The sequence below is a fragment of the Erpetoichthys calabaricus genome, chromosome 14, assembly GCF_900747795.2.
Source record: "Erpetoichthys calabaricus chromosome 14, fErpCal1.3, whole genome shotgun sequence".
Taxonomy (NCBI): Eukaryota; Metazoa; Chordata; class Cladistia; order Polypteriformes; family Polypteridae; genus Erpetoichthys; species Erpetoichthys calabaricus.
In genome coordinates this window covers 92,924,981-92,991,110 of record NC_041407.2, presented here as the reverse complement: position 1 = coordinate 92,991,110, position 66,130 = coordinate 92,924,981, and the positions used below count along the sequence as shown (strand labels likewise).

The 66,130-nt window shown below is 40.1% G+C and overlaps 1 protein-coding gene across 1 annotated transcript; it reads right to left on the bottom strand.

Moving 5' to 3' along the window:
• Positions 1 to 23,039: 23,039 nt before the first annotated feature.
• Positions 23,040 to 62,121, bottom strand: LOC114665030 (SH3 and cysteine-rich domain-containing protein 2-like). The gene is made up of 11 exons (XM_028819386.2): positions 60,572 to 62,121; positions 38,339 to 38,651; positions 38,159 to 38,256; positions 35,844 to 35,925; positions 35,645 to 35,757; positions 35,339 to 35,393; positions 33,549 to 33,595; positions 33,351 to 33,439; positions 31,723 to 31,774; positions 28,143 to 28,280; positions 23,040 to 28,061 (listed from the first exon to the last, which is right to left on the bottom strand). Exons 1-11 carry the CDS (start codon positions 60,659 to 60,661, stop codon positions 27,963 to 27,965), a joined length of 1,176 nt encoding a protein of 391 aa, XP_028675219.1. The 5' UTR covers positions 60,662 to 62,121; the 3' UTR covers positions 23,040 to 27,962.
• Positions 62,122 to 66,130: the final 4,009 nt, after the last annotated feature.

Genomic DNA, 66,130 nt, shown 5'->3' with positions numbered 1-66,130 from the left:
ATCAAAAACCTTAACCATATCAGTTTAATCACTTGGGTAACAAACCTGGGCCAAAAAAATGACCCTATGAAATTTTGTTTGTGGTGAGAAAGATTGATTGGGGAAACAATTCATGTAGTTGCATCTTGAACATAAAGGTCTGGATTATTAATTGGAAACCTGATTTATTTTTATAAAATGCATTTTTCCTGAAGCAATAAGTCTCATGTTCATGGAAGGTACAGCATATAAGGTTCAAAGGTCTTTGAACAATTAATCTTTGGGATAGGAGCTTGTCCACCTTGCCCTAAAACTTTCTGTTGTAATTTATCTAAATATTTGAAAGATTATTTGGCCTAAGGATGCCACCTATACCTTAAATTAAGATGTGCATCTGGAGTCTCTGCTCACAACTCCAGCCCAGTAGATGGCAGTAATGTACCTTTTACATTAGTCTGCCAGCAAAACTTGGAAAATTACTTGTTTCCTGTCTATAATGGGTGCTTTTTTTTTTTTTTTTTTCATAACTATCAATGAATTTAGTGAAAATGCATGTTTTGAGCATATGATTAGTTTATCCAGTGTGGGTTATGCTATGCGAGTTCTTTCCCTTCTCCACCTTGCACTTTTTATGATACCTTTTTGACCAGTGAAGTTAACAAATATGAGGGGAACTTCACGTTGACAGCTTCTCGTATATGAAAGTCCATTTTTACCTAAATGGAGTTTTGCAGTAAACCTGCATATTTTCTGTGTAAAGTGCTTGCTGTTTCAGAAGCAATATATAGAAAGTAACCTAGTATACAAGTATATATTGGCCATTCATAAGCAGCCAAAAGTCTAATGTTCACTTAATAGGTGTACATTTCAGTTTGTTTTAGGTTTGAACAGGATTGATGTGTTAATGCTTGCTTTGCTACCTACTTTAAAATTGCTCAAGATACTAAATGGATATTTTAGTAAAGTAGCAGCAGGTCCCTTGGAATGTCTTTTGAAATCCTGCTCGCACCAGTAGATTATTTACCACTGGGCAGTTTTTCTTGAGTGGATGTTTTTTGCTAGCTTGTTATTAGTTGTATCTACTATTTTAAGCCAGGTTGTAACAGAGCTGATGCTTCATTTTGTAGGCTTGAGTGTGCGGTTTTGTAGTGTGAAAAGTCACTTTGTAACAAAATGAAATTGTGTTCAGAGGATTATATCCTGGTGAATTGAGTCATTGTTTCACATGATAAATGCTTTATTTCTACACGTACTGTAGGGGTCGGGGTGTGTGGTTATATATAAATAAATCTTGGCAAACATTTTGAGCCTTTTAGTTTAGTGCTTTCCTTCTGCAGTCTGGGGATCTGTTATGTTTACCAAATTACAATTTTCATTCGCAAAAACATTCTTCTAGTTTAATGGGCTCTTCTGAATTTTGCATTAGCTTTCTGGAATTCTGCCAATTTCTAGGCAGTATCCTCTTCGTTATATCTTTTGCATGGTAAAATAGATTCTTGTTTTGACTTAATCCTTTTTTTATTCATGCTTTAGTTTCCATTTCAAACCTTGTAATTTTTTATTTTGAAAGCCCATATTACCCACTCGTATTGCTTGTCATGTCCTTCTTTTGAAAACTAAGAAGGCCAGCATGTTAAGGGGTTAAGAGCCATGTGCAACTCTTGCTGAATACTATCTCTGCTTTGTAGCTCCTACGTTCTAGAAATGTATCCTAGTAATGGCATACTCTGAAGTGTTCTGTATCAAATAAACCAATTGGTTAGTCACTATGTTCTGTGAAAGATATTCACCTTCCCTCCATGCTATTCGCCACTTTCCCAATACATAGATCATTCTAAACATAACTTTACAACTTCACTTGTGATTGCTGAATGTTCAAACTGACATGCTGGTCTTGTACAAAGATTGCTTTACACAGTAACTCTTCGGAGCCTCCTGTGAAAGGATCTGCCACTTCATGGCTTGAGGTAGTGGCCATGCCTACAACGGATGCAGTACTGCCATGCTGCCTGTCTGACAGAGGAACTGATCTGATTATTGCAGAACTATGTATAGCGATGGAGGTTGTGGTCTGTCCACAATTGGATGAGATTCTGCTGTGGATTTGACTGCAGCCAATTGCTATACTGTTCTGCATCAGTTTTCTTTTACCTACTTCTGAATGGTGTGCATCTGTTCTATTACTCCTTGCCAAAGTGATTGACTATACTGCAGGGCAAGTTGTGCTGCATTTCAGTGCTATCCTAAAGATATGCAGCTGTACATGTCAATGGAACCAGAGGACCAGATGGTATCTCCCAAGATTTCTCCAGGATTCAATGACATTGAAACCATAAATGAAGGAACACCATCTCCAGCTCAAACTATAGGCCAATCTTCTTATCCTTGTTTGTCCACCCATTCAGTACCAGATTTCTGTTCAGCTTGGTTCATTGTCCCTAACAGATGTCAAGTTGACATGGAGTGGTGATCAATGACCAAACTGTTGCTTTTAGGCCATTCTACTTTCAAAGGTCATCCCTGCTTATTTCTAAATGCAAATGTTTTTGCAAGCTCACTTGTGCAGTCCTCACAAAATTATCCATGTCTCTTGGAGTTTTAATTTGTAGTAGAGATCTTAAGCTCCCCCATTCCTTGCAGTGTTTCTGAACCAGCTTGGAGGATGCGTTGGTTGAAGCTTACCATAGTCTCAATTCTATTTTTGCAACTTTCTATATGGATGCAAGTGTCTTATGAATGTCGACTTTCTTACTGTACCTCCTGGGAAAGGTTTAGAAGTTTTGAGGCCTATATTCTAGGCTAACCTTTTCATTTTTGATTGCTGTTTCCCAACTGACTTAATACTGGTTGGTAATTAGCCACCTAGATAGTTTTTAAGGCACCATACACAAGGCGGTAAGAAAAAAAGACTGAATTAAATAACTGATATTGTTGTGTGTTACACACTTAAGATGGCAAATGTAGTGATACTCCTACTGTGGCACCTTTGCTTTAATGTATATTTTTGGGTTGACTTTAATAGTCATTTTTTGGAGCAGTTTTTTTTCTTAAATTTTATTTATGTAGTTCCATTTTTAGAAAATCATCATTGGAGCCAATGAGATTTGATATTGTGTTCTGCTACTTTTTGTAAATTTTCTTTGGCCTGAATCCAAGTGTGATGTATGAGTGTATGTGTAGGAGACACACAAACTATCTACAGGTATACACTGTATAACAGCCTGGCTAAAAAAAATAGGAGGTAACCACAGTAGACCATACTCCGCAATAGCATTGTGAGTAGATTTATAATACTTGACCTAGCCAAATGGAGTATGTTTGAAAATAGGGAAGTATCTAATTGAAGATGGTTTAGTCAGTGTAGGATAATGAAATCTTGTCATTTTGTGATGCTCATTGAATTTACAAATTTGTTTCCATGGAAATATGGTACGACAACATATCTGTTACAACTGCATACTGTACTTGCTGATCCGGTTATAATCAATTTTTCACAATTAACAGACTGCATTATCTTCTTGTTAAAATGCTAAGTATGTCATTCTGCTTGTGAATTCTGGAAAATGAAATCTCATTGCATTTAGCTTTTGTCATGTTCTTAAACAGGTTAGAGTCCCTTAACTATCTCTGAAAGAAGAGCTCAATGTATGGGTAGAATTGTACTACTGCCAAACTTACTTAACCAGTTTTCTGTATTTAAGGAATTACTGATCCATTTTCTAGCTGTTTATAAATTTTAAGGTCATTAGGAGTTGATGTCTACCCTGGTAGTTTCACATTTTTTATTTAAAAAGGGTCACTTTCCTGATTTTTAGTCTATTTTGATTTAACTTTCTTTTTTTCCCATATACAGAAATTAGATTTAGTGCCCTGGGTTTAAGACTGCAGCCATTGTGTATGTGTGTGTGTGTGTGTTTGGATACCATAGGTTTAACCATCTTTGATCATGAACAAATGGAGAAAGTATCAACCAATTGAGGAAAAGTGATTTAAGCTCTGATTTTTTCTGACCACTTGACTTAGCCACCTCACTTGGAAGACGGGCACTTTTCTTTCCTTTCAGTTACAACTGCTGGGATGTCTTGATTGACCTTGCCACATCAAGGATTTAAGATTAATTTTGTTTTATTTTAAAGTAACACGAAATGTTTCTCAAAAAACTTAAGTTCAAGGACAAACTACTTTGGCCATTATAGTATGTATGGTGGAGAGCTGGAGTTTAATACCAGCAGCCAGTCCTGGGGGTAAGGGTGACATCACGTTTGTTAGGAGTGTGGTGTCTCTTCTTGGAGTTGTGAACGTATCAAACCACATCTGCAGTGCAGCATTTACAGAAGGATATTGTATTGACCTCAGACAAGCTCTTAAACAGTATTTGTCGCAGGCAGTTGTTTGTTTTGACCATAAATATGGATTGCTCAGACTGCCAGTGTAAAATGTGAAGCCTCTACAGGCAGCTTGTGCCTGTTACAGTTATGTGCAATTTTCCATAAAAGTACATTGTAGCTTTTCTATCTGACATTGCAGAATAAGGAAATGTGCTTGTATGTTTTCTGGTTTTCTTTGAAGACATGACTATGCATGTACGTATCTTCCATTGATTCCTTAAGTAATAATGCTATCCACTCTCTACTAAAAGGTCATACGTAACAAAGTATACTTTCTAACAGAGTTTAAAAATATATACATGTATTTCTTAATCGTTAAGTCCCTGTTGTGCAGTTTTTACTTTTCTAATAAATTTGTACAGGGTTTTTTTTTTTTTTTTTTGACTGTTAGTGATTTATTTAATTGGAAATTTTAGTTTGTGTACCCATAACAATGCTTTGCCTCTGCACTCCATCAGACAAAACTTTCTGTTTAGTGGGCTGGTTTCCAACTCTCCACAAGGTCTCCTGAAAGTCAAGTTTCAGAAGTTCCTCTAGGGCGTCAGATAGCTATTGAATGTAGAATTTTGATTGTGATAGTTCTGTAAGCAGTTTTACGACGTATGATCATTACATACCAATAGTAGTTGGATATGCTTAAGACCCTAGGCACAGCAGCTCCAGAATGGCGTAGTGAGAAATTGTTTCATCTTGAGGCATTTGCTGTGTTTTGTTTGCGAATGTAGCAAAATCATGTAACAGACTACTGTTAATCCTTTTAGGGTACTGGTGTGTCTCAGCTTTAATTTTAATTCAAGGTCTTCTTTTTACTAATTACATCTTTTATTGTATTTTTATTTCATAAGAAAAGCAGTTCAGTTCAGTGATTTGAAATGTTTAATCAAACGCAACAATTCCCCTCTCACTGTATGTAGATTTGTTTGGCCTGTCACAGTGCAATTGTGCAAGTTCACTGTATAGAATAATACTGATTTTGTTTTTTCTGTTATTTGTCAGTGCCAACTGTGAAACTGTTTGAGCAGGACATAAAAAGCTAAAGGGCTTTCTGGCTACTGGAGACCTTTTTGGTGTTAAGGACCAGGTGTACTGGTTGAGCTAGATATTAAATAAGCCGTAACTTAAAACAAGCATATTCACTTTTACTTTATTCTTTTAGAGTTCAGTGCGATTATAAAACCCAGCTAAATGTACACATTTAAAATGTACAATAATATAAAGTACAAACACATTGCAATATGCTCCAAAACTATGCACCCTTTTATTATGTACTTAGTCACATTAAAATAAGAATGTGTGTGTGTGTGTGTGTGTGTGTGTGTATATTAGTATATGTATAAAGCTGAGAACCTATGACCATAAGGGGAAAACAAAACCAAGTAAATCTACAAGACCAGCGGTCTTTCGAAGAAACAGTTTGATCTATATTTCATAGGCCGTGGGCCAACTGTTTATCTACAGTCATGTGAAAATCTTAAGTACATCCCACAAAATTTGTTTATTGTATGTAGACATATCAAAATTTGATTTTCATGTAAACATTCTCAATAGATGAAGTGATATAGCAAAAATTCTGCCACATTTACATTTTGTAGTTTATTGTATAAATTAAACATAAATTTCTTATGTCAAGAAAATAAATACACCCCTACATTTATCATTACCTTAAATACCTAAAATTAGAATCAGGTGTCCCAGATCAGACACAAATAATTTAAACATCCTTAGATTGGATCTTGGCAGAACCAGTCTGTCTTAAACCTCAAACATTTGGTTTGGTTTGTTATTTGTTATTAAAATGTGTGTCATGCTGTGTCTGGATTGAAAGAGGTCTCTGAGGTCAGAATGGTAGTTATGGATATCTAGGAGTCTGGAAAGGGGTTTTAAAAGCTTGATTAAGCTGAATTTATCATTTGTGAGCTTGATGGCTGGGGTGGGGGGACTATTCCTAGATCTACTTGTTTTGCCGTATATTAATCTATAATGCCTGGACGATGAAAGAAGTTCAAAAAGGTTGTGGTCTGGATTTGAGGGGTCAGTGATGATTTTCCCAGCCTGCTTCTATAGAATAATGTATTCTTAAAATTGTTAATCTTTATGTATTAGAAAAGTATTATAAACGCATGAGAAAAGTAGACTCTATTTTACTAAGCATTAAGATGTAAGAGTTAGGATTTAAAAGACCTATGCCTACATATTTTTTTATTATTCTGTATAAGCTAGAAACCAACAATAATTCATTAAGGCAAAGGTTAGATGTGCAGGAGAGCTGGAGAAAGATGGGCCCCTCGCATAGAGAGGGAATGTGAACTCTTTGGCTATAAATAATAGTAGCAAGTGGCAAGCTGGTAAGGAGTAAGGATAGGCCTTGTCACACAGAAATGATGGACAGAGAGGGGTTTTGACAACCCCGCAGTTAAGAAATATTGGTAGAATTAATTAGAGGCAAGATTAGAGCAGTGAAATGGTAGGAGTCAGATGAGGATGAATAATTGCTTGTTTGATAAGAATTGTGATGAATGTAATAGATGCCTATGGCTCAGGGCTCATTCCATCTGAATTGAGTCTGTATATGCACCATACAATAAATCTTGATTCTGCTGCCTGTCCTGAGTGTCTTCTTTGGGGCTGAGGATGCCAGTGCTGCTTAGTCTGCTTCAACACTTCATAACTCTAGAATAGTACAGGTCCTGTATGCTGAGCAGAGTGGCACCAATGATATTTTCAACAGACCTGATTTTTTGTTGTCTTTTTTGTCATATTTAGTCACTGATCCAGACCACAGTTATGGATGAGCTGAGAACAGACTCAATGACTGCTGTGCAGAACTGAATCAGTAGCTCCTGTGGAAGGTTGAACTTCCTCAGCTTTCGCAGGATGCACATTTGCTGTTGGTCCTTTTTTATGATGGACCCTACATTGGTCTCCTATTTAAAGTCCCAGGAGATAATGGATCTCAGAAACAAGGTTTCTGCAACTGTCACAGAAGAATTAAGTATGGAGAGGATGGAAAATATTGTTTGACCTCTCCTAAAGTCCACTGTCATCTCCACAGTTTGAGAGAAAAATGCATTTCATAGCATAAGAGATTCATCTAAACAGCTCACTGAGGGAAACATGCATCCAGGCCGTTAGATTTCTTTAGTGCCTTGCACGGGTACTTTTTTGATTATCTGACCAAATTACTATTTGTACAGCATGTGTTCTTTTTACCACTTTTAACCTCTTAAGACTACATATAATAATGTAGTCGAAATTCACCTTCAACCAGCCCTGCCTGGAAAGCAGCAATAGATAGATAGATACTTTATTAATCCCAAGGGGAAATTCGCATACTCCAGCAGCAGCATACTGATACAAAAACAATATTAAATTAAAGAGTAATAAAAATGCAGGTAAAAACAAACAATAACTTTGAATAATGTTAACGGTTACCCCCCGCCCCCCAGGTGGAATTGAAGTGTCGCATAGTTTGGGGCAGGAACGATCTCCTCAGCCTGTCAGTGGAGCAGGACGGTGACAGTAGTCTGTTGCTGAAGCTGCTCTTCTGTCTGGAGATGATACTGTTTAGTGGATGCAGTGGATTCTCCATAATTGATAGGAGCCTGCTGAGTGCCCGTCGCTCTGCCACGGATGTCAAACTGTCCAGCTCCATGCCTACAATAGAGCCTGCCTTCCTCACCAGTTTGTATGTATGTGTATATATATTCACATATATATATGTATGCTCTATTGTAGCATTGTGCATTTCCTGTGCAGCGAGCAAGAGAGAGCGAGAGCACACGCACGCGCACACACACACACACACACACACACACACAGAGGCAGTGCGAGAGACAGAGGTACACACACAGGCAGCGCGAGACAGAGAGAGCCGCACGCACACACACACACACGAGCGCTCTAGAGAGACACACACACTCAGGCGCTCCAGGCGAGACGCACACACACACAGGTGCGAGGGACACATAAGGTAGAGAAGGCTTGTTTTTGTTTTCAGTTCTATTTACAATGATTGGTTAGTAGCCTGCATTGTTACTTTTCTTGGTGGTTTATTAAATTACGGATTTTTCTAATGTTCATTTTTTCCCCTGTGCGTACAACTCCTTAAAAAAGTGTTTTTAGCGAGTGGTTCCTAGCACTATAGTGCAAACTATTGCAGTGTTAGTTTTCTCTGTTGTTCAAGGTTTTCTCAGTGTTGTTCAATGTTTTTACATTTAGTTTACCATTACGCTGTGCATTCTATGGTATAATTAACTATATTTGTGCTTAAAAACTAAAATATATATATACATACATACAGTTCGTACGGTCTGGAACGGATTAATAGTATTCACATACAATCCTATGGGAGAAATTGCTTCGGTTCACGACCAAATCGGTTTACGACCAGAGTTTTGGAACGAATTATGGTCGTGAACCGAGGTTCCACTGTATGTATTATATATATATATATATATATATATATATATATATAAATGTGTATATATGTATATACAGTGGGGCAAAAAAGTATTTAGTCAGCCACCAATTGTGCAAGTTCTCCCACTTAAAAAGATGAGAGGCCTGTAATTTTCATCATAGGTATACCTCAACTATGAAAGACAAAATGAGAAAATAAAATCCAGAAAATCACATTGTCTGATTTTTGAAGAATTTATTTTTTAAATTATGGTGGGAAAAAAAGTATTTGGTCAATAACAAAAGTTCATCTCAATACTTTGTTATATACCCTTTGTTGGCAATGACAGAGGTCAAACGTTTTCTGTAAGTCTTCACAAGGTTTTCAAACACTGTTGCTGGTATTTTGGCCCATTCCTCCATGCAGATCTCCTCTAGAGCAGTGATGTTTTGGGGCTGTCGCTGGGCAACATGGACTTTCAACTCCCTCCAAAGATTTTCTATGGGGTTGAGATCTGGAGACTGGCTAGGCCACTCCAGGACCTTGAAATGCTTCTTACGAAGCTACTCCTTCGTTACCCGGGCGGTGTGTTTGGGATCATTGTCCTGCTGAAAGACCCAGCCACGTTTCATCTTCAGCGCCCTTGCTGATGGAAGGAGGTTTTCACTCAAAATCTGACGATACATGGCCCCATTCATTCTTTCCTTTACACGGATCAGTCGTCCTGGTCCCTTTACAGAATAACAGCCCCAAAGCATGATGTTTACACCCCCATGCTTTACAGTAGGTAAGGTGTTCTTTGGATGCAACTCAGCATTCTTTCTCCTCCAAACACGATGAGTAGAGTTTTTACCAAAAAGTTCTATTTTGGTTTCATCTGACCATATGACATTCTCCCAATCCTCTTCTGGATCATCCAAATGCTCTCTAGCAAACTTCAGATAGGCCTGCGCATGTACTGGCTTAAGCAGGGGGACACGTCTGGCACTGCAGGATTTGAGTCCCTGGCGGCGTAGTGTGTTACTGATGGTAGCCTTTGTTACTTTGGTCCCAGCTCTCTGCAGCTCATTCACTTGGTCCCCCCATGTGGTTCTGGGATTTTTGCTCACCGTTCTTGTGATCATTTTGACCCCACGGGGTGAGATCTTGCGTGGAGCCCCAGATCGAGGGAGATTATCAGTGGTCTTGTATGTCTTCCATTTTCTAATAATTTCTCCCAGAGTTGATTTCTTCACACCAAGCTGCTTACCTATTGCAGATTCAGTCTTCCCAGCCTGGTGCAGGTCTACAATTTTGTTTCTGGTATCCTTTGACAGCTCTTTAGTCTTGGCCATAGTGGAGTTTGGAGTGTGACTGTTTGAGGTTGTGGACATGTGTCTTTTATATTGATAACGAGTTCAAACAGGTGCCATTAATACACGTAACGAGTGGAGGACAGAGGAGCCTCTTACAGAAGAAGTTACAGGTCTGTGAGAGCCAGAAATCTTGCTTGTTTGTAGGTGACCAAATACTTATTTTCCACCATAATTTGCAAATAAATTTTGTCTGATTTTAATGTGATTTACTGGATTTTTTTTTTTTCTCATTTTGTCACTCACAGTTGCGGTATACCTATGATGAAAATTACAGGCCTCTCTCATCTTTTTAAGTGGGAGAACTTGCACAATTGGTGGCTGACTAAATACTGTTTTGCCTCACTGTATGTGTGTGTATATATGTGTTTTGCATAATAATTTACTCTCAACAAAAAAGATAACAGTGGTATGTCTTTCATTTCCTTGGGTCATCTGAGTACTGGGGTGTTTTCCAAACAAAGATTTTTAGGGAAGCAGTATTTAGTTGTATGAAATTAAATCAAATATGAAAAACTGGCTGTGCTAAAATTTGGGTCCCCTTGTAATTTTGCTGATTTGAGTACATGTCACTGCTCAATACTGATTACTTGCAACACCAAATTGGTTGGATGAGCTCGTTAAGCCTTGAACTTCATAGACAGGTGTGTTCAATCATGAGAAAAGGTATTTAAGGTGGTTAATTGCAAGTTGTGCTTCCCTTTGACTCTCCTCTGAAGAGTGACAGCATGGGATCCTCAAAGCAACTCTCAAAAGATCTGAAAACAAAGATTGTTCTCTATCATGGTTTAGGGGAAGTCTACAAAAAGCTATCTCAGAGATTTAAACTGTCAGTTTCAACTGTAAGGAATGTAATCAGGAAATGGAAGGCCATAGGCACAGTTGCTGTTAAACCCAGGTCTGGCAGGCCAAAGAAAAATACAGCAGCCGGCATATGTGCAGGATTGTGAGAATGGTTACATTGTGCTGCTCTCTCTGACCTCCCTGCTGGTGGGCAACCAAATATCATAAACTTAGTCCTTTAATTGAAACGTAACAGTTCTAGCTGTTGTGCAGTAGATCAAGAGCACCATGGGACTGAGGACAGCTGCTGAGATCACAAATTAGGGAGAGAATTCAGAAAGTGCATCCTCAGCTACATTATCCCTTTTTGAACTTTAAGATTTCACAAGTCAGTAAAGGCCAGTAAAATGAGGTTTTACTGCAGATGCAATTTTTCTGTATTGATTTTTTTTTCTTTAGACAAATTGTATACAAGTTCTTTTATTTATTATTTTGTGTGTAGGGATATATTGTATATGTGAGGAATGTATAGTTTAGCACAAATTAAGTATTTTATTAGTTAATCATGATAAAGTGTTGCAGTGTGATAGTGTTATTTTTTTCTTAGGGTTGCCCAATTGCTTTTCTATAAATCATACTTTAGGGTTTTATAAGGTCATTATGGTCAGGTATACAAAGAAGAGTGAAATAACAGTGAAATATCAAAACTACCCCTCTAAAGTGTTTCTTCCTACCTGGTTTATTCTTGTCCTGTGAGTAACTGCTTGTCACTTATGTCTGTTTTTCTTACTCAGAATGTCTTTGTGTTTCACCATACTCTCAGACACACACAGAGACCAGACAGTGCTTGGATATAATGAAGAGTGAAGTGTGAGAGAAAAGTAAAATAACAAAAAAAACAGACATGAGGTGAACATTCAAATTCTACATATTCATACACACCCTCAGTGATAACACAAACAGCCTGCATCACCAAACAGCCAGTCATGTGACTGTAGCTCATTATACTTTGAATTTCTGAAATGGTCAAAATATACTTTTTGACCAAACATTAGAATGGACAAGAACTGAAGATTCTAGCATCTCCAAAATAGCTGACCTTGTAAAATTTTAGTTATTACAGTCTCAAGTTTACAGACAATAGTTTTATAAATGGTCACTGAGCTGTTTAAAAACACCTTTTTAACTAGAGAAGTCAAAAATGAATGGTCATGCACGTTCAAGCTAAGATTAATTACACAAATTCACAAGTAATTTCTTAAAACAGTATTATACAGAAAGGCATCTCTAAACGATAACATGTTGAACATTGGAGTGAGCTGCAGCAGCAAAAGACAAAAATGGGCTCCACACCGCTTATCTAGGAACAGATAGATCAAGCCATAGTGGGCAAAAACTGGAGGAATGGAGACTGGGAAAAATGTTTTCTGGTCTGACAAATCTCAACTTGTGCTGCAGCTAGTAGATGACTGAGTGAGAATATAGTGTGAACAGAATGAATGCTTGAATCCATCTTGGATTATGTCAAAGGTATGGACACTAGTAGTGGTAATGTTTTCTTGCTATATACATTAAGCCCTTTTAATTCCAAGAGAGCATTGCCTAATGCAGCAGTGTGCCTAAGCATTGTTGCTGACCATAAGTATTCCATTATTACTGCAGTCTAGCCTTTTTCAAATGGATAATGCACCCTGTCATAAAGCACACATATCTCACAATGGTTCTTTGAATATATGAATGACTTCCGTTTACTTCAATGGCCTACACAGTTCAAAGACGACCTCAGTCTTTGGTTGAGGTGGAACATGGTAGTTCACAGCATGACTATATGGCTGAAAATTTTGCATGAATTACATGATTTTTATTATGTCATCACAGCGTAAAATCTGCAAAGAATGTTTCCAGCACCTTGTTGAATTTATGCCTCCAAGATTTCACTCTGTTCTGAAGTTAAAGGGGAACCTGCCCTGTATGAGATAGGTATATCTAATAGTGTCCACTCTCAAGCAAAAATTATTTTACAATCAAGAAGACAATTGGGCATAAGGCTTTCTGAGGTAAAGGTAGTTTGGCTGATACAGGAGTAATTAAGTTAAATATAAGGGTAGTGTTGATTTACTGTGCTTTTACTGTTGATTGGCCTCCCACTATTTAAATATGTATACATATCCCTTGCTTCACTAGGTCCAGTAAAACCACATTTTGTACAGTATCTATATCTTTTTTGATCATTGTACACTTACTTACTTCTTGTATTCATCCTTCCCTTTGCAGAATATTTGTGCACATGGTTTTCTTTTGATCCGGCTTTGGGTTAGAAATGCATGCTTCAAATGAATTTAATTCTGGCTGCCCCTCTTACTTGCTTAATGCTATAGAAGTACAACTCTTTGTTTTTTATTAATTTATTTTCTTGAAAGTGAAACATTTTTAGAAATCGAATTCTAGTCTGACTAGTACAATTTTTGCTATCTGTGCTTGGAAGTTGACCTCAAATTCTGGCAGATCTAATAAACCTTCCTGTAGTGTATTCACTGAGGCTGTGAGGAAAGTGCATGAACAGTACATTCCCCAGGGAAAGAATGTCTCCTTCACCCTGTCCTTGCAAAACGCCAACTGTTTCCTGTAGCCAATATTTATTTGGATAAAAACGAAAAATGTGTCAAGCTGGGCACCTTGGAGGAAAGGAGAACAGAATAGGAAATGGAGCAATGCAATACTCACAAGGTCAGCATGCTCCTTGTTTCACAGGCCATGCAGACCTCAGGGAATGTGGGTAGGGGGATTTGTATTTGACTCTTTGAGAGCACAATGGTGCAGTGGTTAGTGCTCCATCCTCAAGGATTTGGCAAATTGGTTTCAATCCTATGCCCAGTCGTTTTTGTGGAGTATGTATGTTCTCTTTGTATCTGGGTGGATTTCCCTCTGGTCAGTCTGGGTATACTCCCACATTCCTAAAAATCCTCTGATTAGGTTGATTGGTCATTCCAGATAAGACTCCATGTGCTGTTTGAATATGGGTTTGTACCTGACTTGGATTAATTTGTTCTGAGAAATTAAGTTAAATTTCTGTTTTCTATTGAATCATATGAATGTTGTGTGTGTCTTCAATGAAGGGTGCTGGCTTCAGTTACTTAAACATTCAGATTTTATGAGAAGAATGTTTAATTTGTTTAGATAATTTCAGGAACACTATTTTGAATTTGAGAAAGCTAACAAGAATTTTCTCTGAGAGATTGGAAAGGGTGTTTTTTTTTGGCTTGACCATGTACCTTTTTTACCTGTTTCATCCATGTGTACCGGCCTCTCAAATGATACACTTTAATATGTCACCTAGCCTCTTGACTTCAGCTGCAGTTTCCATGAGATTCAGATTCTAGGCTATGGTACTTATGACAAATAATAACTATTATTTTTACTAAGATTACTAGTCTTCCCATAGTGTTTAACATGCATTTTTATAACTGAAACAAACTGATGAATGGCTTTAGAACTTCTACATAAATGGGCAAGCTGATTATGGTTAAATGTTTCATAACCCTCAGTACTTGGAGCTGGCCTAAGGACTGTAAGACACATGCACTCAGAACCCTGTTACAAAATCTCCATGCATTCATTAATAAAGGCCATTGTTTCATGCCTCTAAATCTGAATGGAAACTGACTCTCATTTTCTTTCCATTCATATCTGTATGTGTTCATCATGAAGCATCTTTTAAAATAAAATATTTGGAAAGAAACGGAAGAAAGCCAGTCTGGCTTTAAGAGGAACCACTTGACTGAGACAGCTCTATTGACTGGTCGACCAGCTATGATTTGTTAGAGCTACCAACAGGTTACATTGGTCCTGATCCTTCTAGATATCTCCTCTGCCTTCGACATGGTCAACCCATAATATCCTTCTTGCCACTCTCTCTCACCTTGGCATCACTGGGACTGCTCTCCGATGGTTTGAGTCAATACATCTCTGGCAGATCCTACAGTGTGTCCTAGTGAGGAGAATTGTCAGGGGCATATCAGATATGCACAGGTGTGTCCCATGATTTAATGCTAGGTAACCTACTTTTCTCTCTGTACATCATCTTGCTGGGATCCATCATCCAATCTCATGGGTTCTGCATGTGCCATCTAACTGCTGCAGATGGTCCAGAATGCAGCAGCCCATGTAGCAGCACACATTAAGTTAAAATCCCTGATGCTTGCCTACAAAGTAGTCAATGAATCAGCGCGTTAGTATATAGAGACACTGGTGAGCTGTTATGGTCCTTCTCAACCACTCAGGTCTGCCAGGGAACGGTGTCTAGTGATGTCAATACTGTGTGGAATCAAGTCTCAATCCAGACTCTTATCCTGTCTAGTTCATAGTTGATAGAGTGAGCTGCCCATCTCCATCTGAACTTTGGATAAAAGTGTCTGCCAAGCAAATAAGTGTAAATGTAAAGAAAAAGTGAAGGACTGAGGATTAATAAACTGCCTTGTACTATAAATCAGTTGGATGGCATTATTGAAAAGGAAAAATATGAAGTATAAGTGGAGATTGAAAGTCATTGAATGATCTGTTATCAGCATAGATTAGCTTATTAGACAATTGGGTTGGAGCAAAAACGTGTTGCCACTGTGACCATCCAGGACCAAAACATGAGAAATCTTATGCTATATGATGCATGTGCCCTGTGACATGGTGACCATATTATACAAGATGACTAAACCTTGTTGGAAAATAAAGGAAGGTCTCTTAACAAAACTCTGTTTATGATCAATATTCTAGCTTAGAAATGCCTAGTTTTTCCTTTTTTTGTTTTTATGTTGACCAAATTCAAGGATTTACACTAAATTATGACTTATAGTGACTTCAATTCCGTTACCTCCTTTAAATCTCTGCCACACAATTTAATAATTTTGGCTCTATCAAGATATTTAATTAAAAAATCCTGATGATAAAGACATATGTTCAGACCAAGAAAATGAATGGCTTAAAGATAATGAGGCAAAGTTCAAAAGTATCACTTTTGTAAGAATTAAGCTGGCAACTTTCAGAAGTAAGAATTATAATAAACAGCTTTAGAGCTAGATACTTTGATAACAGAATATACAGTAAGAGCTGCTGCTGGTGCTATTGCCACTATACTAGCAGCAGTACCTTTTATTAGAGATCTTTAAATTCCACCTTCAGATGAGATAGTTTCTTAGGAATGTAGTGTTTAGAGTAGATTAGAAAAACTTTACCAATCCCATAGGTTAATTCAAAGGCTTTCTTAATAAAGGTAAATTAAGTTTTATACTACAGCCATGCTTGTTTTGCAAAAGAAATTAAATCCAGCATTATTTCAATACTGATGGGGAAACCTTTGAAATGGGGTTCTTCTGTCCAATAATCAAACTTATTTTGAGTTTTCTTAAAAATTTTCATTGTTTTTAAAACTCCCAAAAGGAAAACAATATCAAGTAACATACTGATGAATTTCAAAGAAAAGAAAAAAGCTACAGTATATGTGCCCAAACCCAAAATGCACAGAGCCTGAAACACTGTTGGGACTGGGCAAATTTGTAATTACACATAAAGTATAAAAGTGCTCGTGTTTTTACTATGGAGAAACATCACAAGAAACCAATAAGCTTACCCTATGTTGAGATTGTTAGGGTAGCTGTTATAATGAGAGTTTTAAGATTCCTGTGTCCTATTTTTGGATTTTCTGTGCATTTATGGATTATTTTTATTTCTTTCAAAAATGTTTGTGATGGTGATGTTCCCTTGGCATCATCTTGTTTGTTTTCCTTGTGCCCATTTTGCAAGACCAAATCATGTTGTTAATGTCAACAATGTCTGTTGGTAGTCGCATTTTCAAATGTTGCTATGGGACGTTTTCTCAATGTGTTTTCACTACTAAAGATGGTACCATGGCAAGGATATGGTCTAATGGACAGAAAGAAAGAATCCATCACAAGTTAGGATTGAATTGAAAATAGATCAGTTCCAATCAAATTGGAAAACAATCCATCCGTTAGTGTAATTGTCCAGGAATGTATAGATATACTGTATATAGATAGATATATAGATATAGATAGTGACCCATTTTTAGTGTGTTTATTCTCTGATTGTACATCTACCACATGTTTGCAGATCCTAGCATCTCTAATCTTTTGAATACTTTTAAGATTCTGTGGGTCAGAATTCTGTAGAACCAGTGGAAAGCTGACACCTCAACTAACAAATTAGCTGTCTGATAATGAAAAACAGCACCTACAGTATATTATTAGTAGATGGAAAGGTATGTTACTCAATGAAAGAGTTCTAGCTAAGAGGTCTGTCCTAAAAGCTGACTCCATGATATATGTCTTTTTAAAATAATTAAACAGAGTGCGCCAGTTACTTGTAAAATGGCTTTGCCAGCTCACTATAAAATCATCCCTTACAGTTGACTTTAAATCTATTAATTCTATCCCTATTCTTTTCCAGCTGCAGCTGCCCCACCCCAATAATAATTGACAGAGAACCAAAATATGAGATCCTAATATCATAAATTCCCACTGTCCAGGTTCTTGTGTGCAATATTTTGTTTGTCTGAGAGTTTATGGACCATAGGGGTATTCTTGGGTTCCTGCTTAGAGATGTTTATATTGATATGTTACTCTATCGAATTTATAAAAATCCTTAAAAATCACAAGGGCATATTTATTGACCCCACTTTAATAGAAGGTCTTTTTCAATAGTGTGTTCATTTTAGTTGTCCATTGAATCATTAGTTAATAATTTTACTGTTGTTATGGTGCTATTGTTGGAGCCATTTTGTAAGATTATTTTTTCTTGGGAACTGTCATTTATGTCTTGTTTGTATAGGGACTACATTTGTCTGTTTCTGGTTTTCAATAATACTGCTGTTTTGTATGTTTCATTTCTATGATGCCATATGGCTGCTAGGCATGTGATACACATGGCAGCTTAAATGTGACACCATGATGGCCATGCGATTAAAGTAGTATCTAAAGTTTGTTAGAAAATAAAAGACTATGGGCTTAGAGTACCTCATCAAATCTAATGGTCTGCCTTCTGACATACAATGTACTGACTTTGGAAAGTCTGACTTTCCCTTAAATCTTCTCCATGCTGTGTAATAATCTTTGGTTCATTAGGGTAAGTTTTAAGTAAAAAATGAAATAAAGATCACAACAAGTACATCGTAAAATTGAAAAGTGTGCTCTAGCAGCTTTGCTCTGGAGAGTCATCCATCTCAATTAACTGTGACCAGCAGTGTCCCCTTGATTGCGATGGGATAACTTAAGAGATGATTCCTCCTGAACACACCTCAGTTAAACTTGCCAGACTGGCCAGTTAGTAACAGTGTCTGCAAGCAAAGCTATCAAGAGAATTTTTTCAGAAAATGTCTATCTTAGATATTACTTAGTAAAAGAATCACCAATGCTTTTACTTCCTCAAATGTGCAAGGAAAACCATCACTGTCTTCATGTATGTAATGTTGTCCAACTTCTACATGTGCACAGCAGCATCTGTACTTGTTGGCTAAATAACACCCTTGAATGTGGTCTCTTTAGCACAGGACTGCAAGAAGACAGGTTAGAATACTACTTGAATAGTGTTGTATACTGACAATGCATGAGTGTTTCTTATATATAGTCGGGTCCATAAATATTTGGACAGTGACACAATTTTCATAATTATGATTCTGTATTCCACCACAATGGATCTGAAAAAAAAGCAATCATTATGTGATTGAAGTGTAGTCTTTTAGTTTTAATTTAAAGTGTTTAACAGAAATATCACATGCACCATTTAGGAATGACAGCCATTTTTGTACATGGTCCCCCAATTTCCAGGGGCTCAAAAGTATTTGGGCATTTGACTGACAAGCTGTTCCATAGCCAGGTAAGAGCAGTTCCCTCATTATTTGATTAACTATTAAGCAGGTAAAAGGTCTGAAATTGATTCCAAGTGTGGAATTTGCATTTAAAAGCTGTCACTGTGAACTCTCAATATGAGGTCCAAAGAGCTGTACAAGCAAGTAAAGACAGTCCATCATTAGGCTGAGAAAACAAAACAAACCCTTTAGAGAGATAACAGAAACACAAGGAGTGGTTGAATCAACTATCTGGTGCATTCTTAAAAAGAAGGAATACACTGGTGAGCTCAGCAACTCCAGAGGGCCTGGACAATCATAGAAGACAACTGTGCTAGAAGATTGCAGAATTCTTTGCTTGGTGAAGAAGAACCAATTCACAATATTTAGCCAAACCAAGAACACTCTCCAGGAGGTACACCTATCACTGCCAAAGTCTACAATTAAAAGAAGACTTCATGAAAGTAAAGACAGAGGGTTTACCACAAGGTGCAAACCACTGGTACACCTCAAGCATAGGAACGACAACATTTTTTAAAAGCCTGTCCAGTTCTGTAACAATTTTCTTTGGAAAAAGGAAACTAAGATCAATATGTATCAGAATGTTGGAAAGAGAAGAAATGGCTCTTGATTGAGTACAACATAATCTGTGAAACAGGATGGAGTTTGTTTTATGGCCTGATCATGCATTGCTGTGAATAGACGTCAGTTAGTGGTGTTTATTGATGATTTGACTGCTGGCAGAAGTAGCAGGGTGAATTCTGAAGTGTACAGGGCTATACTGTCTGCTCAGATTCAGCCAAACGCTGCAAAATGGGTAGGACGACGCTTCACAGTACAGATGGATAATGAGCCAAAACATATTGCGACAGGAAACTAAGTGCTTTTCAATGCAGAGAAGTGGAATATTCTTTAAAGGCCAAGTGAATCAACTGACTTCAGCCCGACTAGACATGCATTTCACTTGCTGAAGATAAAACTGATGGCAGAAAGTCCAACGAACAAGCAGCACCTGAACACAGCTGCAGTAAAGGCCTGGCAAAGCACCACTAGGGTGGTAAACCCAGCACTTGGAAAAGGCCAGAGGTTCAGACTTCAGGCAGTCATTGAATGTAAAGGATTTTCAACCAAATATTGAAAATGATCATTATATTTATGATTATGTACGTTTGTCCAAATACTTCTGAGCCCCTGAAAACAGGGGGACCATTTATAAGAATGTCTGTCATTTCTAAATGTCCCATACAATATTTTTGGTAAACCCCTTAAATTAAAGCTGAAAGTCTATACTTCAATCATATAATGATTGCTTTATTCCAAATCTGTTGTGGTGGTGTACAGTGTCAAAATTATGAAAATTGCGTCACTGTCCAAATACTCATGGACCTGACTGTATCTCTAGATGTTGCATCTAAAGTACAGAGTTGTATTCAATGTGTTCTGTTGTCTTACTACTCTCACTAGTCCATGGGAGATATGTACACATAAAAATAAATTTGAACTTGAAGCTTTGTAATAAAGTAACAACTACAGGACACCACACCTTGAACAGCTGTCATGTGGAGGAACCTGTGGAGCAAATGCTTCTTAGATACAGTCTAAAGGAAAGCCTTCAACCTTTAAACTTTCCCAAATTAAGCTGTAGAGAAGAAATAATTGCAGACATGCCTTGATGTCACATAATAACCAGTGTGACTGGTTCAGATTTTTGGGCAATACCTGTATTCATTTAAAAAGCTAAAGCAGGTTGTCATAATCCTTTTGTCCTCCCCGTCAAGGCTTCACAGTAAACATCAATTTCATGGCACATCAGTCCATGGTTTGTGACTGCTTTCTAAGTGACGGAAGCTTTTCAGAAAGGTGTGAGGCTAGTAGGCAAGATTTGCTGCAGATGGCATTGGTATTATCACTAAACCTATTTTCAGACCTTCCAGGTGTGTCTCACCGCCCCCTGTGTGCGCTGCAAAATGAAATTCAAGTTTCCTGAGGATATCCAATGTGCTGGTGCATTCCTAATCAGTAAACATCTTTGCTCTGTGTCCCAGAACTCAAATATCACAGGGTGCCAACAAATGTATTTTATGAACAGACTAAGAGCCAAGACTGGGACGTGGCGGTGATCTTGCAGTTCCCAAAAACCCCCTCTCCTCCTCTTTATGTCAATGCAATATTTGAGTCAGATCTAGCTGTCCCAGCTGGTGCCGTTTGATGGTGCAGATTATGAAGGAGTGGTAATTAGCAGGAGTGTTCCACACGGTCAAGCACAGCAGAGGATGCAGCATTACCCATAGTCCAATGCTAAAGGAATTGGCTCAGAGGCGCATTTAAAAACACATTCAACTACACAATGCAGGCATTTCCATCATTCACTTTATTAAAGCTGGTTTTGGTCATGCATGTGTATATATTATTTACAGAATAAAAATTATTTGAAATTATTGCCTTAATGCATTAAGAGCCAGCAGCTCGGAGTGAGGCTGTGTAGAAAGAAAAGTGCTTTTGGCGGAGAGGAGATAAAATACAAAGTGTTCAACCCTTCACTGCAGGAGGGGAGCCCAAATCACAGCAGCTTATTAACTGGCAGAGGGGTCTATATAGGCAAGCTGCTACTTTCCTGAGTGGCAAAAAAGCCCACCTGCATCCTGAGTCCCTCTATTGCTTCCCAGTAATGTGTTTACATATTTAGAAATAAAAAGGCTTTTGCCTGCAGGAATCCAAGTTGGCCCCTGTGATGCTAATATATGAAGCAGATTCAAAGGCATTATCTTCCTCCAGGATGTTGGAGGGCTCACTAGCACAAGGTTGAAAAGGTGAACTTGATACAGCCGTCATCTTGTGGGAATAAAACACAGAATAGGTCATCATGCAGACACACAGAGGAACTGGTTCAATAATACGCTTTTTACCCTTTTGGCAATAAAATATTTGGAACGTTCTAAAATACTTCTTTTCAGTTCAGTGTTTCACACTGGAAGCTTTTCTCTTCCCATACCTCAAGCTTTTAATAAGTTTTTATTCAGTTGTTAATTTTCTGAACCTGCTTTTATTTTTCTCCACAGGGTCTTCGACATAACTTTACAATGATGGGCACAAGGTAGAAAGCAACATGCCAGGCAATTGCAGGGAAGACTCTGTCATGCTGCTATCAATCAACCTAACAGCGTGACTTGGACAGTGGAGGAAAAACGGGACAGATTCTGCATGGAGGGATCCCTAGCTGTGAGGTGGTAATGTAACCAGGTGTGCCACTGTGCCAACTCAGTTTTAAGTGCTTACTCTTAGTATATTCAAGTGGGCAGGCTGCTGCCTTGAAAGGTGCACACCCAGACCACACCAGGATGTATGAAATATTTTTTAATATTAGTAAGAGACGGGCAGTGTGGTGGAGTGGGTCAGGCTTTGGAGCTTCAGCATCAAGGCTGCTAGTTCAATTCCTGCCTCTCACTCACCATTTAACCTCAGTTATAAAAAATGTCTGTAACGTATTATGATGAGTTCCCTTGTAAGTCACCTTACATGAAGTCACCAGCTAAATGCATCATAATTTTAATAGTATTGTTGAAGTGCTTTGCCAGTTTTTTTTTCTTGTTGTGTTGGTATATCATAGTTCTCTGGGAAAAACAGTCTTATATATAAACGTCTGTGTGGAAGTGTGTTTTTCTGTCAGTCCAGCCCAGAAGTGAGAGGTGGAGTCGGGGTAAGGGCTCCGCCTCCGAGGAAACGGACAACTCGCTTAGCCGCTAATACACAAGCGAGGTGAGCACATCGGCAAAACGAAACCTCTGAAGAAAGACAGTCGCTTAGCCACTAACGCACAAGCGAGGCCAGCATGTTGGCAAAACGAAACCTCCTAGCAGAGAGACGCCCAGAGTAGTTCCTTTCATCTCTAAATTTCAATTTTTTTTCTAACAATTTCAATAGTTTCTAGGATCCTGGGCTTTTTATAGCACTGGCTTACACAGATAGTAATTTATATTCTTCTATCCAGAACACTGAATAAGCTGGGTGAGCTCTGACCAACTGCAAAGCAGAAAAGGACTGGTAAAGATAAACACAGATGGATCTGTTGCAGTGGCTTAGTCAGTAGTAGCTCTCATGTTCAATTATCAGTGCCTCACATGATGGCAACTTATTATCAGGACCAGAGGCCAGTTCTTGTCTTTAGTTAGTTAACTGCATCATAAACACTTTACAATGTGTAGTTTTCTGCTCTTAAAATTTAGTACAGTGTGCTTTTGCATCACGAGTTATTGTCCATAGGGTATCTATTTGTTTTCATTTGCAAGTTTTCTTTTTTTTTTTTTTAATTCTTTTTAACCTAACCTAATTCAGACACGTGGAAAGAAATAGTAGGTAACTGTAGGTGGTGCATTGGTTGGCATTGTTGCCACATGGATTTAGCATCCTGAGTTGTTATCTCTGGGGTGTTTTCATATTCTCCTCATATCTGTGTGGTAATTACATCCTAAAAGAGAACATGTTAAATTGATTGGTGAATTCAGATTCACCCTATTTGAAAGTAGGAACTGTGACATATTATGGTCCTGTCCAGGGGTCCTACCTTGTGTCTTATACTGCTGCACATATCCCCTACAACCCTAAACTGATCCAAACATGTTCTTTATTAGTAACTGTTTGCCAGTTGCATTCCTGCCTCCGACTCACTTTGTGATTTTGAGTAAATCACTCACCCCTTCTGTGCTCATATTGTAAGGAGCTATATCAATTGAAAGTGTTTTGTTGTATTTGTGATTGAGGTAAAGCCACTGTACTCCTTTGTGTAAAGCTCACAGTTTTAGTCATTTTTACATGTATATAAATGATTCTTCTTGCTGTTTCTCACTAAGAATGCAGGAGACGTAATTTTTAAAAAGTTATGGATAAAATATGGCCTGATTTAGTAATTGATAGAGATACAAATGCACCACTTGATTAGAACATGCTGAAAGGCTGTCAGAAAAACACAGCTTTCTCTTAATTACAGAAGTAGATGTTAAGACAAAAGAGATGAGTGTGTCCCAAAATAGATTGGCATCCTGTCCAGCACTGGTTCCCACCTTGTGCCCTATCCTCCTGCGACCCTGAATTGGACAAAAGAGAAGCAGAACATGAGTGGACAGATGATTTGGACAGCACAAGACCAAAATATGCTTGTGGAATATTTCTCCATATCAGTGGCATCAGGCCTGGCATTTTAATGGGATGTTTGAAAATTCCCCACTTTTACCATAATCTTATAAGTGATCCAGTGATAGGCACTTAACAATGGCCGGTGTCCTTGGCCTTTGCTGCACTTAGAATTATGGCTGCTGTGATGTGATTGTGTATAAATTGCCATTTTCCAATATGACATTTGACGCCACAGTTCATGTTTTATAAAATATTCCTTTACTCCTTCCATAAATCAAATTATGACTAATGAGAAAAGAGACTATACTAGAGCAAATATTGCTTTTCAGTCATGCACTTTGCTTTGGTGAGCACCAGGATTTTCTCAAGTGTAAAACCTGGCCAGTAAAATTGAATCAAGTGAAGATGAGGAAAAGGGAATTTTACATGACTCACAAAATACACTATACAAATTGACTTGGTCAGAAAGCCAATATGTGAGCGGGGAGAGCTAATGCACCTTGAGAAAGGTTTCCTTACGATTCACTGGGGCAGAAATCTCTTATGACAAAGCTAAGAGAGTGAATGGCAGCAAACATCCCCAGCAAGAGATGAGGAAAGATCAGCTCTTGAAAATTCCTGTGTAAGAAAACAAGAGAAAAGCAAATAAGACTTGTGAAAAGGTCACTTGCAAAGGAATCATGTCTGACTGACCCTTAAAGAAACAATCAGGCTTATATAATAAGCAAGTGACAGATACAAGACCTCTAGTGAGATGCACAAATTGGCAAAACAGAACAAAATCATTCCTATGTTCCTTAACAAAAGTGTATGGTGGAAGATCTGGAATCCATTTGTCACAGAAAAGAAAGTCTCCTTTTTTGATAAATACAGTAACTACTGTGAACAAACAAAATTTTTTATGTTGACATTTATACACTACTGACCATTGGAACAAAATATCTTACATAATGACTTGCTGATTTTTTTGAGGAACCTGCAATGCAGTGTCTACTGGAAGAAAAGGATTTTTGTGAGCATGCTGGAATGAGTTAATCATTGGGAATGGTTGCCACCTTTCCATACCATCAAAATCCAGGCTAATCAGAGTTATTCAAAATTCCAGAAACTGAAATTGTATGGCTAATTTGGTTCCTGGGATCAGCATTGGGGTGGAGAGGTTAGAGCTGCTGCCTCACAAACCTGTTACTGATAATTTGTTTGAAGTCCGCAGATTTTCTCTGTATTGTCCTCCTACATTCCCAAAGAAATGTTTGTCAGGTTAACTGGCGATTCTAAAATGTCCCTTTGTGGGTGCCTGTATGAGAAAGTCCTGAAATGCACTGCTGACAGGTCCTGTCCTGGGTTGTTTACTGCCTTGATCTTGCTTAAAACAGTGTAGAGTAAAAATCAAAAGTTAAGTGTGTAAAAAGCAGCAAAAAGAAAAATGTGTATTGCTTGTACTTTGGACATATCTTCTACATGGATAAGTACAACAAGATGATTTGATTACTGTTGATGCAATAAATGCTCAAGTGAGCCTTCTTTCTTGAAATGGAATATCCCCTAGAACCAAACTGCCTCTAGGGTTCTTGTTCCTGATTTTAGTGAAAAAGCAGTATTAGTCTCATCTCAAAAACTTGGAAACTATTGACTTCACAGAAATTAGTCATAAATGCGAGACATGGAGATACAGTACCACATGGGGCTACATTTCCACTGAGGAACCATGAATTCACTGAATGTGACACCTAAAATTTAACAATGGCGGAGTGAACAAAGTCCTCTGGATGAAGCCCGGAGGGCATGTTTCACTGACACCAAAGAGACACAGAAACACAAAAAGCCCTGCAAACTTTGGAATTCAAAGTTCTCTAGGTATAGATTTCCTGCAAATGGTGTGATCTCCACTGACCACAAAAAACAAAAGTTTCAGTTAGGAGTCCTGGGATTAAAAACCTCCCTGGAAACAAACCAGGATTTAACTGATCACTATGGAATAAGGAACCGGATAATGAGGAACCAGATGATGAGAGGGAACAAAATCTCTTGCAGGGGAACCAGAAACCAACAGCTACATACACGATGAGCTTGCAACCAGATAACTGCTTAAAAAACAAAATGGCTTGTGCAGTACTGGGAGACAAACTGTCCTGAGAGAAACCTGGACCCACTAGAAACAGTCATTCACGTGACGGCCCTGGTGTAAAACAATTGTTATAAACAATATTTCCTGCGATAAAGCACTGGAAAGAAAAGTTCTTGTATTTGACATCCCGTTTTGAAAAGATGTTTCATCCACCACCTACAGGTGCTTGTCTCTGTCTCCTGCTTACAGCAATAACATAAACGTTCAGATGTTTGGCTATGGTCAAGTTCTTACTGACCTCTGCATCTTTGAATTACTTGGATCAAACTGGGAGAAACATGAAATTGAAATCATGCAGGCAGGTGCAACATGCTGCTGGGTTAGAACAATTTTAGTAGAGCTGAGAATATAGATAAATGAAGCAAGGAAAGTTTCGGAATATGTGGAGGTTTGTTTTAAAGAATGCTACAAAATGAGTTACAAGGAACAAAGCTCAATACTTAGCAATGTGACCACCATTTGCATGCTTGACAATTGGAAAGCTAAAGGTCATGTGGTAGATGGACATAGCCAAACTAGGCAAACATGCTGGAACACCACAAACTTAACACTACAAAATATATGGAATCCATTTGTCACCAGTAATAAATTATACATGGCATCACCTGTCTCAGTTTCATGTCCTCACACAGAGAAGCTGGCCTCAAACCCAGGACCTCTGAGTCATTAACCAGCAGCTTATCTAGTTAGAGCTAAAGGGAAGTCACTCCCCAAACTGAGCCAGAGAGCTTATGATTTCTACTGCAATTGGGACAGCATCAGATTAAAGAGCTGACAGGCACACTCTCTCAATCTCGATATGCCACTAGCAAGAAATTGCTCAGTACCCTGCTTCTCTCTCTTTCATATTCTCACACAGAGAAGCTGGCCACAAACCTGAGGCCTCCCAAGTTGGTAAGCAGCAGCTTATCCGCTTATGCCAAAGGCAGATCCCTTCGTATGGTGGCAGGAAAGGCCTACAAGTAATCCAGATTCCCCCAAGTTTGAGTTCTGCCACTGCTGTTCCCTAAGGAAGGACGAGTATGTGAAAGGAGGATGCTGCCCTGAGTGAGTTCTGGAGCAGGGACAAATGGTATCATGACCTCGATTCACTTGGGGAAGGGGCGAGTATCACAGGAAGGCTGAGAGAGACAGCGAGAGAGAGAGAGAGAGAGAGCCAGCCTACTGTTGCGTAAGAGGCACCCTCAAAGACAGAAACTCAAATTGTGCCAAAGGAGAACTCCTTTGAGGGTTGTGTTGCCCTGAGAAAATTCCTGAGCAGACACATCATTGATCATTGAGGTTATCTTGTGATGGACTTGGAACTGTGTGAACGTCTGTGAAAAACCTGAAATGCACTAACTACTGGGCTATACTAATGTGAGAACTGGAAAAACACTGCTCACAGAGAGGAAATGTAGAGTTGCAAATCAGCTGCAAGTGTTTTTTTTTTCGTGTTATGATGGCAAGAAGAACATTTCAGTTGCAAAAAGATGTGTTAGTGCAGTAAGAGAGCCTACTAATCATCACTTTACAATGTACACAACTTTCTATAATGTATGCTGCCTTGCAGACACCCAAGATGAGTACACACTGCCACAAACATGTTTCTGTCTTGTAAGGAAAACAAGATACTGTTTTTTTCATCCCACTTTTTAAGAATTGGAGAATGGCAATTTAAATAAATTACTGCCATCAAAGAAATTTCCTGCACCCCTGTGCCTATACTATAATAATCAACATTGCACAACATTAACAACACAGCCTAGCAAGTGAGAGGGCTGTTCTTTTGCTAATGTCTGAGTGAAAATTGATGGTTGAGGTATTGGGAAATGCTGTCAGTGCACGGCTTTCTTTGAGGAGATCCATACTTGGGGTGCTGCTGAAGATTGAGGTTGTCCAGGTGAGCAGGCAGTAGATTGCAATGGCTTTAGTCACAACTTCATCTTGAATGTGCAAGATCATCCAGACTTCAGACCTCGTCTAAAGAGTCTGTGGGTACAAGACCCCGTTTCTTTCCACTGCTCACTTTCACAAAGCCATCAGTTTCATCCCCCTTGCCAACGCAAATCTGAGAACAAAGAAACAGACATCAGCGCTGCTGCAGTTCCACACAAACACACACATGCATCTTCATTTCAAGTTGACTCACCTGACTCTCCTTGATGCTCAGCTGGCCCAGGTCCCGGTTTCCCTGAAAAGGTCGTGTCACCTTCCACACCTTTTCACCTGGCCTCACTCTCTGGACAAAATTTGCAGGGAAGTAACCCTCTTTGTCTATGCTCTTCCCCTATTAAGAAGACAAAAATGGTTACAGGGAGTGCCAGTATTGATTACAGAACCAGGAACCCACTTAATCCAACTCAGGGACATGGAGGGGACTGGACAGTGCAGAAATCATACTCACATGCCCACTTCACCAATTTAAAGCCACTAGTTAAACTAGCCTGTGTGTCTTTTGAGGATGAGGGGATACAATATATGCAAACAAAAGGGGAAAGTTGAAACTCCACATGGATAATGACTGGACAGCACACTCTATCTGTGAGGTAGCAGCACTACCTATCCTGCCACTATGCTGTTTGTGACTTTTGTAATTTATTAATATTTATGAGAAGCAGTAATTAAAAAAAAAAGTACTAGTTATTACAAGTATTACTGGTGAGTGGTTATTATATATAAGATCTTGCAATAAACAGCAGCTATAGTGTAGGAAGGCAGAATGACAAAGCCGTTAAAGAACTGGACACCAAATAACAAAGTAGTCAGTTCAGCCTCCACTTCTGACTCACTGTGAGACACTGGATAAGCCACTCACTCACCCTGCCTGTGCTCCAATTGTAAAAACGGATGTAAACAACTGCACAATGTATGTGTACTTGTAAAGTGCTGTAGAATGGTGTTTACTATTTGTAGAAGCTGTATACATTTTACATGTATTTGTTTGGCAGATGCTTTTATCCAAAGCAACTCACAAAAGAGGTAAACATAAATGAGTAACATTAGGCTAGGGCCGTAAAGTACTCAACAGATGTCTTGTAAAGGTAAGAGTTGTTTGTTGAGTACTTTATATAGTTACTGTATGTAGGAGATGATAAGTTCATTCAATGTCATCGCATGTATAATGCTAAGTACTGTAGTTATCAGTTGGATATTAAATTTCATTTTTATATAGCATACAGTAATATATAGACAGAGTCAAGCCTTGTTCAGGGTTGTTTCCTGGCTTGCACTTGATTATACATGGAGAATCTCCAGCCTCACCCCAATTCTGTATTAGAGTATGCAGGTGAGAAAATAAATGAGTGAATAAATGATAGCCATATTAAAACGATGATACATTAAACATTCATGTAGTGTCCTAGCAGAATGTTCATCCTTTTTAGAGACGGCGAGACAAGTGATGACGTTAGGCTGGTAAAAATAATTGTTTGCTTACATTTAAAAGGTCACTGCTGAGAATGTCATAAAAGAAGTGCACCAGAAAAGGCAATGACGGGAAAAATCTCACAAAAAACAAGGCAAGGAGTCAAATGAAACCTTTGCCTACAACACTAAAGAAGGTGAACAGGTGACTTTGCAGAAATCCAAAACAGACGTGTCAATGCATTTCGATACAAACCCCATCTGTCTAACTATAATTAGTAGCGATGTACCCAGAAAACAAAACATGTTTCTATGCAAAGTAAGAACATATATTATACCACATGGCTCTAAGAGTTTAAAGACAGTCTTATTCACCACTTAGTCACTGTGCCAACCCTAATTATATATATATATATATATATATACATACATACATACATACATACACGGAATGTACGATATACATGATTTTCTCCTTAAAATCAAATGCTTCTACAATTTTAGAATTGTAATTACTGTGTTATTCCTATTTGTTGCTGTCCTGGAATGTCAACAGAATCATGTCGTCACACTCACAGATAGTCATTGTTGAAAAAGTGGTGAACTTGTATCCAGGTTTGCTAACGTAAGTACATCTGTTGAAACTTAAAGTTACAATTTTATCCTGTTGCAAAACGTTTGGACTCCTTTGGTACTGGGTCTCTTTGGAGAATACTTGGGTACCACTGGTTTCACTTTATGTTGAACGAGTGGTTGTCCAAGGAGTCTCAAATGAAGCACATTACCTGAATTGTGAGGGAGCATCAGTTATGGTACTACGGTCATGTTGCACAATTCTCCGTGGGTGGTTTGGCTCGCAGGATCCTCATTGTTGAGGACCATGTGCAGCTGCACCAGGCCAAGGGGATGCCCACATAACACCTGGCTATGGCAAATAGATGGTCATTTCCAGAGGGTGGAGCTGGACCGTCTGAGGTGTTTTGTCATGTGGTGCATGCTCCCCAGCCTGACCAGACTATACTTTCACTACACCATATGTAAACCTGCTGTATATGTGGTGAAAGTCAAAAAATGTAAATTTATTATCACTATATACATTTTGTTAAAATTAATAGCTTCCTAGTATTTTACAATGCTGATGACTGTGCCAAATTTAATTTAGATTGGGCGATTTGTTTTTTGAGTTATCATGTCTGAGGGATCAACCCATAGACAGACATTACTCCAAAAGTGTATTCAGGGATGGTTAAAAACCTGTTGAAAATGTGAAGTGAAAATTTTGAGCCTATCACACAATATATTATACATCACCTCTGATATGCTTGTTAAAAGAAAGTAAGGACGACTCAGAACTGAACTAGAGATATCATTTTATCTTAGTGAAATTGTGTATGCTCGTAAAATAATATAGCAGCAAGTTTACTGCTTACACGGTCAAGCATTAACTGGCTAGTAAGGCCTTTGATGTACTGTATGCTTGTGTGAGGAATTTTTATGCCCTGTTAACTAATTATAGTGATTATTGTTTTCTCTTTTTGAAGAGTGACTAATGGGAATTTCAAGTGACTTGTTTTTTAATCACTGATTAGATAGTAGTGATCAATTATTTCTGAAAAAGTCATCCAATGGGTCTGCATTGAGTCTATTCCTGGTGGCCATGCCAGTGAGAGACACCCACCGACATCACACTAGATCCTGCATTGTGTCAAAGGGCTCTTATTGATCTGATGTAGGCGTTGCTCAAATTTGATCTCTTCCAGGGTCAGCAGGTCTCCTTCCACTCATCACTAAGAGTAAGGTCAGCAACTACACAGAGAAACTTAAAATCTCTCTCTTTTGCATGTGAACTCTTATCATTTGTTTTTGGTTTTACCACAGCTTGTGACTTTAATCAGAAAACTCAGTTCAGGATCACTTTACAACTATAATCTGGCACAACCCACAATGGACTCATCGGTCCATGTTATATATTGTGTGTGCTTGCTAACTATGACACGAGACTGCATGTTTGTTAGATATGTGAATTTCAGTGAAAGTGTGACATGAACTTCTCCTTTTGTATTTAGAAGTTGCAACTGGGTTATAAATGTTCAAAATAAAGTTACTTTTTCATAAGTGCTAGTTGCATTTGCTAATACAGTATAACTCACTGCTTCACTGAAGATTAGCCTGCCCTACATTATCTGCTGCTCAACACCAGTAGGGCAAACAAAAACAACCTGCATTCATGTCTCAAAAGGTTACATCATTGAGCTTCAATTACTGTTCTGTTATTGGCTTTAAAAAAATAATCTTTGTTCCAAAAATGAATTGTTCAAGCAAAGATGCATGTATTTTTTTTTCTGGCTGTGGTGAGAGAAACTTACCTTCCACCAGTCCTCGTTGGAATCATCTGTCACGTGCACTCGGTCTCCTGGCCTGCAATAGAAAAAATACATCCAGCATTGGTAATTGTAGGACACATTGTCCATTGTGGCACAATTCAATTTGTACAACTCTAAGATGGTGTATCTGAGATGATCAGGTTTCTGTTGTTCTACATCAAAGTGATTGTTCCAGAGCAGTCATCTTTATATATAAAACGCTACCGTGGCTGTTCGTTTATCTGTCCAGGATTTTATATCCGCTGTAGCTCGCAAACCATTTGAACTATTGACCTCAAATTTGGTACACATATACTACGTGATGTCTACTATCTGCTTTCGGGGTGATGATTGACCTCCAAGGATATTCCTTTTTATATTTTTATTTTATTTTATTGTAGAATCAACTCTCAGCAGCGGCCAGCAGGGAGGCCATGTGGTGCAAGTGTACGGGCGCCGTTCTCATACCTGCCACCTTCCCTGTCACTTCCCCTACCTCTTCATAGCTTAAATCATTCTTGAGGAAGATTGAAGACTTTTTGGCCAGCTTAAGAGAAAAATTAAAGGAAACATACTAAGTAATTACAACACAAACACTGACTTAATCAGTTTTAATGCAAAAAGATGCCAACGGAAGAAGAGAAGAAGCAGGCCGCTAGGGTGGAGAAAAGAAGAGCTGCTCAGGAAGCAGCAAGCGCATCAACCTCTGAGCAAACGAATGGTAAACATACAGAGAAAGAGTATGAAAACTTTGAATGCTCAAGTCAAGTGTATTCACTGCATTCGTGCAGTGTGCCATTACTGGTTATAAATAAATTTGGTAGGGGATTCAGATCAGGTAGTGACATTCCCTAATCAGAAAAAAATGAATGCTCTTTGTTTGTTAGTCAGGAAAACACACACATAATCCTCCAAGCTTGGAGCAAAAAATAAATAAATAAAAATACCATAATTTAAATTTCTAAGGTTATGATTTTTTGAAAATGTGATATATGTGTTCATGCATAAACTCCCTGCTTTATGATGTTAAAAACCAGCTTTAAAGCTGATGGTTTGAAGAAGAATGGCCATCCTGGAATGACAACTTTGACAAGGTTCAAGGAAAAAAAAAACAAAACAATGATATCAGATTCTTTGGGGGGGATACCTATGTAAATAAGAGAAGAATATGCCTATCCCACACAGAGGACAGCTAGGGACCACCAAATACGTCAATGTTTTTAAAAGCTGTCGACAGCCATTTTGCTCTGTCCCACTGTGAAGCCATTCACACACACTTAATTTGGTGGATAGCTTTTTCTCACCCGTGCCATCTCCATACTGCCTACAGGGCTTTCAAGCACTTGGCCATCTCACAGAACAATGAAATACAAATCAAGTCCACACTTTGATCTGAAGTTTATCACTAAATGCTCTCCTCATGTCATCCCTTCCCCATTCCTCCAAAAGATCTTTGGATCAAGGTCAATTCCTTGCAGATGTTCATAGTTGGTTTTTAGAACTTACTTAGCCTGCATCACATTTGTACCCAATTTCTATCAAAGAATTTAAAACACTTCAGAACTAAAGAACCTCCGCCTAGGAAAGCTTTAGAGCCGAGTAATCAAATGTGAATAGCCATAAACACTTACTGCAGTTCCAGGTCATTCTGCTCCTGTGGAATGAATTTGTACAGTGCCACATAGGTATGCATGGGATGCACTTCAATCCGCCTTGGAGTCTGGAAGAAGGAGTCACAGTTAAGAGAAACAGCAGAGGAAAATAAAAAAGCTTGATCAATTTCATGTCAAGTAAATGAAGAGAATAAATCAACTAATTACAGTACATACCTTCACGCTGACCCTGTCCCCTGGCTCTGTCTTCTCATTTTCTGCTCCTGTTGAATGAGGGGAAGAGAGCAGAATAAGACATCTGGAATTACAATGAAGTTTATAGGCTACACACAAACCTGCTTGTCATGAAAACCCAGAGGGAGACAAGGGTGGTGAACCAGTGGAATGGCACGGACTCAACTTTGTTTGGGGTCTTTGTGTGGCATTTGCCAGGTGTCACTTAATGGTGTCACTAGAGTCTTTAGACAGTGTAGAGAATTAATGCCTTGATTAATAGTGACTGAGAATCACTTACATTTGTGGAAATGGCTACAGGTCACTTATTCTCTTGGTTTGATGTTGGCTGGACATTAATTAGTGTCTTTAGGGGGTACACCTTGGGTGTCATTTACTTTATCCTTGTGGCACTGGATAGTTGTCGCTTAGTGCCTTCTTTTTATACTGGCTGGGCATAACTTACTGTTTCTGTGGTGCCACTGGCTGGGCATAACTTAGTGTTTTTATGAGGAGATGGCAAGATGTCATTATAGATATCCTTGTGGCACTGGCTAGTTGTCACTTTTTGTTTCTGTTTGATGGCCGAGTAGGCATAACTTAGAGTCTTTTGTGTTGCAGGCAGGATGTCAATTAATGCATGTTTGTGGCACTGGGTAGATGCCATTTTGTGCCTCTGTGTGACACTGGCTGGATAGCAGTCTCAGCTGGCTGGAATTCACCGATTGTAGTATACTTTATGGGCACGTTAACAATTTCAAGATCAGGATATATTACAACCAGGTGCAATTTTCTTTTCTTTAACAACTGGAGATCAGACAGAGTGGCAGGTTCACATTGCTACCGTGTAGCTTAACGTCCAGCACTCTAGTCACTGACTAGTTGTCACTTTGTTTCTGTTTGATGGATGAGCAGGCAGCACTTAGAGTCTTGTGTGTTGCAGGCAAGATATCAATTAATGATTGTGGCATTGGTTAGTTGTCACTTCGTGCCACTACTATGCTTCTCTTGTGAAATGCCTTGGTGTCTCTTAATATCTATGTGTGCCACTAGTTAGATGTCACTTAATGCCTCTATGTGGAACTGCCTGAGGGTCACTTACAGTTTCTGTTTGCTGCTGTCTGGCCATTACTTGGCACCCCCAGGTCACCTGGTGTCTCTGTCGGGAGTTACCCGACTGGCACTTGTTCTTTGTCACTTACTACTCTTATATGGGACCTCCTAGGTGTGCCTTATTGTCTATGCATAATATTTGCTTTGGTGTTGGTGTTTCCTCACAGTAAGGATTATGTTACACTTATTCCCCCTATCAGTCATTAAAGTCTGATTTTTGATTCTCTTGCCAGAATTAAAGTGAATGTTTATGTGAACAAACAATAAATAAAAGTGGGCATAATTCAAGTAAACTTCATCCGGACTTGAATGGTACAGTACATGCAACGTCATGGACCTTAAGAATGTTAAAATTGTCACGGGTTGTTACTAGCTGACCTATAAAAGTAGTGGGAGTCTTCAGTGAGCTTCATGGTCCCGTTTTTTAGAAGAAAGAGTGGCAGAGAGAAGATAACCTGAAGTGTTGGCAGCTGTGGCAGCTGCTGGTCATCAGATAGTGTCTATATGTGGCTCCTGCTTGGTTAGTTTTTTTTATCTGTTTAGCACCTAATAAATACCTCTTAGTGCCTCTACTGCTTGCTGCATGCTTATTTAGTATGACTCCTGATATTCCTTGTCTCATTGTTGTAGGCCTTTTGACCTCACAAGAGGTCAGCAGATTGCTGCAGTGCCCAACTTACCAAATACACTATCATGCTGGCCTTCCTCCTCTGCTGGACTTTCTTCTCTGTCACCCTACAAATAATCACATCTACAGTTAAAAACCAGAATATCACTCCCCTGCATCCCCCATGTCATTTGATTTTTAAATGTACTGTAAGCCTTTTTGGTCAACTTGAAATACCATTCGCTTGATCCCACCCCCACCTTCCCACACCAGCGGTATTACTCTTCTGGTCTTCTACCTCCACATGAGTACACTGTAAGCTGGCTCAGCGTTCTTCACTTTAAGTGACATTGCCACTTGTGCAGTGGCTCATCCTAACCTGGCTCCGAGTAGGCGATTCAGACACACTGCTAAAGCTTGAGCGACTCATCTGTGCAAGGGAAGTCCCATAACGCAGGGTCTCATATACTGGGTCCACACGTCCTTTTCCTCCTGTAGGGAATATCACCACACAAACATGCCATGTTAGATCAGCCAATGGTCTTTCAGCATTCCCACCCCACCAATGTTATTCTTACCAGCAGGTGGCGCCTCCTTCACAACTTCCAACTGGTCATTAACAAGCAAAGGAGAACTGAAGTTTCTCTTGAATGCCCCTGACTAAGAGAAAATTTCAGTGAGAACCCATTGCAGCAATTATTTATGCCCTAACCACTTCCAGTAAATTCTCAGTACAGAGCAGCCTTTTCCTCAATTTGTTTCTATATTTGTTTTGTAACACTAAACTTGCTAGTTGCACATATTGAAAGGGTGAAGAAAAAGGATGGCCTTCATCACTGTCAGTAGTGCCTCCAGCCATTTACCCTGCTGGTTTGAGACTTTCTCTCTGTAATGTCTATCTTGTCATCTGTTTAAATATCCTCGACCCCCTAGTAGTTAATAAGGCAGAAGCAAATTTTCTCTCCCTCCCTGAAGTCAGATCTTGATCGATCAGGGCACTTCACTTCTTACTGATCAATACTATGTGCGTGAGCAGAGCCTGTAATGAAGTAAACAGTTCTGCGCACGTGTCCTTCAGTCACCTGCTTGCAGCCGCTCTTAGTCTTTGTCACCTGGGTTATCTGCAAACATGACAGAGCCCATTCTCGTTGTTACTTAAATCTGTGGACTCCCAGCCTCAATGTCACCCAGATCACAGGCCCTGCTGTTTTGCCAATATGCCCTGTTATCTCCCAGGTTTCCTGTCTTCCTCAGTTTCCTCTTCTCCATCTCATGTCACTTTGCTGCTTTGTTGCACCTTTTCTGTTGTCCTGAATCAGTTTGTCATGAGTCTTGTCCTCAGTGTCGCACATGTCTCTTGCCTTGTCAGTTTTCCATCAGTGTCACCCTGCTCTTCTGCTTCTCATCATTTTGCTGCTGTCATGTACCTCTGAGTCATTCTGGTGCTCATACTTGGGATCTCTTTTTTTCCCTGTGTCTTGCTCTCAGTGTCACCCAGATCACAGGCCCTGCTGTTTTGCCAATATGCCCTGTTATCTCCCAGGTTTCCTGTCTTCCTCAGTTTCCTCTTCTCCATCTCATGTCACTTTGCTGCTTTATTGCACCTTTTCTGTTGTCCTGAATCATCTTGGGATCTCTTTTTTTCCCTGTGTCTTGCTCTCAGTGTCACCCAGGTTTATTTTCTTCTGCTCCACCTCATGTCATTTTACTCTTCTACTGCTCCTAGTCAATCTCTCTGCTCTTCCTCAGTGTTACTTTGCAGCTCTGCTGCTCAAACTTATGTTCTTTTTTTCATGTGCCTTGTTTTCACTATCACTTATTTCCCCCTGTGATGGAAACAGGGCGTCAGTGAGCCCTAAACACAAAGACACAATCACAGTCCCTGGTCCAAATAACAAATTATTTATTACAAAAATACCTCCACAAAGCACCAAGAACAAATGATCTCTCTTCCACAATCCACCTCTCCTCTCACCACCGCACTACCTTCCTCCAGTTGAGCGCTGCTCTTCATCCTCCCAGCTCCAACTTGCCTGCATAAAGGAGTGCAGTCCCTTTTATTGAGGACCTGGAGTGCCATGGCTGTTGCCCATTGGAAGAACTTCCAGGTCACACGGAATTCCCATATAATAGGGAATACATCTCCCTGCAGCACCCTCTTGCAGCACCCAAGGGCCCCAGCGGGGCTGCTCTGCCGGGCTACATTTCCCAGTATTCCCAGCTGGTTCCCAAATTGCCACCAATATTCAGGGCTGCTGCCATCTAGCTTCCCAGGGAAATGAACAGCCAGTCCTTCCCTATCCATTCATCCTGGCCAGGGAAGGTATTGCAAATATGTTTGGGATGCCTGTGTGTCTGTCTGGGGCTTCCTGTCCGGGTAAGAAATCTTCTTCTCTGTCTGGGCTGTTCATCCATCCCCTTGGAAAGTCCCGTTTGCGTATGGTCCCTTTCCCTTTTTTGGTCGGGATGCCTGACTGACCTCTTTGAAGCATCTCATCCAGGCAAGGAACCATTCCCCTTCCTGGTCAGGATGCCTGTCCAACCCATGTGGCATTTACACCCACTATCCCCTTCTTAGATGCATCAAATTATCCTTTGCCCTTCTTAACACAATCCCGCTGTCCTTTCTTGGTTTCACCTGGCCCTCCTTAGTGTGACACAGTTTTATTCTACTCTTCTTCATGTAGGTCCTACTGCACCTCATATCTTCATCCTGTTGCTTACCTACTTTTCTACAATGTCATCTGGCTGTCCTGCTGCAACACCTTATTGTCACTTTATATTCCTTCTGCCTCTCATCCATGTCAACCAGCTCTAATGCCTGTGAGTTGTCATTTCAGTGGCATGCCTAATGCAATCTCACTCCTTCTTGCAGAATAGAAAGCCACCTTACCGTTTTACCACTGCACAGCTGTTGGGACAGTTCTGAAGAACACCACAAGTGGGCGCCAAGTTTGCAGTTCTTACAGCGCAGTCCCTGCTTGGAATTACCTAAAATAAAATAAATGAATTAGACATGCGGGACGAGGACAGAGCAGAGAAGCCCTGGGCTCCCGGTCGAAGAGTGACGCACCTACAATCATATGTTTGCAGAGCTGGCAGTAGGTGGGCTTGCGGAACACATGCTCTTGAAAGTAGTGGGTCTGCTGTGGGCGTGCCGGCGCCGGGGCTCTGGCCGAGAGGGCTGGACTGGGACTGGGCGACGGCGGGTCAGGGTAAGATGAGGGTGAGTTCTCTGGAGGAGGAGGAGGAGGAGGAGAAAGGGGCGATACAGCAATGAGTTCGCTGGCAAGTTTGATTTCACTGTTGGCACGCTGGAAAAAGTTCTCCACACTTTTGCTGCGGATCATCTTCTTGAAGGACAGAGAGCGTTTTAGTCTTTGTAGCTATGAGGGAAAAAATAAGTCAAGAAAAGAAATAAGGACCAGAGTACCATGAGCGGATAGAGCTTAACTATTATGTGCTGCTTTTGTGTGGCTTTTAGTTTAATCTCGGGCATTCTACTCAACAAAATATTTTTAAAAACGATGTCTTTATACGCTTGATTTTAATGGAAAGTCTAACGCTTTTAGGATTTGGACCCTTTAATATGACATGTTTTGGCTTATGTCACATGTGCCAGATGGGAATACATAAGTAGTGTAAATTATTTGAACCCTTGTCCTTCCAGGACGTACACAAATATGTGTGAGGCTTGCATCTCTAAATTGAGATAACAGGGTTTGTTGGATAACAGAGCACAGTGAGAAAGCTGTGAATTAATTGTGATCTTAAAAAATATTAAACATTGACTATATAGGAAAATATTCTCATATCAGATCTTTTTTCTCTCTTTCTCTGTTTCTTATGGTAGCTGTAGTCCCATTATTGGCCCATGTAATGTTCCATGACCCTGTAATGGAGAAAATGGGTTCAGAAAATGGATAGATGATTTATTTATTCTGGAGGACTTTCCTTATAATACAGGGAATTTTACAATTAGTGGCATTCATTTAGTACTCAAGCTTGTGTTCTTAGCAAAAGTCACAAGTGTCTCAAGAAATGAGGCTCCTTTATATCAAGAACAATACGACTGTATAATACTGTGAGTGTGACAGTCAAGTCAGAAGTTTTCTTTCTTTTTAGTTTTCTTGCTTTATATTCATTCTGGTATATGTGTATTTATTTATTTACTTATTACTTATCAACCTATTTACAGTGTATTTTTATTTAAAGAGCTTCAGAAAAAAGCCAAATTTCCCTCTGGAGACAAATAAAGATCTATTTATGTGTCTATTTTATAGTGACTTTCATATCTATCTATCTATTACATAGTACCTTTCATATCTATCCATTTTATATTGCCTTTCATATCTATCTATCTATCTATCTATCTATCTATCTATCTATCTATCTATCTATCTATCTATCTATCTATCTATCTATCTATCTATCTATCTATCTATCTATCTATCTCATAGTGCCTTTCATATCTATCTCTCTCTAGCTATCTATGGGGCAGATGTCCAAATATCTCTTTCAGAGTCAGGGTCTTTGCTTCTACTACATGGCCAGCCTTTGACTTCAGTATCGCTAAGCTGTGAAATGCTTTGTAGACTGCTGGTTTGTGCTATAAAGTTAAGGATTGATTATTTGGTGAATAGTACCAGTGACAGATCACTCTTTAAATCTATTTGCTTTTTTAACTTTTGCTGCTTCACAGTACTTTGACTCCCTGCATGGGTTACCCCTTTGTGATTTGACATGTTTTCCCTGTGTTTATGTGAGCTTCTTCTAGCTTCCTCCCACATTTCAAAGACATGCTGTTAGGTCTGTTTTTAAGTTTTAACTGGCCCAGTGGGTTTACTCTGTGATTAACCAGCATTATAGTTAGGGCTGGTACAAGACTTGTGTTACAGATGCTTGCAGTATGTTAAAAAAAATCTAAAGAGTTATTTATTTCTGCATTATTGTTACACCATCAGAGAACAGAGAGACAGTAAGGTCGTTGTCCAGGTTCAGAAATCTCTGATTTACAGGATGTGATGTCCTCCTCTTCCATCTCTTTACCAGACACCGAGTGAGAGGATAGCATTGTCAGACCGACCAACATATAAGTGCAGCAAATGCAGTTTTGTGAATGCTGCACCAGATCAAAGTAGGGAAGAGGGAGCTAAATCCTCAGACTTTACTTTAGATTCGTTAGTCAGTCTGTATTCCCATCCCCTCTAGTCACGATGTCTAGGTAGTGATCAAAGGAATGAGATAATGAGCACAAGTGTCTGAAATGAGGTTTCTAGCAGGGTTGCTGTTCTGTCTGTAAAAGGATGAAGGACCCAGTAGCTCGACTTAATGAGCCTATGAACCATTGAACACACATAGTATACATTTTCCCAGTTTGCCATGTATTGGTTAAAGGTCTGCTTGGGGTACCTAAGAAATAGGGAGGGGACGGTTCTGATTTTGTGATGCCCCTGTTATCATTTATAACTCCATCTGGCTCCAACCCCTCAAGAGAAATGTTTTAGAAGAAAAATATATTACCTCTCAAGATACTTCCCACCCTCACCTGATCTACAACCCCGGTAATTCAAAATGAAGCAGCATGTCTGGTGTTCAACGTGCCAGGGTGGGCATTGTCACTTCTCTCTTCAGATCAACGTATTAAGTTTATATCTTTGATGCTTGTCTACAGTGTAGTCAGTATGTCTGCACCTACATATATGGAGACACTTTGAGGTCCTATGCTCCTCCTCAAACACTCAGATCTGCTGATGAATGGCACTTTGGATAAAAGTGTCTGCTAAGCAAAAAAATGTAAAGGTAAATGAACTTCCCCATCACACCCCCAGTCAGATGGATATACATAAATGGAGAAGGCATCAGTGGATTGCATTAGTGATTCAGCAGGTCATGCATGGAAGAGAAGAGAAAGATCTTTGCAAAAATTGAGGAGACAGCAAGAGAAAAAGCTGTAAGTCCATCTTGAGGCCCAAGGGTTGGCAGAGAAAGATCTGAAAGTCTGGTGTGATGATGCATGCCTCCCAGCAACTGTATTAGAAGGTGTAATACAGAAAGGGTTGTAGCAAAGCTGATTTTGTCCATATTTTTTCATATAATGCCTTGCACGTTATGCTCTACGTCAGAGTTGTGTTATAGCTCAGACACTGTGATTTTGTATTGGGACTTTGCAGCAAATGGCGCCATGAGTGTGTGTCGACCCTGCGATGGACTGGCACCTTTACTAGAGATGGCTCCTGCTTTTTGCCCAGTGTGGCTGCAATAGGCTGTAGCTCTCATGACCCTTAATTGGATTAAGCCAAGTAAGGGAGTTATGTTAGTAGTTAATTTTCTTCCTGTTTTGTTCCATGGTAGCTGACGAGGGGAATCTGAAGAGAACAAAGTGAGCCTTTGTAACAACAGACAAAATGCTTAGCACTCCACCAGACACTGACCAGATTTTTTCCTTTCTTCTTGGTGTAGTTGCTCATAGCTCATGTCTTCTATTATGAGGCCTCCAAGATATGCCCTCTCACTGACTGCCACGCTCACTCTGTCACTTAGAAATCACAAGGGTAGGCAGTGTGGCCTGCTGACGAAGGTGTTGGGCTGTGAACCACATAGCTGCTGGTTCAGCCTCCATCACTGACTCATTTTGCGACCCAAAGTGAGTCACATTATACCAAATAAAGGGCAGGGTAGTGTGGGACGCACAGAGTGACTACAGTGATAGAAAGTGCACGGTCAACTGATCAGAGTTCATTTACTATAGTGCCTTTAATATCTTCTCACCATATGAAATGTGATATAATGTGTCATGAAAAAAAGAGCTTAAAACTGGCACTGTATGCATACATATAGGAAGCGTGGTGCAAGACTTGGCATTTTAACCAATAAAGCTGCCAGTTATATTTCCAGTGTGGCCCTGAGAAAGTGTTTAATTTACCAGTTATCCCAATATAGACATATAAAAATAATTTTACCGTGCTGCCAGTTACATTCCCAGTATGGCCCTGAGCAAATGTTTAATTTACCAGTGATCCCAATAGAGATATAAAAATAATTTTACTGTACTCATATCACAGCATACAGTACTGGTCACTGCGGAAATGTTCTATATACTGTAAAATAAAGTTTGCTTCATTGATTTTTCTTTTACAATTTAGTCAGGTTTGCTGTTGTACTATAATTAATTAAAAGAGATTTTTGATGGATTTGATTAATAGTCAACGTGATCTCCAATTGAGAAAGAATTGCTCTGTAAACCCCAAGGATGCTGGTTCAGCAGCATGTCAGTCACTTAACCTGTCGAGGCCCCCACTGCAGACCTAAGGAAACAGCTGTAGTCTACCCGCAGAGCTCCCAGGGTGGTGTCCTCTGGGGTAAGATGCTATATAAAATGTGGATTGCATGACTGATATTTCTTTTGCATTTCAGACACAGACACTGTTGTAATTAGCAGGTGTTCCATGCTTCATTTAATGGTGAGTAGTGCCTCCTAGTGGTCAATTCACTAGATCTTAATATAATGTACTGTATGTGTTTTAGGGGTCTTTAACTCTCATACAACACAAGGGGAGGAAACAGTTGTGCTGTATGTGTAGAGTTCATTGGGGTGCTGTTTACTGTGGCGAGTCACTGTATAAAATACAGATTATTGATTATTTTTTCATGTACATTTTAATCCATGTTTCATAGTAATTTATTCTTTGCTTGGGCGTTGGACTGCACAACAAAGGTATGAAGAACAACAACAACATTTATTTCTATAACACGTTTTCATACAAATGATGTACTGTAGCTTAAAGTGCTTTAAAAAAAACTCCAGACACAATCCCAATGTACACGTAGCGCTTACTGGGCTGGCAATTACTGTGGTTACAAAATGTAAAATAAAGATCGCTTTACTGTTTTTACATTAAGGCAACATTATTATTGAAACAGGGTTTCATGGCTTAAGTTAGTAGTCAGTGTAGCCCCCTAGTGTATAAGGCACTGGACTGTAAAACTTTAGGACAGTGGCATATTGCCTGCCACTAACTCTGTATGACCTTCACCAAATTACCTAATGTGCAATGGGAAAAATTAGGAAACAAATGTATTGCCTTTATAGTGGTGCTAATAGCTGTGTTCTCTACGGCACTATGCTATACAAAATAAGGACTGTTTTTTTTTTTTTTATATTCTATATTTTATGTTGTGCAGCACCTTTGGAACACACTGGGATATGAAGGTGAGATGCTGTATAACATAAAGGTAGCTTGACTGATATTTTACACTTAATACAGCAATGTCATTATCTTCTTCTACGGGCTGCTCCCATTAGGGGTTGCCATAGTGGATATCTTCTTCCATATCTTTTTGTCCTCGTTATCTTGTTCTGTTACACCCACCTGTCCTCTCTCACCACATCCATAAACCTTCTCTTAGGCCTTTCTCTTCTCCTCTTCCCTGGCAGCTCTATCCTTAGCATCCTCCTGCCAATATACTCCTCATCTCTCCTCTGCACATGTCCAAACCAACGCAATCTCACCTCTCTGACTTTGTCTCCCAACTGTCCAACCTGAGCTGACCCTCTAATGTCCTCATTTCTAATCCTGTCCATCCTCATCACACCCAATGCAAATCTTAACATCTTTAACTCTGCCACCTCCAGCTCTGTCTCCTGCTTTCTGGTCAGTGCCACCATCTTCAACCCATATAACATAGCTGGTCTCACTACCGTCCTGTAGACCTTCCCTTTCACTCTTGCTGATACCTGTCTGTCACGAATTACTCCTGACACTCTTCTCCACCCATTCCACCCTGCCTGTACTCTCTTCTTCACCTCTTTTCCACAATCCCCATTACACTGTACTGTTGATCCCAAGTATTTAAACTCATCCACCTTTGCCAACTCTACTCCCTGCATCCTCACCATTCCACTGACCTCCATTTCATTCACACACATGTATTCTTTCTTCTTCCTACTGACCTTCATTCCTCTCCTCTCTAGAGCATACCTCCACCTCTCCAGGGTCTTCTCGACCTGCTCCCTGCTCTCACTACAGATCACAATGTCATCAGCAAACATCATAGTCCACGGGGACTCCTGTCTAATCTCGTCTGTCAACCTGTCCATCACCATTGCAAATAAGAAAGGGCTCAGAGCCGATCCCTGATGTAATCCCACCTCCGTCACTCCTACCGCAGACCTCACCACTGTCACACTTCCCTCGTACATATCCTGTACAACTCTTACGTACTTCTCTGCCACTCCCGACTTCCTCATACAATACCACAGCTCCTCTCAAAGCACCCTGTCATATTTTGATGGCTTCATTTAGCAGCGGACTGAGTCTCCTAGTGGTTAAAACACTGGATGGTGATGACTGCTGCTAGACCGCCAGTGGCTCATGTAACCTGCTAGAGGGGTCATTGTAGAACAAAGAAAATGGATGTACTGTGCCTGTCAGGTCCTTTGGCATGATGTTAATTCTGGTAAGACTGTTATGTAAAACAAAGATAATGGCTTTACAGTTTTTTTCCCCCATTTAGATTTGCAGTTATTCTTGTATTAAGCAGATATGGAAGACAGATGGGTGGATTTACAGGTTTTTAATTTCTTGAAGTAGTAGCCAGAGTAGTGGTATCACTGTTGCCTCACAACATCGAGGCTGAGATTCATGTCCTGGGTACTCCCCATATTCACATGAGCTTTCTCTGGGTGCTCCACTTTCATCCCACAGTCCAAAGACATAAGGTTAGGTGGATTGGCATTGCTATAATGGCGCTAGTGTGCGTTTGTGTCTGAGTGTGTTTATCCTCCAAAGGACTGGGGTTGTTTCTTTCAGCCATTTTTTTCTGGGATAGGCTCCAACTTCCCCAAGACCCAGCTCAGGATATATGAGTTTGAAAATGAATGGATGGAAGGATGGATGTCACTCCCAGGAGGTTAAGGTGACCATTGCCGTATGACTTTACCTGCAGTGGGCTATCATTGCAGAAATAAGTAAACAGCAATGCAGAACCTGGGATGGAGTTAACTGTAGAAAGAGGTTTCCATAAAATATATTTTTTTTTTTATGCTTTACTTAGAGTTGCTACTGTAATTAACATATTTGGATTACTTTGATTAATAGTTTGGTGTGGCCTTCTAGGCACAAAGGAATTGGGCTGTAAATCACAAGGCTGCTGCTTCAGTTTCCACCACTGGCTCTGTGTGACTTTCTGTGAGGCACCGATTGTCACTACAAGATCAAGGTAACAACTGTACCCATGGAATACCTTGTTTGCAATGGTAAGGCACTATATAAACTATATGTTTTCTCTTTTTGTGCATCTTATACAGAGTTTTTATTGTATTTGCCAAAATTATTCATGGCTTCAGGTTGTACTTAGTGTAGCAGCTTAGTGGTTAAGACATTGAACAGTAAATGTCACATAGGACTGTTCCAATTCTTTTCGATAGTTGGCTTTGTGACCTCAAGCAAGTCACTTAGTGTATTAGGGCCGCCACTTTAGAAATAAGTAAATACCTGTACCATGGATTTATAATTTACATTATTTTTTTTTAAGTGTCAGCTCAATATGAATATAAATAGAATAGTGCAACTATTTACAGTGTATGTTTCAATAAATTCTTTATAGTACCTTTGACAGCATAGATAATCATTTGCTGCTTTATAAAGCAAATAAGAATACAGTACAGTACAAGACAAAGTTCCCTCTTGAAGGCACGTTTGATTAATTATCTGTTGCTTGTGTGACTTGGATTACCATATGCCACTGCCTCTTGGTGGCCCCAGCTGTCACACACCCTGATCCAAAAAGCCATTTAAAGGGCCAGGCACACACTTCCCACCTACAGGAATTGTGCATTTAACCAGAGTTCTGCTCTGCCAGGTCTGTAGTGTCTCAGCATCCTTGTAGTTACAATCTACTAAAAGAAAGAAGTAAAGAGTAGGAAGAGCAGAAAAGCCAATGGGTTATGAGTGAGGAGTGAGGACAGATTGAGGGCAGTGAAATGCACATCCAGAAAATTACAGTACGTGCCTCCGATGAAGCCGTTTCAACCAGACATTTAACAATAAGGCTAGGGGAGCCTTGCAAACTCGGGGAGAAATATTAATTATGAAGCACATCATTGTTTATGATGAAAAAAGGCACACTGTGAAAGGCACTATATGAAATAGGGATTAATAAATAATCATCTGGACTGCCCGTAACAAGAATTTCAGGAATTGAAAAATAGCTGCATGGTCTGAATGACCTGTTCTTCTTCTTCTTCTTCTTCTTTCGGCTGCTCCCGTTAGGGGTTGCCACAGCGGATCATCTTCTTCCCTGTCTTTCTGTCCTCTGCATCTTGCTCTGTTTCACCATCACCTGCATGTCCTCTCTCACCACATCCATAAACCTTCGCTTAGGCCTTCCTCTTTTCCTCTTCCCTGGCAGCTCTATCTTTAACATCCTTCTCCCAACACACCCAGCATCTCTCCTCTGCACATGTCCAAACCAACTCAATCTCGCCTCTCTGACTTTGTCTCCCAACCGTCCAACCTGAGCTGACCCTCTAAAGTCCTCATTTCTAATCCTGTCCATCCTCATCACACCCAGTGCAAATCTTAGCATCTTTAACTCTGCTACCTTCAGCTCGGTCTCCTGCTCTCGTCAGTGCCACCGTCTCCAACCCATATAACATAGCTGGTCTCACTACCGTCCTGTAGACCTGTACTGTTGATCCCAAGTTTAAACTCATTCACCTTCGCCAACTCTACTCCTGCATCCTCACCATTCCACTGACCTCCCTCTCATTTACACACATGTATTCTGTCTTGTTCCTACTGACCTTCATTCCTTTCCTCTCTAGAGTATATCTCCACCTCTCCAGTGTCTCCTGTACCTGCTCCCTACGATCGCTACAGATCATAATGTCATCAGGAAACATCATAGTCCGCGGGGACTCCTGTCTAATCTCGTCTGTCAACCTGTCCATCACCATTGCAAATAAGAAAGGGCTCAGACCCGATCCCTGATGTAATCCCACCTCCACCTTGAATTCATCCGTCACTCCTACCGCAGACCTCACCACGGTCACACTTCCCTCGTACATATCCTGTAATAAAAATAAAAAAAATAGCTGACTAACCCTTTTAAAATAGGTTATGGCATAAAATCATAATTGAGAATGTGTCCTTGTTCTCAGGTGTACCCCACTGTTTCATGTAAGGGATGGTCAGCTGCATTAGAGAGAGCATCATATAAACAAAGGAAGGCCAGCAACAAATCCCTGTCACTGAGCTGGTTGCAACCATGTGTAATTTATAGAAACGATCATTTCATGAAGCCTGACAGAATGAATTATACGCTTTGATGAGGAAAAAAGAGGAATAAATAAATAAATAATAAGAGTTTAATTGTGTATGCGTCATTTGCCTTTGTGCTGCTTTTGCTACTACAGCATGGCTGAAACACTTCCACTGGGAAAACCACAGCAGGAAGATCTAAGTAGCAGTTTTGCCATTCGGTGACAGATAGGGAGATAATAATAATGGAAGGAAAACCTGGGCCATGTATTAATATGAAGTCACTCAACAGGACTGTTTTTAGCCTTTTTGGGGCTCTAAGCAGTTTACTAATTTTGCTAAACCTCGCTGTGAGGGTCCAAAGGATCACTTACATCAGTTATGCCACAGACACGTCAATGTCATGACCTTTTCTGAGGCTTTATTTATTTACCTTACCTTTCCATTTTCACATGTTTTGTCTTGCTGCCTTTTCTCTTATGGCTAGGCCTACTAGTAGGCAGAGTTGAGGACATTCAGGGTGTGGCACTGGGAACTTACTTGTGCTCTTATTGTGATACCAAGGAAAGGCCATTTCTCTATATTATAAAAGGAAATCCTGAGACAAGACTTTTTCAAAGAGATTTTTCCCAAGTCCAGTACGTAGACTTTGGCCATGAGATTTTTTCAAGTCATGCCCTCCTCTCAATCACGTTCAACCATGCACACAGCCCACTCACCTCTCATTCATGTGAATGCTTTTGTCAGACACAGTTCTTGCTCTCTTAGCTCTTATAAATTTGTATGTTTTCCTCACTTTAAGTTCCCAATAAAAGAAGACTTATTATGCCCAAATCTTATTGAAGAATTTCATCATGAAGGGTAATCAACAGAAGAAATGGAGTACACAGGCAATCCTAGCACAGAGAAATGATGAAGTCAAACGAATTAACGCAAAAATTGTTGATCGGGTACACACAATTGGTTAAATGCGTATCAATAGACTGTGCTGAAACAGCTGGAGGTGATCGTGTAGAAGATGAAAACATCAACTCAACATTCCTGAAAAATATCTACAAACATTAACAATGTCTGGTCTTCCACCACCCAAATTACTGTAGAAAGATGGATGTATCCAAGGAAGGTAATGTAGTACATCTTCAGGGGATAAGATTACACAACAAAGAAGATCTTGATATGCCATTCGTATTAAAACATTTACAGTTTCCCGTTAGAATAGCTTTTGCCAAGACAATTAACAAATCAGAGACAAACATTCGAAAAAGTTGGTTTATTTATTAGAGAGAAAGAAATGAAATTCACTCACGGGCAGTTATATGTTGCATTGTCACGATGTAAGTCCAAACACAGAATCAAAATTCAATGTGATATTGACAAAAATGTAATTAAAAAAATGGTTTTTACTGAAGTTTTACAGTAAAAGTGTAAGTTTAAAAAGTGTTTGCGTGTTAATTTCAAATCCAAACAGAACAAAATCGTATTACACAACGAATAACTCTAATGCAGGGGTGTCACACTCCAGGCCTGGAGGGCCGCAGTGACTGCAGGTTTTCATTCTGACCCTTTTCCTAATCAGTGAGTAGTTTTCACTGCTAATTAACTTCTTTTCCCTTCATTTAATAGCCCCGTTTTTAAGGATTCAGTCCTCTGAATTGATTCATTTCTTCCTGAAATGGTAGCCAAATAGAAATGAGACGTGAAACGAGCCAACCGATGAGCAGCTAAACTGGGATTTCAAACTCCAACCAATCTATTAATGAGAAGCTGATTCTTGCTGTTAATTAAGGACGTTATTTAATTTTGTGGCCTGTTGCTGCTCTCATTCTGCCATAGCAGACATTTCCAAAACTGTTGATTTTCTGTTTGTCAAAATGTTTTGGTGACCTGAGAGATCAGCCTTACCGAGACCTTCACTTTTCTTTATTTTCAGATACTGTGTGAACGGGCATAGGTGAGCTGGTCATGTAGCAGCTTGTTTTTTGTCTCATTATTGTTTGGCTGCTAATTAAAAAAAAAAGACAACTAAGGGGCCGGAGTCAAGTTAATTAAAACTAAAGCAAAAGAAGTTAATTAGCATTAAAAACTGGTCACTAATGAAGAAGATGGTTAGAATGAAAACCTGCAGCAACTGCGGCCCTCCAGGCCTGGAGTTCGACACTGTGCTCTAATGCAACATGAAACATAATTTACTTTCAAATTATTATGTTTTACTATTTTTTAATATGGTTAATTATTCGCTGAAATGTAAAATAGTTCTGTTATGCATATGTAACAATTCCCATGAAAATAACAATCTGTTTAAATTGAAAACGAGCGGCTGAACCGCAAAGTGGCTAGCACGTAGTGTCCACCCGGGGGCTGGCGAGCACAGTGAGCAGGGGGCAAAGCCCCCTAGTATTAAAAAAAGATTAAATTTAGGAATGGTACTGTGATGGACAGATGCTCTGCTGAGTGTTGGCTAATGCTTTACATATGCAGGTGCCAGGATTGATTCCAAATTCCTATGACCCTTTAATGGACTGAAGAAGTTTGGAAAAAATAAATGAATGATAAATGGCCGACTGTGAGTTATACTGTATAAGGCAGAAAAATATCACAACATAATCATTGCCAATCAACTTACTATTTTATATTACATCTGTCACATGGACAAGATGGTGGCACAATAGTTAACACTGTTACCTGATGGATCTATGGTTTCTGATAGGCTAGGAGTCCCAGCATGACTGTACAGGAAAAAGTGGGCTCAGAAAACTTCAATGCAATGTTCAGTGCAGTCCACAAGATCCAAGATGTGCAGCTTAAGACAGTTGTCTCTTCTAAATTTCCCCTGCGTGCGTGAGTGGGTCCTTTGATGGAACTGTAACCTGTTCAGAGGTGGTCTGTGCTTTGCACCCAATCCAGTCAACAGAAGCTCTACCCCCTCCACAACACTGAACTAGATTAATAAGGATTAAATTAATTGATATAACTGTTATATAGTGTAGGGTGGCATGGTGGTTAGCACTGCTGCTAGGAGCCTGGGTTTGAATCTTAGACATAGTTATTACCAATGTGGAGACCGTATGTGCTCCCTGTGCCTCCTTGGGGGGTTTCCAAGGTACTCTGGTTTTCTCCCACATCCCTATAGTCAATTGTGTTAGGATAATTAGCAACTCCAATTTGTGAGCGAGAAGTGCCCTAAATGGACTGGCACCGTGTCCATGTTCAGTTCTTTCCTTGTTCCCTGTGCTGCTGATCCACACTAAAAATATACAAATGAATGGATATTAATAAAACAAAACAAAACTACCTTGATCTGCTGCCATTGAGCTTTGATTGCAACTCTCACAAACTGCAGGGTGGGTGTAGTACCCCACATGTAGAATGAAAACCCTGCCAGTGGGCATGCAGTGACCCAGCGGAGAAAATGGAATCCACATCCTCTTTGTTTACCGCTACATTGCTTTGCCACTATTGAGCATCATTCAGGAGCAGTTTGGTTCCAAGGTATGATACGTGCATCACGATCAAATAACCAGGTTCAGAGTATCAGAAATAAAATCACAGTCTTACTTTACAAAGCACCATCCTACAGTTGCACTTTGTAGGTAGAATATCATTTGTTTTCCATACTTTGACAAGCGATTCTCTTAGTATCACTCTCTTAGAGTCAGTGGAGGGGATGGAATCCACAGTATTGTGTTTTGCCGTCCAGAATCTACACTCCGCTTTCATTATTTGTGTATACAGTACTTTGTCGAAGCTAGTTTAATCACAGCACATTATGCCACATTATACACTTGTGAGTACTCTGCTAATGGTACTCCTGACATGATATTTTTAGGTTACCCTAAATTTTATTTTGTATAGTGCCTTGCTGTAGTGACTGCATTCTTTTGATGCTTTGAAAAATAATAGTTATTTCCATATCTTTACATTGGCATATTGACATGTTAACTGGTTGACTGGCAGGGAGTGAGTGTATGAGATCAGTGTATGAAATACCCTGTAGTAATCAGGGGGTCTAGTTAGTGCTCCACTGTTGACTGAACACTGAAGTTTTATTCTGATACTATGGAATATGTTATATTAAAAATAGCTATGGAGAACGTTATAATTTAGAATATAAATATGTTAAGTAGGTAAATTGCAGCCTATATGGTTTTACAAGCTGCAAACAAATGCCATGATACCTTGTACTTCTCATCAGCATCACACAGAATACCCACTTGTCATTGGGCATAAACACTTAAGACACTGTGTGTGCAGTTCGAAAATGCTAATTTCATCATGCAGATTAAAGTGAATGTGTGCCATGAACAAATCTGCCACTCTGCCACTTACCAGTACTGCAGTCCTAGTTAGTTTAAGAGCACAAAAGACAGAAGCACATCATTTCAAGGATCAAGTAGTTTTTCGCTGAAATGTGAACACTGTCGGCATCAGCAATTTCTTCCACTTTCTGCATCCTTTGTCACACTCTACAGCACCACTGACACCAAGCCAAACACCAATGGGATTCTTATTTATTCATTTTTCTCTTCTTCAAATCCTTTGGATGCTTTTCAAAGGATGAACTTCCCTTCCCTATTGGATAAGCTGCTGCTCCTCAAACATGTAGACTCACCCACCCAGTAAAGCCTTAACTGCTACAATACTTTCATACAATCCCAGTGATGGGATATAACACCATAAAAATTTAATTTTAAGGAACCGCTACAATTTTGATATTCTGGCTTTCAGGGGACTCAAAGGGTTAACTAGGGGTCCCACACCAACCCAGGACCTCCCTTTATTTCACACCTTGTGTGTGGTGTGGGTTTTCACATTCCAGTGTCTTCAATACTAGCCTCCGACTGCCTAAATTGAATTGTCTTCTTGTCTTAGAATGGTTGCAGCCATGTCAGTTACACTTGTTGTATTAGAAGATCAACGCCTAAATGAAAGAAAAAGACACTTCAAATGCAAGATAACTCTCCTGATTAAAAAATACATTCCTATTGGACCATTTAAAACAACACTCATGTCTGGAGGCCAGATTTACTAAGTCAAATAAAACTTTCAATATTGTAAAACCTAAAAGCAATCCTCGTCCCATCAGCTAAACAATATTAAAGGAGCTTTAAAATTACTTTAATTTTTCCTGGTGAATGACTTCTCAAGGCATTTTACAGGTACAAAAATGTATGAAGGTTTCCATATTTGTACAACTGTACACAGACTTGCTCTGAGTCACTACATTAATGAGTGCCAGGGGACTAAACTGGCAGTCTTGCGTTTTCTTTAGTCACAAGGTGGCCACACTGCCAGCCACTTATTTGCCAGTTAGGACAGACTCCAGAGATGTGCATTATGCTGTTCTGATAGACTAAAAGCTCCCTACAAATATATAATGGAGAAACCTAATTAAAACAATAAATAACTGAATGGATATATTGTGTGTATTGAAATTCTTAAGGTAAAATGAAGTGTTAGGCTCTCATCAAAAAACATTTTACAAGTCCAGCACGTAGAGCCCCCAGTGGACATAATAATGTGCACCAGGTGAGACTGGGGCGATTGGGTGGACTGTCAGCACTATTGACAGCCTTTCTTTTATTCCCCCAACGTCAGGCGAGATTGGGAGATGAGTGCTTTGTTTAGTGTATGGATCCGATTCCCTATTTTCTTTTTGTTTTTGCCTTAGGCTATATGCGACATGCAGAAATTTTGATAGGCTGCCCCACGGGCATCTGTGAAGCTAATTCAGGCACTTCTGTTTCTCCCCGTAGCTTCATTCCTATTTGTTTTGGCTTTTCTTTTGCGAGTGAGCAGTGGAGCGCAACAGAGGAGATGCGATCAATAATTCACCAGTGAATCTTTGAGGCGAGACAATGTTTTGTGGCTCAGAGTTTTTTTTTTTTTTTTAAATTTTCGTTTCTCCCCCCCCCCCCCCCCCCGTATGAGCAGGAGGAATGAATACCAGAGATGAAGAGCAGTGGGTTGTTGTGCACTTACATAGTCTCCAAATATACTATATATAGTGAGCACTATATAAATCCCATGGGCCCCTGCTGTTAAACATCCTGGTGATTCAAGGTGCTATATAACACAAACATTGATTGCTTAGATGCCAGTCTACACCCACAACCCTCCCCCCCCCCACCCACCAGCCTCACAATGAACTCCGAGACTAACCATCATGGTAATAATAATAATTCATTACATTTATATAGCGCTTTTCTCAGTACTCAAAGCGCTATCCACACAGGGAGGAACTGGGAAGCGAACCCACAATCTTCCACAGTCTCCTTACTGCAAAGCAGCAGCACTACCACTGCGCCACCTGTGAGTGGTTCCAGAGACACTTGCTTGAAAGGCAAACCCCCTAAAAACAGTAACCATGAAGGGCATAGGCACAGTAGCCAGCAGATTAACAGCCGAAAGCAGAATCAGCGGGCAGCTGAGACAAAGACGTCCCAATGCCTGAGAAAGTCATAAGCCACCCAAAGGCCTGAACACACAAAATGACAAGATCTACATATATAAACCAACCACTGAAGAACAGAGAGCTTCCTAAACCGGTCACCAGATAGGGTAAAGCCACTTGAACCAGTGATGAAAAAGGAATATAAAGAAACAGCAGCCGAGACCTGCAGCCCAGCATAGAAGGAGAGCATCTAAATTATGAAACGCAGCTTAGATGAGTGACATGGAGACTGAGCCTCCTAAAAGAGTAACAAGGTGTACAAAGAGTGCTCAGCCAGAAGTTTAAGATTCAGCTATCCTATGATGCTGGTTGCATAAAAAGCCATCTAAACCTTAACCTGGAGACTAAACCCCAAAATCAGCAGCCAGATATAGAAGGCCACCTAATTCAGTAACTAAGGGGCCACACCCTTTAAACCTGTAGTCTATCTACAAGACCACCTGAACAAGTGTTTAGGGGTACAAGCCTCTAACAGTGTCAGTGTCACTACTATACAAGAACGCCAAGCCAATCATAAGTTGGTCAAACCCCACCCCCCCAACCCCAGTAGCTCCTATTAAGACCATCTAAACCAGTTATATAATAGGTATATCGGATAATCCTGTAGACAGAATAAAGAAGAAGGTAAACCAGAAATAATGAGAATGGGCATCGCCAGTATTCACAGGATCAGGTCCCCTAAACCAGCAGTCAGATATGTAAGGGTGCCTAATCCAGGAGCTGTGGGTCCAAATCAGGCGAGTATCCCCCTTACAGGAACAGCCTGAGAAATGATAAGGGTGGCAAAATCTTCACCTCTGGAGTCCTCTAGGAGACCACTTTAACTCTTTGAGGGCTGAATATTTTTTTCCAAAAAACTCAGTTTTCTGAAAGCACTCAATGCACGGGTTTCATACATAAATCAACATAAAACGGTTGTTGCTACGTGCTGTGGCTCTTGTTGTTGTCTGATCGGCATCTCTGGCAGCAGTGGATGTGCAGGGGTGGCTCGAGGGCCAGCAGAAATGCACGGCAGGCCAGCTACATCTCTGTCTTTGCACAGCAGGTGGGCAACGGTGGCAGTCGCAGTGTGACGCAGTATGGTTTGTACCTCTTGTCATCAGCCAGTGATTTAGGGCCATCCAGATGCACCTAAACAAAACCACCCTAAGTTTGTAATTGGAGGATTAACACCCCCATCCCGTAGCCCCTAGTACCATGTTTAAATGGGTAATAAGAGAAGAAGCCTTCCAATTTACAAAATCACCAAATTCAATAGTTAGGGGACCAAAACATCTAATCTAGTAGCTCCTTTACTAGAACCCTGTAGACAGTAATTTGAAGATGAAGCCCTTATACAAATCCACCTAGAAGAACAATTATGGGGCCGAGCACCACCCCCCTCTGCCAACTCTGTACCTCCTATAACTCACTGTAGGAAACAGAGTCCACTAATCCAGCTGGCAGCTAAACAAGGGGATCACAGTCATTAAAACATTTATGAGTAGCCCACTCAATTGATGCCCCTACAGATGATCACCTAGATTGGGTGATAAGGAACAAAGCTTCCCAACCCACTTGCACTAACATCAAAGTCATTGACTTATGAAAAACCAAATCCACTGATGCCCACTTAAAAAATAATTCAGGGACCAGCACTGCTAAACTAAAGGCCCCTGATTAAAGCCTTTTTAACTTTAGAAATCAGGAGTACATGTTCTCCACCTCAGTGTGCTCTACACAAGACTACCTAAACCTACCCAAGCCCCATTATGATTATGTCTTTACCCAAGGCAACTGACAATGTCACGATACAGTACAGGTGTTTAAATACATTTTATTAATAGTGGAGCACCTACAGATTGGATGACTGATTCAGAATCACACATTGAGGGTGGGGATGGAATTGAAATAGCCACCTTGAAGTTGTAGGCCCAGTGACTTTGGCACTTCAGTGCACTGGCTGTCATTAGTAGGATGTCTTAGATCGGTAACTAGATATACACATCCTCCAGACCCATAACCAATGCATATGCTCACCTAAACCAGTACTTATGGAATCAAATTCAATACTCTGCAAGTCGCAGTACTGGTCTTGGTGATTTTTAAATTATTACAGCCAGCCCACATAACCCTGCAGCTTACCATAAAAGGTCAGGCCTGTAATCTCTTACGCCAAGGCCTCTCTGCCCTTAAAGATTCCCCAGGCCAAGTGCTCCTAAAAGAGGAGGCACCCCAGAGCACATGGCACTGCAGTGCCAGCCACCAGCCCTTTCCTCTTCTCTGTGCCTGCTATTTTTAGTTGCTTGATGTTTTGACGTTTTTAGGCTGCACTTGCAGATGTTGTCCTCGCTGCACTGATGGCTGACACCACAGAAACACACTTTTCCCACAACATTAGGCTGCTTTTGTGAAAACGCTCAGTGTGCTCAAACACCTCCGCATTTTTAGCTTGGCCTGCTATCCCTTGCCCAACTTCTCTGTGTGCTGTGCCCTCTTTTCAAAAAAAAAAAAAAAAAAATAAATCATGCTCGGCCAGCAAATCTGAGATACTGTGGCTTGAAAGGCTTGTGCTGCCAGCTTGCTATGAAAAGTGGCATCTTTGGTTTAAAATGGATGGGATTCTATTGCTGAAATATGTATTCACTGCCATCTGTTTTTACTACTGTGGTACCAGGATTCTGTAAGGCATCTTTAGTAAAAGCAGCACCACCCATTGACCTGTTTGTTGTCAAATGCTGGAACTGTTAACACTTTGTTTTTTTCTCTCGGGATATGTTGGCAGTCTATCAGCATTAACTCATCGTCTTGGCGGCCAGTGTCACTTTCTGTCTGCAAGACAACTCTGATGGGCAGTATGAGGGCTTTGATGCTGTAGCCAAAGCAGTCAGTTTAAATATTCACAAAGATTACGAGAGATCTGTTTTAAGTAGCACCTTTTGTTGTCTTTTGACAGTGAACTGCTTGAGTGTGTTAGAAAGTGGATCAATTGACCTTTTAGGGTAAACACTTTGCCTGGGAGCATAACATTGCACTTTCAGAAAAGGGAAATATTATAGCAATTAAAACATCATGCTCCAGGTCCTAATGGTTCTGAAGTCCCCCCTCCTTAGTTACTAGGTCATGATGCTTGCCAACCTCAATCCAGCTTCGCTCGCAAAACTGTGAAATCCAAGTAGGGTTAGTCTCGTGCACTATGGGGTCTTCTCCGACTTTACTGACTCTCTCCATGGTCAATTAAGTGGGCTTACCCTTAGCTCTCAAATACAAATTCATCATCTTTAACTACTTTTGTAAGCTCTGTATGCATAGACAAAACTCACAATCGACATTTGGCCTGGAGCTCAGGCCTCGAAGGTGGGTGCACCCACTTCTAGTGCCAGTGTCAGAACTTGTTACTAGATAGAACCCCTTTACATTATCTTTTACAGACACTACCCGATAAAAAAAAAAAAAATAAATTAGCACCAAGAGAACCTCACTGAAGTCTACAAGAATTTATCTCTGGGTATCCAAATTGTGAAGCCTTTTAAGATGGCTGACTTTGAACACAGAGGATGTTCATCCCTTGAGGACTGAAATTGCTATGATTGAACGTTTCCTTTTCTCTCTCTGACCATGTGCTATGTCTGGTTTTCTTCACTGCTGGACTAATTACGCACCCTTAAGCAATGCGCATCATATTTAAAAGCTAAAGCTGATGATATGTGAGCTTTAAAATGGAGACAAATCAATGAAGTGCTCACAGGCTCAATGGATGATTGCTTAGGCAATCATGTACCACGGTAAATTCTCCACGATATTTTTTACTGCCAAAATGCACCACATTTTGTTACTTTCTATTAGATTTGAAATTTGTGTTTTAGGATTAATCAACACCTATCAAAATGTAGTGTGTTGACCTGAAAAACTGAGTGTTTCCTGGTATGATCATCACCCCCAAATCTTCCTCTTACTTTTTTTGTCCCCAGCAATTGCAAAAGGATATCAATCATCAGCAAAATCCAAAAAACATTCTAGTGCAGAAATAAACTCCTATGTCCCTAGCTGCAAGTCATCATTCACAAAATCTGCATATGGACACCTCAATCCCTAAAAGAAAATGCACATTTATGCAGAATCCCTCTAACTGTGAGTTTCAAAACTTCTTAAACCAGTTCAGGGTTACAGGGGGCCAGCGCCCAAAGCAGGAACCAAAACTAAATGGGTTTCCAGACCACTGCAGGGCCTACTCATGCAAATACCCCCATAGTGCCATCAATTCACCTACAGTATAATGTACGCCTTTGAGATATGAGAGGGAGACCAGTGAGACCAGAGGAAAAATATAGACATACACAGGGAGAACATGCAAATTTCACATAGATAATGATCAAATGTGGGATGTTAGATCTGTGAGAAACTGGCGCTAATCACTGCTGCACCTGTTGCTCTTAGCTGTGAGTAATATTGGAAAAAAAATCACGCGGTTGTTCAAAACACAAAGTTGCACCATTGTCGGTTGACTTTGCCCACCTTGCTTTAAGCCGGGCTAGTACTAAAAATACGGTAATATGCTGAAACAGTTTATAGCCAAGTAGCTTTGGACGTTTGGTAGATGTACCCTGTGTTAATCACAACTAGCAGTCATGCCAAGGAGTATGGCCTACTGGTAAAGGAGTTGAGCTTTAAACCATAAGGTTTCAGGGTTTGCCTACGTTCTCTTTAAGCTGTGAATTTTTTTTTTTTCATACCCCCACGCAGCACTGCTTGCTTGCCTTGCAATAAAAAAAAATGTAATTATAGAGTAATATTTCCTAAAATAGAAACAATAAAGCAACAACCAATTTGAAACTGTCATCAAATTGCCAGTATTTTCAGTACAGAATTAAAAAAAAGAGGACCCCTAAGGTGGCTTGGGGAGGTTATGCAAAGCAGGTGCATTGCCATTTAATCTAATTCAATTCAATGTATTCGTAACAGACACATTTTCAATTACAAACCCAGCATGCTATACAATAACTACAAATATAATAAAAAATGCAGTTAAACAAAAAACATGGAAAGGACAAAACATAATCCCTAATTTTAAATTGAACATGAATGGTCACTGTGATAAGATAAAATATACAGTAATCCTGATGTATTTCTTACTTATGTCAATAGAGAATTTTTTTCTTTATCTATTTCAGAAGAATTTATTTAGTTATTTTGAGCGGAGGACATACAAGTATGTTTATTTCCTGCCAAACAGGTATGCTTTGATTTTAATGTCTCACGGAGATTCATCCCTCTCTGCTTCAGACTTAGTGGAGCATCTGTTGTATGTGTTTTGATTTTGTCATCAAGTCAAATCTCCACTGCTTAAAGCTTTAAGCATAAATCTAAATGCAGGTACTTGCAGTGTCTCTATTTTAATAGCTTTTTCAAACTCTACCTTTCATTATAACTAAGATTAAATGTGTAGTATCCCACTGGATTAGTGCTAGCTCATCTGGCAGATGTGTTTGTGCCATGGAAAGCTCTTTATAAAGTCAATTACAGGAACTCACTTCTCAATGACTAACCCACACCCTTTAAGAATGATTGTTAGCCTGCATCCACTTGGTAGAGAAGCCTACAACCAGAGTCATAACAGGCATCAAACACGCTACACTTTAGAATACCAATCTACATAACTGGAAAGCTCCAAAAATGGACCCCCAATCTATGCAATGACATTGGATTTCTGAATGATTTGTCTGTCCTTTGGCACAGAGGTTGCAGAAGTGACCCGAAAATTGCAAGTCTGCTGATTTGATCGTCACCCCAGGTGGTCTCCTTACTCCTTTCAGTCCCCTGCAATTGCACAAGGATATTAGCCACAACTAAGCCTTCCAACTCAGAAACTAAACCACAAAGTTTCTAGCTGTATGGACACCTCATTCCCTGAAAAAGGCTGTATGACAGAGTTAAGCCACTGCTTTATGAGATATAAAATAATCATTAACTGGAAGAATTGGATTTGATTCCAAGTACAATTAGTGCCTTCATGAAGTTTGCATGTTCTCCCCAGTTTTCACTAGTATTCTCTTGGCACCTTGGATAACTCACACTTTCCAAAGATGTTCACGTTAGATTATTTGACAACTCTAGCCTGACCGAATGTGAGTGACTCTGGGTTTTTCTGCGAGTGTACCCTACAATAGACTGCCATCCAGGACGAACAGTGCACCCAATTCTGTCAGGACAGGCTAGCTCTTCAGTTGAACCCTTGTTAGATTTAGCAGATTAAGAAAGTGGATGGGTGGATGGGATGATAATGCCTGATTAACTGATATACTCCTGTATTTATCTAACCAGGCCCCAGTACAGGGAAGAACTCTTAATATTTCATCTCAAAACAAATTAAGCAATTAAAACTGGACCGACCCAATGCGCATGTACAACTCTCTACAATCGGGAAACATTTATTCCTGACATTTTGAAAAAAATTATTTTTTTTAATTAGAAAGGAGTCATAGGCGGTCCCCACAAAAAAAGAGTGATCTGATCTGGATCCACCCTAAATACATTCACCTAGGCTAGAGAATGTGCCTCAGATCCACCCCACTTGCCCCCATCCTTCTCTAACCAATTTTCCCGTAGTACCCACCTTAGAGTCCGGCAGCACGGACACAGTACTCGGCGATCGCGGCGCCTCTGGCTGTTGGGGCTCGCCCTCTTTGTCGCTGTTTTCAGTCATGTCTTCTCTATCCCTCGGTTTGCTGCCTCCAAGGTGAACCTGTTCGCTCAGAGGACAAGCGCGGCTCCCCCGTGCTTCTTTCGCACAGGTGCTAGGCGATCCAGTTCACTCGACTGCCTCTCGGATATTCACCTTAACTGTTGCCTTGACATTCAGGTGCTGTAGGCTCCTCTGCAAGCCGCTTCTCTCCAGACACAGAGATCACGCTCAGTAAAATGACCGACGTGTTCATTGACGGCAGACACTTTTAATTGGCACGCTCCTGCCTCTCATGCGACCGCAACGGGTCTCGAGGAGCTTCCTTGCCAAGATTGTGGCTTGCTGGTGCAGGACTTGAATGAAGCGATGTTGCAGGCTGAAAAGGTTGCGCTTTCTTTCTTGCGGGTCGGGATGATTGGTTGTGGTCTGAACGCTTCGTATGGGGCGGTAAGCAATATGTTGCTAAAGTAGTCCACTGAGGCAGGAAGCACGCGAAGAATGATGAGTGGCCCGCCGGTTGGTGCTGCTGGCTTTTGCCTCACCGTTCCTCCGATGTCATAAGCTGCAAGTATGCTGAGGGAGCAACCGAGACGTGGGGCGGGATGCTAGTCAGCCGGATAATAAAGCTTCTTGTAGGTCCAGAGATTCATCTTGCACACGAATGCAGGTAATAATGTATTCTGTCCCCTGAGACAAGGTGCGAGCTCTTAAAAATCAAGAACTCTAACGGCGTCTAAAGATTTCGGGAGCAGGCTGGTCCGAGGAAACTTTTTTTTTTGTAGGTGGACCGTTGCTCCCCGTTTCAAGAGGTGTGTTGTAAATCTTTAGAAAAAATGCGGATCGGTGTTTGTCGAATTCCCTGAAGAAGCTAGTGTATTAAGATGGGACTCGGGATGGAGCAGCTGCCAAGATGCGGCTGCAATAAAATCAGTGAATCAGGACGTGACTCGGGGTCTGGTGTCCGCTAGACAAATCAGCGCTAACACTGCCGAACCTGGATGTCCGAGTTAAAAAGAAATAATGAAGGCTGACAGGACTGGACCTAAATCGTGCTTTTTAGCCATTACTAGTTGACGGGTATCTCCGTAGTTTAGTTATCGTTAGCCTCCGTAAGTTACCGTTAGCCTATGTAAAAAAAACAGGGTGCCCAGTGTATGACTATGCCTCCAAGCGAAACTCTGATTTGCCCAGTTTCAGACCGATTCCATAAATCATCACTTTCATGGTCTGCTAAAATCGCGCTGAGGCGGATACGGGCGAATCTGTGCTACACCTTTCACACTCTGACGTCCTAAAACGGGTTCCGTCTGAAGCGTTTGTAAGCAGAGTGATACCGATCAGTTCGCGCGGCTTAGGACTCAGTTTAATTGTTGGGACAACGATCACCATATAAACCTAAAAGGCGCAGCGGGTCGTCGTATTGGTGAGTGGCCGGGTGCCGCAACCACCGCTTCAGTAGCACCGACAGCCTAGCAATCAGCTGAAATGCGATCTCTGCAAAGGCGCGCAAGCCGTCGCGGCTTCCAGTTGGAGTCAATGAAGCGCGAGAGCCACGCCCACACGGCCATTTCCTCCAAGTAGATTGGAAGCGCTTCGTGACGATTTACTAATGAGGTGTCTGTGACTCGAGTGTGAGAGGACAAACGTTTATGCAAAACAAGGTGGGGGTACAGAAACGCTCGTTTGACAGTCGGGAGCCAATGGAAGCTGTTTGAAATACAATTCCCTTTAATCTTAAATGCTGTAATAGCTCGGAGAAAAAACTGAAATCGGTGTAACATCCTATACTAAAATATGCAGATACTTATTGACTGTGACCATCGTGTAGCAGCGAATTAGATGTTACCAATTCAGTAATTAGTTTAATTTAGATTTGTGTAATCAGAAGGAATTTAAGGAATTTAATAAATGTAATCTGGCATGAACCGGCATTCTGTCCAAGGGCTGCTTCCAGTATTGCGCCCAGTATTTAAGGGACAGGCTTAGTCTCGAATTGAATTATGATGCATTTAGAATATTGAGATATGCTAATAAGTGTAGTCTCCCTTTTTAAAATTCTTTTTTCATGTTTAGATTAGAATATGGAGATTTTTGCTCACATGTAATTTTAGCTGATATGCAGTTAGTAAGACTGTATTGATCTGAACTGAACTAAAAGTGCAGGTTCTTTGGAGAATACAAACCTACCAAATATACGCAATGCCAATTCATGCAGGACACACTACCAAGGAAAATTTAAGTGTTGCCAGTCCAGAGGACCACAATTCTTAGTGGTGTGGCAAAAACAGAAGTCCACAGAGGGAGTCCATTCTGATACAGAGGACATAGGCATATATCACAAGGAACACACCTCACATTAGGAGCAGCTTCATTTTACAAGTTGCCAGTGCAGATTGTAAGAATTTAGAAGCTTGTATTTGGACTCCCAGTACACTAGGTCAAGCCTGTCTAATCATATGTGCTAGCATCCTCTTAAGGCCTCACCTTAGTTTTGCCTTTTTGAATGCTAGATGATTCCTTGCAGTGTGTTGAGCCTATTAAACCTCACAATTTTTTATGTGCTGCAGTTTTTATGCCTCAAGAGAAAATGATCTGCTACATGCCATCGTTCATTGTACATTGCTCCTTAAAAATGATGGTTATGGAGATACTGTATTCCAAGCCCTGATAGCAGACTTTTTCGTTGTCTATTTCTTAGGTAGATAGATAGATAGATAGATAGATAGATAGATAGATAGATAGATAGATAGATAGATAGATAGATAGATAGATAGATAGATACTTTATTAATACCAAGGGGAAATTCACATACTCCAGCAGCAGCATACTGATAAGGAAAAAATATTAAATTAAAGAGTGATAAAAAATGCAGGCATAACAGTCAATAACTTTGTATAATGTTAACGTTTACACCATGGGGTGGAATTGAAGAGTCGCATAGTGTAGGGGAGGAACAATCTCCTCAGTCTGTCAGTAAGCAGGACGGTGACAGCAGTCTGTCGCTGAAGCTGCTCCTCTGTCCGGAGATGATCCTGTTCAGTGGATGCAGTGGATTCTCCATGATTGACAGGAGCCTGCTCAGTGCCCGTCGCTCTGCCACAGATGTCAAACTGTCCAGCTCCATGCGTACAATAGAGCCTGCCTTCCTCACCAGTTTGTCCAGGCGTGAGGCATCCTTCTTCTTTATGCTGCCTCCCCAGCACACCACTGCGTAGAAGAGGGCGCTCACCACAACCATCTGATAGAACATCTGCAGCATCTTATTTCCTGCATTGCCAGCAGTTTCTGTCACTTAATGGGTTAGATTCTCTAAGGACGCCATGTCACTGTCACCTCTAACCTTTCAAAAGTGTTGTGATGGGCTGTAAGTGTGAAATGTAGCAGATTAAACAAAAAAAAATTAAGACTTGGAAATGTGTATGTTATGATGTTATCCAAGTTCTGGAGACTATAATAATGAGGTCATAGTTAGAAGACCTCTTGCCTTGGGCTGTTGTGTGTTCTCTTAAAATACTAAACTGCATTGATCCACCATAATAAATGGATGAGTGTCCGTGTCTCCATCCGGTTGCTATGTCTCTGTCATTCCAATAGATGTTGAATCAGAATGTCTAGATGCTTACCTAACCTTAGCCTCCCAACAACCAAGTCTTTAGGACTGACTCAGGAGGTGAAGTTTGTGGCAGGGAGGATGGAGCATGTATCAAACTGGTTTCTCAAGGGTGGCTGTGTTTGGACTAACATGAACCTATAAGCCATCCTTTGCGGGAAGGCCATAAACAGCCTAAACAAAGCAACTTGAGGTAAGAGTTGTACCTGAGCGCTTTCATTGAGACATGGCCCAGGATGGGGCCGGTAAACAAATTCTATTGGTCTGAAGTATGACTGTTTATGACTGGTTTAGAATCAGAGGCCATTCTGTACCACAATGCCCCAATAGCTTGTGATTTGTGATAAGAAAGGTTTAAAGATGGTCACCTTGCCTTTACCCCTGTCTCTGTCTGTTTGTCTCTCTCTCTCTGTTTGTCACCATCTGGCCATGAAGAAAAGACCAAATAAAGACAACTCTGTCTCAGCAGCCATACTGAGTCAGGCATGCAGCCTGTTTCAATATTCCATTCAAAGGCCACGTGTTAGCAAAGCAAGCTAGACTGAAAATAAGCTGAGTGCCTGAGTGCACTTATGGATGCAAGAGGCCCTGCTGTAATGGTATAGTTTTCCAACATTCACATTGTACTGTATGTCTTTAATATTAAGGGCATATTATCAATAATACATAATTAAATGTGTAACTTAACTCCTGCCTGTTCCTTTACTATGTCTAATTGAGGTGTATAGAAAGGAGGGTTGTCACTAAAGTACCCGGCAACATAGTGGTAAATATATCAGATTTAGACATTTTATTAAAGTTTACACAATAAAGAATATAAGGGGGAAATAGGGTCACCATACGACCCTATAAGATAAAAAAGTTATGAAATAGAAGAAGAGTAACAGGATGAGTTGTATGATTGAGAAAATCAAGAAAAAAAGAATAATAAAGAGACGATGTAGGATGCCCAAAGTGAGAGGAACACGCATATGAATAAGAAGGGAAAATTGAGAAAAAGAAATCAGGAGAAAGTTATAGGAAAATGAGAAGCTGAAATTATTTAAAAAACTATATACAGTATATTCAAAGGACAGATTGGAATTGGTCAGTAACATACAGTAAGAGAAGCTGTTTCAGAACAGAGAACACTGACAATCAGTTTGGGGAACACTGTATCCAGCAGGGGTGTTCATGGAAGTATTCTTTTTGAATTACTGCTATACTACAACCATGGCAGGAATATTAAGACAAAGAAGTATGGTGGTAGACAAAGGATAGATTAAATTTGTCTTCACTTCCATATACAAACAGCTGAAGGAGTCCTGTTGGACAGTACATTGTCCTAACAGTTTTTCAGATGACTCTTTTAATTATCGGCTGTCCAACTCCAGTGGAGTCAGAGGCAATTTCCTTGTCACATACAAAAAGAGAAATCTTCATTATAAAAAAACATACTAACCAAAATATCAGAGGTGATAAGGAAAAAGTAAGAAAGTATCACCAGATTTAGCCCAGAAATGAGGCCTGTCAGTTGCATTAGAGTTTTAAAGTCATGTCTTGGTGTGATGGCTGGGGCTCTGCCTTTAGTTCCTCCTTTTTTTTTTGCATATTACCTTTGGCCCCTCCCATCAGTGTCTGTTGCCATGCAACATTAGTCAGGTGACGGTCATGTGATGGCAGGGGCAAAAGAAATAAAGAGGGAGCATGAGGGAGTCTCTCATCTCTAGCCTTATACAATTGTGAAAGCTTCAAACATGGTGTAAACTATGCTGGACATTTAGGGGAGCTCACCATTTTGAATGTAGGGGTGTGAGTGTGGGTAAGATCACAATTTTAAAAAAAAAACATGAGAGGTGGTCAAGGTGTTAAGGAGATTAAACAAAAAAAAAAAGATCAAG

Bases quoted from the DNA above. Each gene is read 5' to 3' on its own strand.
- LOC114665030 (XM_028819386.2), bottom strand. From the start codon at position 60,661: ATGACTGAAAACAGCGACAAAGAGGGCGAGCCCCAACAGCCAGAGGCG. The intron at 38,257-38,338 runs GTGCGTCACTCT...ATTTTATTTTAG, and splicing joins CTGCAAACATATGATTGTAG to GTAATTCCAAGCAGGGACTG. The intron at 35,758-35,843 runs GTAAGAATAACA...TATTCCCTACAG, and splicing joins GAAGGAGGCGCCACCTGCTG to GAGGAAAAGGACGTGTGGAC.